Source organism: Lissotriton helveticus, chromosome 6 (genome assembly GCF_964261635.1).
Source record: "Lissotriton helveticus chromosome 6, aLisHel1.1, whole genome shotgun sequence".
NCBI classification, from domain to species: domain Eukaryota; kingdom Metazoa; phylum Chordata; class Amphibia; order Caudata; family Salamandridae; genus Lissotriton; species Lissotriton helveticus.
This window is the reverse complement of record NC_136067.1, coordinates 2120958199-2121030287: the sequence shown is the minus strand read 5'-3', so window position 1 is coordinate 2121030287 and position 72089 is coordinate 2120958199. Positions and strand designations below refer to the sequence as shown.

Below are 72089 nucleotides of genomic sequence, written 5' to 3'. Positions count from 1 at the left end.
GGGCCACCAAGGCCTACCAGGGGCTGCAGCATATCTTTTGCCACCCCTGGCTGGTTCTTAAATTGACACAACTGGCTGATCACTCAGCTGGGGTAAGGTGGTGTAATCACCCCTTGCTTAGATATAGTATACCTATATCTAAACCTATATCTGGACACATATTAACCTGTGAGCCACTCCTATGGAAGGCCTCATCAATCCTGGAGGCAGAGTGCGTGGTTTCATGTGAGATGGAGCTCTAGCATGAGCTGAGCCTGTCTGCAGCTGTCGGGAACAACTCCCTAAGCTGTTTCAGGATAATGCCATACCATATACTCTTAAGTGCCTTATAATCCTCGCGGTTATATAGCAACTTTGGTTTGGCTTTATCAAAACATGTTGTGTAAGGTGTCATACGTTTTGGAATACTATCCCCTCGCCAGTTCTGGCGACGGGGATAGCATTCCACCCCTCTAGAGGGGTAAGACATGTTACTTTACTTAAATGCGGTTAATTTCTAAAAAGGCCTTAGATCCACAAAATGGATGCCTCTGCCACAGACACGGGTCTGACCCCCTGCAGCTGACCGAAACCCAGCCAAATGGGGCCTGGACAAAGGGTTTCCTGTCGCAGGGGGGTGTTATCACCCACCAGACAGGAGATAGTGGATTGTAGCAGGGAGGTTTGAAAGAAACCAGACACTGCTTGGGGCGCACAAGGCTGCCCCTTGCATAATCCGGCCAAACCGGTTCTGGGGCACTCCAGCCCTCGTGCCAGGGCGGCCTGGATCAAAGGAAGGGGGTGTATCCACCCACTTCCTGGGTCCCACCCATAGGAGGGGACCTAGCAGGTAATCACGCCCACCAGATTCGAATAAGAGTGGGAGCAGTGCCAATGCACTTGAGATTTCCTGACGAAACATAAGAAACGAAACTCTGCACCCTTGGACCTCCTACTCAACGTGGAAGCCCGAAGAATCTCCCTTGTGGTCAAGGAGTGACCACCCTGTGCAAACAGGCACCATCCAGCCATCGACGTCTGCTTTGTGGCAGTTCCCGCCGGAACTCGAGCGACAGAGATCGACGAGATCAAGCTTGCCTGCCTTCCAACAGCCCGATCCACAGTCCCTGCAGAGCTGAGACCCGTGGAGGCGACCGGATGCGTGGGGCACGCCATCTTGAATTGACCACGAGATGCTGACCGTGCAGCCCACGAGTGACCCTCGAAGCTGTACACCGGGGTTTGAGAAGCCCCCACCCTGAGCCACTCTTGCACCGAAGTTCAGCCCTCCACACTCGACGAGTGCTGCGTGGGGCCCTTCTGCTCCATTTGGCTCAACGCGTTGGCCCGGTCACTTGCCAGCTGGCTAGTGGTCCCTGTGCCGACGAAACTACGAAGACGACTTGTGATTCTGGTTACCCCAGACTTGCATCAGCTCCCCTGAAAAGGAGCCCCCACTCTGACCCTCCTGGTTCGAGTGAGAAGCAATCTCCCGGTTCCGCGTGGATTGCTCTTGCCAAGTGTTGTTTGCTCCAAACTTGAAGCCGACTGCGCCGACGGTGAGAGCCCTCGTGGGACAGATCGTGACCTGCTCCTGGACGTCGCAGATGCCCCAGAGCCCACGTGACAGCGGAGAGAAGCTCCTCGACGACCACCTGATTGCGCCCGACATTGCCTGGTTCCGTCCTGGTTCCACCCTGGTCACTGCTGAGTGACCCAGACTTTGTCCCCTCTGCTTTCAGGTACTTTTCGACTTGAGTCCACCCTTGGACTCCACCGGACACTTCTCTTTCACCCCGCCTGCAGCCCTTTCAGCTTCAAGCACCAAGAGCCTGCGTGACGAAACCCGACTCAACTTCGACCCTGTGCACCCGCTTCCTGTGGGTGAGGTAACTTTGCTCCGCCGGTGTTCCCACACTGGTACACATCCCTAGGGTCTGTGTCTTAAGTTTTGTTCCTCTAGGTCAGCGGAAGTGTCCTTAAACTTTAACTTTACAACTTTTACGCACCATTGGTTAACATTGGTGCATGCGTGCGCTTTCCGCACTGCACCCGAATCCCGCGGGCTTTTCCCGACTTCAGCACTGCTTGTCCTGACTGCTCCCAGCGATTCCCTAGGCCCTAGGCCTAACCACTGTTCGATTAGTATCTCTTATACCACTTGTTTAGTATATGGTTTGAGTGGCCCCTGCCCTCATCCATAATTGTGCAACTTTGTATGCTTAAACTGTGCTTTTGATTTAACGCTTGTGCCCCTTTATTCATAAAGAATACTGGGGATTGTTTTTAGTAATAAACACATATATTTTTATAATATATAGTTGTGTGGTGTCCTTTTATTTGATATTACAGGATTGTATGTGGTAAAACAGCTCGCTTAACACAACCTCTTAAGTTAAGCCTTTAGGCTGCTTAGTCCATGCTACCCCTAGGATAGCTTGTCTAATAAGGTTGACTTACAACCAGACACCATAAGGGATTGTTTGGTCTGATAACAGGTGGTTCCAGAATTGGAAACATCACCTATCAGGCCAACTTCTCACAGTGCATATGTATGGTTTCTCCCCAGTGTGCACTCTCTGATGTCGTATTAGGGATGCACTTGTACTGAAAGCCTTGTCACATTCCGTGCATTCATATGGTTTAAGAAACAGCTTTGAGTGTTTTAGTACATTTAGAAAGTTCTCTATTCCCTAGTGTCTCTCACGTTTGTCTTTTCAAGCAGAGTATTTGTTTTCATGCTACTTCAGTGAATAAATTAAGATATATTTTTGTTTTTGAACGGATCTTCATGGGATGAATTTTCAATGCCCAGCTTTGCAGACTTTTGCTTTAAAAAAAATATCCTAATGTCCTTTCCATCTTCCATTCCTAAAGCATTCCTTTCACCTGTAACAAAAAAAAGCAAGTCAATATAAAGAAACTATAATTATGACCTAATGCTATCTAGAAAGACTTATACTGCACATTTAAAACAAAGTGAAAGAAACTCTGCAATACATTTAGTCTTTCCTGTTTTCAGTTTTTGATGTGAACTGCAGAGGGGGGTTGTCAGTATAAAATCAGTGGTTATTAACGTTTAGGTGTTTTTAAGAAGTGCAAATTTAGTTCCACAGTTTCTATCTAGTCCTTTAAGAGTAGAGATCACCAACCTTTTGTGTACTTAGAGCTACTCATGTTCAATTAAAATCATTGTGAGCTCCTATTAATTGTGTTGAAATAGTAACCACATCAGGCAAGATCACATTAGTGCCCCCCACCCCCCATGCAAGATTACTCACAGTGATCACTTCAGTACATCCGGCAGGACTGCCAGCAGTAAAGTAAAAAAGCCTTTTTAGATTGGAATGCCTCTATATGGTTAATATGACATCCATAGCTGCAATGCCCCTAGCACTAAGGTAGTAATATCAGTAATAATGTATGATTTATCACTCAGAAAGTAGCTTTACATATATTTTGGACAGACTGACATTTTTGTCTCCAAACATTAACTTATGAGTTCTGAAAACACAAACTTTATTGTCTTGAATACACTCATTTGGTCTGTAGATATTAATTCAACAAAGCAAAACATTCCAATTTAGTAGACTGGGATGCACATTAGAGAGCTACTTCTATCTATTAAAAGAGCTACCAGTAGCTCACAAGCTACTAGTTGGAGAAGCCTGTTTTAGAGACTTTTCCTTTAAATACTGTTTGCTTTGTGCACGGACATCGTAGGATAAACATAGTGTATATGAGGTCCCCCATGCTGTGGGTATTCCACAGAACAATACCCTTCACTTGTATTACATTTGCCCAGGACCACCTCTGACCAAAGGGGAAAGAAGGAGATTCACTCACTAGTACAGTACATGCCCGGAGCAGCGCATGACCAAACCCTCACCAAGACCTGCCCTTCTGAAGACAACAAAGTATGAAACATATCAAAGGTGACCAAGCACTGGGCTGCAACTTGTCATGCAAGAAAGCACTCTACAGTGAGTAAAAGATGTGTTTGCTTACATGTAGCATCATGCATTGGAAATGGCTAGGACAGTCTTGCCAGAACTAGTGTGCAACTCAATCCCTTGTTAATCTTTTGAGCTCATGGTGCTTACGGTTTGTTTTAGGCCAGTCATCGCTGACCGACACTGGGTTCGTCCACAGAGACTTACTTAGTTCTAGGTTTTAAGCCTCAGATTCTACATGAAAGATCATTTATGCTGAAACATAACAAAATAAATACACATAACCCAGAAACGTAGGCTGCTCTAAAAGTAGCTAGAATACTGAATTTGGTAAGAAGTCATTTGTGTAGGTCAGTGCAGTAGATCAGTTTTCCACGATCCCTGAGCAATCCGGTTGTCATTTTCAGTGGTTGCCAGAACCTACCTACACCACTGTAGGATAGAGGCGGTTGGTAGTGGCACTGTAGACGTAGCTATTTAAAGGCTGACATATCCTGTGGGGGTTTCGGAAGCAGTAGGGACACCAAGCCCTCAGTTTAGGTCGTCCAAAAGACGCAGGTCCTGGGGGATTCCTAGGAACTACATGACAAGATGTCTTACGATGAGAAGTGAATGCCAAGTCTGTTACAGCACATAAGCATGACACACTTTCAAGTCATACGCAGCCCTTTATTAAACAATCTGAAGGAATATCCTGCACAATGAGTAAATATGACAGGATGACGAATGGTAGATGCGGGGAGCCTACACAGAAAGTAAATGTGCACAGGGTTAAGGGAGAAAATATTATGGTCATTTTGGTTATTATGATTTGCACAGTGTGCTATTGTCTAAGGCAACGATACTTTGACAAACCTTTCAGATATGTAATCAATAATATGAAATGACAGCGCAATTTAGAGAAATAATTAGATTGTGATGCTGAGTGCTAGTGGGTTAAATAACAAATGTAAGGCTAGCGCAATAGATATATGGCTAAGAGGACCCTCCCCGGATGCAGTATTGATTCAGGAAACACACTACATTGAGAAAAAGGAACCAGATTTCAAGATGTTCACGCAATGGGCCGGATATCAAGTGTTTATCATGTGCAAGTGCAACATGACAGAAGGGGGTGTCAATGTATGTGAGAAAGCATTTCCCCCTACAAGTTACATTTACCAAGCAGATACGGAAAGCAGATGGGCTTATATTTTAGTGGATTTCCTAATAACAACAGGATTATGATGGCTACAATATACACCCCAATAACTGGTAATCCAACCCCAATTATAGATTTAGATGAGGTCCTACCTAATATCCCATTTTTTTATTGTAGGGGGGGATTTTCCTTTTCTTCGATAGCCGGAGGTGGATTCATCCACAGGGAAGCATAGACACATTAAACCCTCAATGGCAGTAGCCAGTTCAGAAGGTAAGCAAGGGCTAGGTTTATGGAGGGAAAAGTTCCCGTATAAACGGGAATACTCATGTTACTCAGGCAGGCATATGTCAGGGGCCAGACTCTCTACACAAAATCGCAGCTAAAAACATACTCTCACGTGTGAAATGCTTTGTCAGATCATGCCTTAGTAAAAATGGAGGAAGCAGGAATTAAGGTAAAAAGACTAATTTAAGTTGGACATTTAACAAAGTGAATCTCGAAGATCAGGAATGGTGCAAAGGGGGAGGAGCCAAGATGGCGACCGGAGCAGACGTGTAGGCTCCCGGCTCCACCAGCCATTGAGCCCCGCTCCGACATCCTGCTTTCTATCCTGGTGGATTTTGGCGGCGGAACGTTTGTTATGCTGTGCTGACTCTTTCCGTGTTTCCCCGAGATCTCAGCCTGCCCGGTGGCCGGAGATAATTGCGGGGTTGTCCGCAGCCCTGGACCCTCGCCTACACTGCCGCTCGTCAACGGACCTCGGAGGTTTGGTGGCGTTGCGCCGAGGACTTGGAAGGGGTGCCGTTCTCACGGGACGCGGTCCTGACTACACTGTCTGCCGCGATCTATCGCAAGCTGAGCCTGAAACGTGCTTGCTGGGATGAGACGCTCCGAAGGTGCGGGGTCTCTGTTTGGAGCTGGATGTGCGCGGCATGAGTAACTCGACCCTCCCTGTTCGGCGTGCACTGCCTGTTTCTTTGTCCCAGCGTTCAGCCTTTAGCGCGGCGGCTCTAAGTGACGGGCGCTCGATTGAAGTCGATCCTGGTGGCTTTGGAGACCTGGACTTGCGCTTGTTTGTGCCGCCTCCTGCCCCGGCTACCCCACATGATTGTCGGCGCCATGGCTTTGTCTGAAGACTCGTGGCATGGGGGAGATCGCCCATCCCTGCCCGTGGACTGTGGCACCCTGCCTGCGCTGTGGACCCGCTCACATGCACCTTCTTGGGGTGCTGAGACGGGGGGGCTGCAGCCATTGCCGTCATGTGGCTCTATTCTGGCCGCCCTGAGTGAATTTCGATTGGCGATGCGCAATGGTTTCCACATATTGGGTGAGCAACTCGACAAAATGGTGTCCGATCTGGGACGGAAGCGCAATGTCGGTTCCCAGCACGGCTTGGACTCTCCTTTGCCGCTCTCTGGGGATACAGTGTTTCTTCCTGCCTACATTGAGGATGTGCCTGTTCCTGACTCTACCGGCGCCCGCGACCGGCCGTCTGCCAGACCCGCCTGTGATACTTTGTTTCCCCCTCCTCCGGAGTCTGCCTCATTGTTGCCTTCAAAATTGCTATTGACTCGGGAGCCGGCACCGCAGCCTCTGGCCCCCTCGATGGCTCTTTCCTTGTGGCCTTCGACCTCTCCCCTGCGGAGCCTGTGCTCTCCAGGTGCCCCGGTGGAACTTGGCATGGTGGACAAAGGACTTTGTGGTAATTGTCGACGGCCATTTTGCGCTCCTGAGCAATCTCCTTTTTCTCGCCGGCCATATTGTCTCTTTGTGTCCGAGGGGATGGGTTTCCCTGGGGGACTGTATTCAGGGTTGCATCCACGATTGGGACAGGGCTAGGCTGCTTTTCTTTGCCATCGACTACCTGGCTGGCGGGAACGGGATTGGGACTGTTTTGTACATGCTTCGAGCGCACACTGCGTGATGACTTTCTCCGCCTGTATTAGCGTTGCTATTTGCTACTGTACTGGGTGTTCAGGGTGGCAGGTTTTGTGGACTGCGATCTTACTACCCCAGCTCTGCTACGATGTCTTTCGCCCTAAGGCAGCCAACAGCCTCGCCCTCAGCATTCATGGAGCCGCTGCTACAATAACTGGTTATCCTGGCTGACTGCGCCTATTCCGTGATGACATCGATAAATTGTACTTTGCAACGCACTGACGCTTTGCATACGCAGCTCCTTTTGCTTGATGGCGCTGTTTGGGAATGGCGGCGTCCATTTTGTCTAGGAACATCTCCTTTTTGTCGAGTGCGGCCATTTTGTCTCTTTGTTTTCAGTTGGGGCGGGCCCTCTGAGGGAACCATGTTCTGGGATACGTTTGTGGACGGGCCAGGGCTTGGGGGCGTTTTTCTCTATGGACATGTGCTTGATTGGCGGGTTGGGATTCGAGCTGGGGCGCTTCTTCATTGTGTGTTGCTGTTCTGTGAGATGACTTTCCCCAATCTCTCCTGTGCTTAATGCTGTCCTGTTGTGTTCGGGGTGGACGATTTACTTGTGGCCGGGGTGACCGAGAGCATATAGACTTGGCCCTCTTTTCAGTGATGCCATGCCTGGGGGGGTTTTGTCGTTCGGGCCAGGGCTGTGGGTGTTTTCCCCGTTTGTTTTGCTAGCTCGGCTGTGGGGGACCCGGACTGCACCGCATTTTGCTATGTTGATTGCGTTGAATGTGCTGATTTTCCCCACTTTAGATTGTAATTGCTATGTCATGTTCTTTACTCTTGCTGATGGGGGGGCGGATTTTGTGCTGGCCTGGGATCTGGGTGTGACTGATTCTGCCACTCTTTTGGATCTATGTCTTCCGCATCTACTGTTCTGCACGGCGTAGCGGTTATATATGGCTGGGGAGTCCGGGAGATCTGATATTGGGTGGGCTCCTCCCCACCTTCCTTTTTCTGGGAGTAGTGGATTGGTTTATTCCTTTCTTACTCCCTATATTTCAAGTGTGAGGGGTTTTTCTTCCTTTTTCTTTCCGTTTTTCTTTTTCTTCCTTTTTTCTTGGTCTGTATTTCGGGTTCTTTAATGGGCGACAGACACTCTGCCGGGGGGGGGGTAGGCCGTAGCCTCCGCATTGGTGTAGGGTGGGGGGAGGGATTTATTTTTCATTTAGTTTCTATGGGCCTTATTTTTCTATGTTTCTGCGCTTTCTTAGTCTATTTCTGTTCTGGGTCCGCGATAGGGGTTAGTGGGGAGGGGGTGGCGCTGTAGGTAGTGCGTAAATGCTGGCTAATTATCTTGTTGTTTTACTTTGTACCGCCATATTGTTCGAGGTCTTAACTTCCGTTGTTGTTGTCAGTGATGATGCCACCTGCCTATGTTGTGATACTAATGAGTGGACTCAGTTCTCCTTATCTCTTATTCTTTACTGATTTATATTTAGATCGGGAACAAAACTTAAATTAACCTTCAACGCTCCTTTTCCTCGGTGACATGATTCTATTCAGTGTAACGTTTATTAATTGTTGATATGTCATCCGCTGCCGCTGAGGAACTGCATTGCTTGCACTTGTGCTTCAAAGTGTCGTGGCCGGCCTGACGGTTGTGGGCCCGTATTTGTTCTTTTCTTCGTGCACAATAAAGGTTTAAAAAAAAAAAAAAAAAAAGGAATGGTGCAAAGATATGGAGATATAGACAGTTAATTATTTTAAAATAAATAATAACTCAACTAATATTGAAATTGTATGGGAGGCTTATAAGGCCATGATACGTGGCTATATTACATCGAAAGAGATTGTAAAGAAGAGGAAAAAGTTGATATTAAGGGCCGAGCTTGAAACAGAATTAAATCAGGCATGTTTAAAAGTACAATGCTCAGCAACAAAAGCTAACAAAGACTTCCTTAGGAAAGCCAGAATATGCATGCAGGAGTATTATGATGAACAAGGATACACAGCTAAAAACATATCTTTACAAACTGTATTTGAAAAGAGCGAGTATGGGGGTAAGCAACTGGCTTGGCAGACAAGAGATCGCCCAGAGAAAAATAAGACAATATCAATAATAGATCCAGAGACAAAGACAAGTATCAAGGACCCTGAAGAGATTCAGAAGTAATCTTTTAAGCATTATAAAGCAATATATGGTACCCAACATCAAGCGGATGTAAGAGCACTAACTGATTTTTTAGTTAAGCTAGAAATCCCAAGGCTGAAAGAAATCCAAATACAACCCTTGGTAGCAAAATGTACCCTTAGTGAGATTGAGACAGTAGTAAAGCCCTGAGCAATGGTAAAGCCTGCGGGGAAGATGGCATTCCGGCAGAGTCGTATAAAAGTTTTGCGGCAGTTTTAAACCCAGAACTACTCAAATTAGCCAATCATGTTCTGGAGGGTGGGGAGATTCCGGATTCATTTTGTTTAGCAACGGTAGTCAGCTTTATAAAAAAAGGATAAGATAATGAATACATCAATTCATATAAGGCATTCGCCTTTTAAATGTGGATTATAAATTATGAAGCTTTTAGCTAACCAAATCAATTCGGTCATGGGAACTTTTATCCACTCCGACCAGTGCGCTTTAGTGTCTTTAAGACAGTTATCTTTTAATACAATCTTTCTAACTGAAGCTTTAGATTATTTTGCGCGGAAAAACATGCCTGCACAGGTGATTATTTGGTAAGCTGGGAGAGCCTTTTTAATAATTCTTTTAAAAGATTTCCTATTAGATTGATTCAGTTAATATCTGGTATGTACAAGAGAGCAAAAGCCCAAATAGTTATAAATGCTAGAAATAGCGGAACATGCATGATAAATAGGGGAAAAAGACCTCTTCATTGAACCTTTAGCTATCGCTGTTCGTGATTCACCAAATATAAATCCACCTGCAGATGGTATGACTCCCATTAAATTATACGCAGATGATATACTGTTGTTTTTAAAACCAGATATTGAAAATCAGAAAAGAGTTTTGTCAATCTTTCAAATGTATTAAGACCTGGGAGGTTATAAGATTAATAAATCAAAAACTGAGATTTTATTATGTAATTGTACACAAGACACTTTAATGCACACATTTTATCCATTAATTAATTCCAGAACCAAGCGATATCTGGGGGTGTATTCCACACAAAATATTAATAACTAATTTGAACTAAATTAAACCCCCCTTTCCAGTAAGATTAAGGCACTATTTACTAAATGGAATAAGTTGCCTCTCTCCATTATGGGGTCGAATTGGGTTAATTCGGATGTCAGTTTTACCACTATATAATTTTATGTTCGCTGCTGATCCTGTGGCTCTACAGATGAAGTTTTTTAAGGAAATAGAGAGCATGTTTATAGCTTTTATTTGGGCAAATAAATCCCCTTGCTCAGCACTAGCCACTTTATGTAGGCCACTGAAAGAAGGTGGACTAGCCCTTCATAATTTAAGAATTTAATATTTTACGAATTTTGCACACCGCACTTTTAAATTCACTAGATCCTCAGGATGCTATGGAATTAAAGATTAAAAAAAAGTTTTTTATGGGATTATGATACTGCAGATTGTTTACATCTTGCTAAAACACCTTAAAAAAGTCAGATATAAGACTCTGCAATGGTATATAAAACGAAAGGCACAGATATTCAAGCACTGCAAAATCCCAGTGATTAATGGTGTAACTAAATTGACGGCTGAGTATGTGGGGGTTCGCCACCTAGTAGAAAATAAATGCAAATCAGTCTTGACCCTGTGCCTCATGGGAACAGTCCAGACCTAACTGCCAAGCCAGGTCCTCCCTGGTTGGGTCTAAACTGGGTGGCATGGTGATCAAAAGAAGGATGGATTTAACCCAGATCTCTTGACTGGGGTGAATGTATGATTTATTCAGCATTCCGCCCATCATTTGTTTGCGTATCACTTTTCACCCTAAGTGTGATGGGTATGCCCAGACGTGGGTCCCTTGCTCACTGTGCCACTGGATTCAAGCTAGCCTGGCTGATAAAGGGTAATACCCAGAAACAGGTCCCAGGATGCTTGTTTCCGGTCCAGGGAGGACCTGGCATGGCAGGTCGGTCTGGACTGTTCCCATGAGGAACAGGGTCAAGACTGATTTACATATGAATGGGTCTAAACTGGGGTAGCATGGCGAGCAAAAGAACAATGGATTTAACCCAGATCTCTTGACTGGGGGTGAATGTATGATTTATTCAGCATTCCGTCCATCATTTATTTGCATAGCACTATGCAAGAAACCTTGGCATAATGCTAGACTCATCGCTCACAATCAAAGGCCAGATTAACATCGTATCTTCGGCCTGCTTCAACACCCTTCGTATACTCTGACAAGCTTTCAGATAGATCCCGTCCGAATCCAGAAAAACGGTCATGCGCGCCCTCATCAGTAGCAGACTGGACTACGGCAATGCTCTCTATGCCAGAATCTACAAGAAACGACTACGTTAAATCCAGAACGCCCAGAACGCCACAGTCAGACTGATCCTAGACATCACCCATCGCAACCACATCACCCAACACCTCCGAGATCGCCACTCGCTCCCCATTCAATGAAGAATAACCTTCAAGCTCCTCACCCACCCATACAAGGCCCTCCAGAACTTCGGACAATCATACTTAAACAACCGCCTCGTTTTCCACGCACCCAAGAAACACTTCCGATCACCTGACCTCTCTCTGGCCACCGTCCCACGCATCTACAAGACCAGGACTGGAGGAAAGGCCTTCTCCTACCTCGCAGTCAAGCAAGACCTGGAACACCTTCCCACTCCACCTCCGGCCCATCTCTACACTGCTTCTGTTCAGCAAGGACCTCAAGATCCGGGTCTTTGGATGACCCCAGCACTCAGCGGAGCCATCCCCCCTCCCCCAGCACATTGAGACCCTTGTGGTGGAGTAGCTGCGCTTTGATGGAGCAAGGTTGCGCATGAAAAACAACTTGCTCGGACTCAGCCCTCTCTAAATAACTTGTAAACCTACTAAACTACATGTTTTGTCTTATTAATATTGCCCCACGTGACATTTTTAGTATCTAGGGGAAGCTTGCCTATGTGCTTTTACTAACCGTAATCCTTTTGCAATATTATGGCCGCCACAACGCAGGATCTGTTCTGCGCATGCGTCAGTCATACTCATGTGACATGATGTACCTTTCGCTTGAGGGGAAAACTTTGCTTCTGCGCACTAGAACTTAAAATGGGTTCTCTATGTCATAATGTGATAATGCTTGCTTTGCTGCTTTCACTTAATTGTTCATTCTGCTTAACCCCTAACGCTATAGTTAAAATAAAGTAATGGGAATAGAGTAGAGATAAGTGGTCTACAGAACATTCATTTATTCTTTGTTCTAAAACTGTTTGTTTTCTATTTTTGCATGTATCACATTTCGGGCCTGATGAAATCCCACTGTACCCATTTTGGACATGCGCAGAAGAAACCAAGAAAGCCCAAGTCATGGCATTGAAGGAGTGCCAGGGACAGTCTTGACTGAGATGCGCCTGGGAAGATGACCTGCCGAACTCTCAAAAGGAAGTTATATTATAACATTGTATTGACTATTAGAACATCCATTGTTGGGTGGAATAAACGTGCATGGGAAAATAAAGTTATGGGCGGGAACGCTAATTTCAATATTCTAAAGAAAAGTTTCATTTTGATATGGTGTGATGACCTCTCCTCGTCTTTTGTCCAATCAAAATTAGGGATCCTTACACTTGCAACATTGGGGGGTGGTACACTGCCCTGAAAAATAGTATAACTAGAGTAGGCTTAGCTAGTTAGTTTTGTCCGACTTGTCTGAATAGCTGACCTGTCACTGACCCAACCCCAGGCGCGGTGCGTCCATTGGGGCGTGGGGGCATAGCCCCGCCGCCCTGCCGTTTCTGAACTTAAGTAAACTGAATAGTTTACAAGTTCAAACACCGACGCCGAGGGAGAACTGACAATGCATGCCAGTCAGCATGATGTCAGATCGCCCACCCCCTTCAGAGACTGAAGGGGGTGGGCAGTCTGGCGTCATGTTGACTGACATGCATTGTCAGACATGGGGGCAGCAGGCAGCAGCACAACACAAGTGTGCATGAGTGGGGACGGAGGGCGAATTTTCGCACCGTGCCCACTCATGCGCACTTGTGTTATTACTTGTTAGCGCATGCCCATTAGGAGCCCCTCGGTCTCCTAATGGGCATGCTGCGGGCGAGGAGTAACTGTGCCCTGGCGCTGCAGATTGGCATAGGGGTTGCCACTCAGTGCTGCTGCTCCTGTTCTGGTCCCTGTTTGAAGATGAGGCGCCAACGCGGAGCAGAGGCGGTCAGGTAAGTTTTCTCAATGTTATTCTCCCTTGGCGCACCCCCCACCGTGACCCCCTCCCCCCGCAACCCCTCCGCATCCCACCCTCGCGAGTACTGCGAGCTGTGACTGTTTGAATGGTTTTAATTAACTGTGAATAAATTAGCACTGGGCACACTACAATCATTGATAATTCCTCTGTACCCCTTGCACTGGGTCTTGGGGGCACACTTTAGTTACTGGGCAGCGCGTGTACTCTACTCATAAAGCAGTAGGCGTCGACTGCTGTCACCGGACTGCACGTATTCGTTTATTACTGCACTACCGCTGGCAGTGATTGCACATTCAGATTACTGGCCAGCCCTTTAACCGCGGGACAATGCGCTTCACTCGCTGTGCATGATGTGTGCACTGGTAGCTGCAGCGCGTGGACTCTATAATCGCTTGCTCGTACTGGTGTTCTGGCGCCAGTCCCCGGTGAGGCAGACTGTATTTATGGCAGAATTCAATGCTCAAGCCTTAATGTGGCAGAGATGTCTGGGTTGGGAGCGTGTTCAGGCAGCGCTAGGAAGGATCCTAACAGAAATAGTGACACAAACCCCAAATACCTCCCGGGGGTGAGCTTCTACCCCTGGGCACGAACAGCTCACGTCACTTCTTTGTTCCACTTGGGTACAAACCTGCCAGACAGCAAATCCCTTATTACTAGAAAGCGGATAATAAATCCCTGGGGCAGCGATTTCAGCCAAGACCCATAAAAAGCATCACTGACAATAGAGCATGTGGCGGGTCTGATATGAGAATAAAGCTTGCAAACGAACGAAATTTAATTTGGGCAGAGCGCGAGCAGGCGCATTGACCCATGGTTCTATTCTGGCTGCTGCATCTAAACCCACTTTCCTTTGCAGTGCAGGCTGTTGCAGTGACAAACCTCCTACAATAACAACACCAGTGTCTGTGGGGGGGCTGCTTGCATTCTTGGGTCTGTGCTGAGCACCCCCAGCTGCTCAGAGGCCCCAGCTGACGTGGTGTTATGTACAAGAGTCTGCACCAGGCAATGTCGGGCCTACACAGGCTGAAAGACATGAAACCTATTGAGTGTAGTGCATTGAAGGGTGAGTGATGTCTGTGTGAGTGCAGGGTGAGCAGTGCGCCTGTGTGAGTCCAAGGTGAGTGATATCTGTGTGAGTCCAGGGTGAGTGATGTCTGTGTGAGTCCTGGGTGAGTGATGTCTGTGTGAGCACAGGGTCAGCAGTGTGCCTGTGTGAGTGATGTCTGTGACAGTGCAGGGTCGGTGATGTCTGTGTAAGCGCAGGGTGAGCAGTGTGCCTGTGTGAGTCCAGGGTGAGTGATGTCTGTGTGAGTGCAGGTTGAGCAGTGTGCCCGTGTGAGTCCAGAGTGAGTGATGTGGATGGGTGAATGCTGGCTTAGTGATGTGTCAGGGAAGGGTGAGTAATGGGTCTATGAGTGTAGGGTGACTGTGCCTATGCGAATGCAGGGAGAGAGATGTATCTGTGCAAGTGCAAAGAGACTTCTCTGGCTACTCCCAGAGATGTATTGGCCAAGATATCTCTTTCTCAAATGTGCTTGAGAATGCACCATTTGCCCACTCTTTTTTCAAAATGTTCTCGTGGGAGAACCCCTGAATCCCCCATAGGTGTTTGGGCCTCGCACGCTGCGCGCGCTCGCCACAGTGCAGTATTTACGCCAACCACTTTCAAATGTCACCAGCCGCCCCTGCCCAACGCACTCAATAGGCGATCGAGAGCAGAGGTGCTGGCCGAGCACTCTGTCAGAAAAATCGATAGCAATTTCGGTGTTTCTAAGGGAGAAGATTTGATGAACCAATTGGGGTTCGACTGTTAGCTGTAGAGAGGGTTGTAACGCTGGCGGAGCAACTTTAGCTGTGGGTGTCGGTCTTAACCTATGGTGGTCTTGTCCTGATCCAATTTGGCTTTACCTGACCTGATTCTGGTCTGCACCTGTTTTATCCTGGTGGCACCTGTATATTCGGGGTTCTGTCCTTTATTCCAGCCCGTTGCCAGGGTTGGTCTTCACACTATTTTAGGTAAATATAAATAAATGTGGGTATGTTATCATCTGTCATCCCTTTTCTCTTCCCTACCTTTGTTTAAATGGCAAAATTAAGTTTCACAACTTCTTTGCATATTATTGCTTTCATCATTATCTTCCTAATTGAAAGAGCTTTGATCTTGCATATTTGGACTGTGACATTTAATAATTTTCATAGATAAAGATTTGAAATCTTCCCTGAGTTTGTGGTTATTTAAGGTAAATTAAGTATTATTGTTCTACCTATTTTCTTGCTAACTCCCTTGATCCCTTAGGACTTTAGGTACCGATGATAAGGATTGGTAAGACAATGGTATAGGTCCTAAAACGAAATTCATAAATCACTGATTAGAGTTGGCGCCAAGGTCACCTGGTGGTTATTAGGCTTAGTCATGCGTATGGGCCCAGGTGAGGATGGTAAGACTAGTCGGGTGACCTGCGCACTCAATCAGCTTCACCAACCTCTGATTGATTGATTGCCTGCTCCCTGATCACCTCCTGCCCCTCCCCCCCCAGGGGTCCCATAGAATCCTTTACCTCTGCCCCTCCCCCCAAGGGGGCCCAATAGAATCCTTCACCTCTGCCCCCCCCCCCAGGGGGCCCAATAGAATCCTTCACCTCTGCCCCCCCAAGGGGGCCCCATAGAATCCTTCATCGCTGCCCCCACCCCAGGGGGCCCATAGAATCCTTCACCTCTGCCCCCCCCCAAGGGGGCCCATAGAATCCTTCACCTCTGCCCCCCCCAAGGGGGCCCATAGAGTCCTTCCCCTCTGCACCCACCTGCTCCCCTCCCCCCAGGTGTCCAGTGACCCCCCCTCAGCCTGGCTCTGGTTCAGCTCTCTCTGGTGCTCGTGAAATCCCATAAACACAAACAGTGATGACGCTGCACTCACCCCTGACCCGGGGATCCTGCTCTGACTGCGGCAAACATGGGGTCAGGGGTCAGCTGTCAGGACAACACACAGGTCCCTCAGCGCATGCGCAGACCCCTACAGGAAGCAGGCAGGGTATCATACTGGTCGCACTGCGCATGCGGAGACCCCGGCGGACCTCTTTCAAGGTATCATACATGCCGTACTGCGCATGCGCAGGCCTTTAAACAGTTGTTTCCCTCTCAACTTGTAACTGAAGGTCCGCGCATGCGCAGTTATTAACAGTCGATCTTTTCACAAACGCGTAGCCGCCGTTGCGCATGCGCAGATCTACACTCACTACCTGCACTGAGCTCACTTCCCCATAAATACGTAGACAGTGGGTGGCGCATGCGCAGATCCGCATTCACGACCTCCGGAAGTGACGTCCTCCGTGGCTGCAGCCAAGAAGTGCCCTCGCAGACAGTGGAGCTGCAGCCCCGGGGGCGCCTCGAAGCGGCGGCTTCATCTCCAGGCGCTGTGAGGCTGGTGAGTCAGAGGGGGGGCTGAGGAGGGGGAGGCTGAGGAGAGGGGAGGTGAGGGGAGGGTCATCTCTGTCATCGACCCTCATCCCTCAGCATTGACCCCTCAGACCCTGTGTCTCCTCCTCCTGGAGGCTCCTCGAGGCTTTTGCAAGAAAGAGTTCATCAACCATTCGTGAATTCTGTATCTCTGTCCTCAGAGCACAGGCCCTGAACAAGCATTGACAAAACCAATAGCTGTCACCCATGCACAATCTCCTGGCTTTGCCAATGTTTGTTTGTTTGTTTAATGCTTCTAAAAGAGAGGAGATCTGCTGAATTTCTCAAATGGAACGGCAGGTCATTCCAGGCCTTAGATGCGCAGGCGATGGAACTCCTAGCTCCCCAACGGGCTCTTTTAAATGTAGGAACTAGGACTTGTCCTGCTCCTGTGGACCGAAGAGTCCTTCCAGGAACATACCATTTGAATCTTTGCCTCAGATGGTCGGGCCTATTCCATTGAGGGCTTTAAATGCCGTACAGAGGGCCTTAAAGCGTACCCTTTGTTCCACAGGGAGCCAGTGTAGTTATATTAGTTCTTTTTTGACAAAATGTAGGTGTCCCTGTCAACAACCGGGCTGCCGCGTTTTGCACGATCTGAAGCCTGTTAATGTGCTGTTTTTGGGCGTTCAGACAGACGCTGTTGCAATAATCCAGACGTGCCATAACAAGTGCCGTGGCCACCGTCCTGAGACTTTCTTCTGGAAGATAAAGCTTTATTTTTCTTATGATTCTGAGTATCAGAAAACAAGCTGACACCACCGTGCTTATTTGGTCACTAAACGTAAGTTTGTTATGCACGAACACCCACAGATTTGTTGCTTGCTGGAATCAGGGCAAATACCAAAATCTTCTGGTCACCAGTCTGGTGTCCATAGGTGTGGATTATTCCTGAATATGATGACCTCTCTTTTGCTTGAATTTAGTTTCAAGCAGTTGGTCGACATCCAATCCTGAGATGGCTTTCATACAATCATGAAAACGTGCCCCAGTTTCCTTTTCCTCCACATTAACACAATTTGAGTGTCGTCTGCATATGAGGTGAGTTGGAAGCCAAAGGATCTTATCAAACATGCCAGAGTTATCATGTACATATTAAAAAGTGTTGGGCTTAACGGTGAGCCGTGAGGCACCCCACAAGAATCAGGAAACGGCTTTGACTTGTTGTCTAGATCGACTGTTTGTGTTCTTTCAGCTAGAAAGGACTACAGGAGGTTCCAAGCATCAACCTGTACCCCTGCTTCAGACAGCCGGTCCATCGGAACTTCATGATGGACCGTGTCAAAGGCCGCTGACAAATCTAGCATAATCAGTATTGCCTTGCCTCCACAGTCCAAGGCCTCCCTCACTTCCTCTGTAGATTTAATTAAAGCCAGCTCCGTGCTGTGTTCACCTCTAAACCTGTATTGAGATTAGTCGAGTAGATTATTGATTTGGATAAATACACTGAGCTGGGAATTCATAGCTTTTTCAGCATTTTTTGCAAGAAGCGGAAGCCATGAAATTGGCCTATAACTACTTGGGTCCTTAGGAACCAGAGTCATTTTTTTAATGGGGGGAGGATAGAGGCCTTCTTTCAGTCCCTGGGAAATATGCCGGTGGTGAATATGGTGTTGAGCAAAGGGGTAAGAGCTGACCCTATGACTTCCGGGATTAATTTCAATACAAACGCCGGACATGGGTCCAGGGAAGACCCTGATCGAATAGAGTTCAAAAGATTGATTGACTCTTATATTTCTAGCAATGAGAATTTATCTAAAACTGATGTAGGTTTGGGTCTATTAGGTTCTATTTTAGGTGGCTGCACTTTTTCACCTTTTTGGGCTAAAGTGAATGTAGAAAAAATACATTCCACCTTTTGTTGGAAAAAAGGAGCACATTTTTCGCACAATTCAGGACTACTTAAGCTCTTAGGGGCTGGTGCGGCAAGTTTAGTAATCGTTTTAAAGAGTTCTTTGAAATTGGAATTAGCTTGAGAAATTTGTTCTGTAAAAACTTCTTTTTTGTTTCCAGCAATAGTTCCTTATAGATTCTGAGACTTTGCTTATAAATTTCTATATCCTTACTTTTATACCCTTTCCTCCATGCCCATTCTAATATTTTACAGGCTGTTTCAGGTTTAAAAAAATCATCTGAGTACCAGGAATCTGAGGGTTGGGCCCGTTTAAGGGTTCAATGTTTAACCGGAACTAATTTATTGCATGCTGTGTCTATCCAATCTGTATAGGCCGACGTAGCCTCGTCCACCCGAGAGGGGAGAGGGCACATGGTTCTCTTCAGTGCTCCTTCTAATGCTAAACAATCTGCATTTTCCAGGCTCTTTTTGCAATCTTCCTTATGGGTTCAGGTCTGGGTTGAAGGTCTTTTGAATCCTTCAGGTCAAATAAAATGGCACTGTGATCGGACCACGACAATGGAAGTACCACAGTGTCAGCATATTACAGGACTGTATTGTATATGGATAGCTCAGTAGGTTAATTCGCCTCCGGCAAAGAGTCTGCCATCATATTACAGGACTGTATTTTATATGGAGAGCTCAGTGGGTTAATGTACCTCCTGCAGAGAGTCTGGCAGCATATTACACGACTGTATTTTATATGGTTAGCTCAGTCAGTGGGTTAATGTACCTCCTGCAGAGAGTCTACCAGTATATTACAGGACTGTATTTTATATGGGTAGCTCAGTTGGTTAATGTGCCTCCTGCTGAGAGTCTGCCAGCATATTACAAGACTGTATTTTATATGGATAGTTCAGTGGGTTAATGTGCCTCCTGCAAAGAGTCTGTCAGCATATTACAGGACTGTATTTTATATGGATAGTTCAGTGGGTTAACGCGCCTCCTGCCTAGAGTCTGCCAGCATATTACAGGACTGTATTTTATATTGATAGCTCAGTAGGTTATTGCACCTCCTGCAGAAAGTCTGCTACATATTACAGGACTGTATTTTACACGGATATCTCAGTGGGTTAATGTGCCTGCTGCAGAGAGTCTGTCAGCATATTACAGGACTGTATTTTATATGGATAGCTCAGTAGGTTATTGCACCTCCTGTAAGGAGTCTGTCAGCATATTACAGGACTGTATTTTATATGGATAGTTCAGTGTGTTAATGCGCCTCCTGACTAGGATCTGCCAGCATATTACAGGACTGTATTTTATATGGAGAGCTCAGTGGGTTAATGCACCTCCTGCAGAGAGTCTGCCAGCATATTAAAAGACTGTATTTTACATGGATAGTTCAGTGGGTTAACGCGCCTCCTGCCTAGAGTCTGCCAGCATATTACAGGACTGTATTTTATATGGATGGCTCAGTGGGTTAATGTGCCTCCTGCAGAGAGTCTGTCAGCATACTACAGGACTGTATTTTATATAGATAGCGCAGTGGGTTAATGCGCCTCCTGCAGAGAGTCTATCAGCATACTACAGGACTGTATTTTATATGGATAGCTCAGTGGGTTAATGCGCCTCCTGCAGAGAGTCTGCCAGCATACTACCAGACTGTATTTTATATGGGTAGCTCAGTAGGTTAATGCACCTCCTGCACAGAGTCGGCTGCATATTACATGACTGTATTTTATATGGATAGTTCAGTGGGTTAACGCGCCTCCTGCCTAGAGTCTGCCAGCATATTACAGGACTGTATTTTATATTGATAGCTCAGTAGGTTATTGCACGTCCTGCAGACAGTCTGCTACATATTACAGGACTGTATTTTATACGGATATCTCAGTGGGTTAATGTGCCTGCTGCAGAGAGTCTGTCAGCATATTACAGGACTGTATTTTATATGGATAGCTCAGTAGGTTATTGCACCTCCTGTAAGGAGTCTGTCAGCATATTACAGGACTGTATTTTATATGGATAGTTCAGTGGGTTAATGCGCCTCCTGACTAGGATCTGCCAGCATATTACAGGACTGTATTTTATATGGAGAGCTCAGTGGGTTAATGCGCCTCCTGCAGAGAGTCTGCCAGCATATTACAGGACTGTATTTTATATGGATAGCTCAGTGGGTAATGCGCCTCCTGCAGAGAGTCTGCTGCATATTACAGGACTGTATTTTATACGGAAAGCTCAGTGGGTTAATGAGCCTCCTGCAGAGAGTCTGTCAGCATCTTACAGGACTGTATTTTATATGGGTAGCTCAGTAGGTTAAAGCGCCTCCTGTAAAGAGTCTGTCAGCATATTACAGGACTGTATTGTGTATGGATAGTTCAGTGGGTTAATGTGCCTCTTGCACAGAGTGTCTGTCAGCATAGTACAGGACTATATTTTATTTGGATAGTTCAGTGGGTTAAAGCGCCTCCAGCAGAGAGTCTGCCAGCATATTACAGGACTGTATTTTATATGGATAGCTCAGTGGGTTAATGCGCCTCCTGCACAGAGTCGGCTGCATATTACAGGACTGTATTTTATAGGGATATCTCAGTAGGTTAATGTGCCTGCTGTAAGGAGTCTGTCAGCATATTACAGGACTGTATTTTATATGGATAGTTCAGTGGGTTAATGCGCCTCCTGCACAGAGAGTGTCAGCATATTACAGGACTGTTTTTTATATGGATTGTTCAGTGGGTTAATGCCCCTCCTGCAGAGAGTCTGTCAGCATATTACAAGACTGTATTTTATATGGATAGCTCAGTTGGTTAATGTGCCTCCTGCTGAGAGTCTGCCAGCATATTACAAGACTGTATTTTATATGGATAGCAGGGCTCTACAAATCTAAAAAATCTCACTTGACCTGCAAGTCGAGTGAGTACTTTTCTACTCGACCTAACAGCAATGCACTCGACCCACAATTGATCGTATAATGGACTTTTTTCAAAACATTTGCAGCGCCAACAACCTAGGAACTAATTAACTAACTAATTAAAAAATATAACTTGAAGTTTGTACAAACTACAATACTGGGTTAATATACATTTGCTTTCAATAAAACAATGATGGTTCCAATATACATTTTTAACTGCATCAGATCTGTAACTCTCACTGTGTGGCACTCTCAGATTCGCACAAAAGCACTCCAATTTGAAATGCGCTCAGCCTCTAATCAATGGAACTGAACGATGTGCAACACCAGTGCAGCTTATGAAATAACTGACTCACTATTGAGACTCACTAGTCTGCTCTTGAGTATTGCGGGTTCTAATGGGGGACGGAGGGTTATAATACCTGTTCAGTAAAACTAAACTTTAGGTCTGCCTGACGCTTCCCCCTCCCAAAGCCTAACTCTGGGCCTAAACTTACCTTTTGGGGGGAAACTGGGTGGTAATTAGTGGTCACACAATCTGCACAATCCGCACCTTAGCCTAGGTGATGGTGACACTGTCTTGCGTGCAAAATCAAGCAATGAAGGTGAGGAAACATAAACTATACCCGCATAGTAAACCTGTTCTAGGAATGCAACTTGCATAGCAGTATAAACTCGGGGAAGAGACATTTAATTTCCACCTTCGGACGTTTATAAAAGAGTGCAAGTAACCCTACGGTGCAACACAGCCAAATCAAACTCTCCACGTCATTGCGCTTCGTCCGGCCAAGGCAAGCAAACCTTTTTTAAACAGTGAGAGCGGGCACAGCACAGACAGTCCGACCTGTAAACAAATATTTGCACAATGGTCTCTCAGGCTTGACAACGTAGGGCGGTCACCAGGCAATTAGAGTGAGCATTAGAGTTTGTCTCTGCCCACATGTTGGGAGCCAATAATTACATGATGTTTTCAGACAATGTGCATGCACCAAAAAGTGTTTTTTTGCTCTACACAGAGTGTCAGTGCAACTACTGTTCTACTACCGCATTGTCATTCTATATATGCAGCATAATCTGCCAATTTGCACATAACTTTACAGATTCATTAAAACATTCATTTTCAACTCACAGTTGCGCAAATAATATATTGAATCTTATTTAAGACCAAAGGAAAAAATTCAATCAGTGCAGCGTACCTAGGCAGCTAATTACCAAATCAAGCAATGAAGATGAGGGAAACATATCGTAAATTTACCCCAATATGACCTAAGATCATGAAACTGCACAGCACTAGAAATGGAAGGGCACAGTACCATCAAGCATCCAGTAACTCACAGTGATCCCCACGAAGATGATGATAAGTCTCCGGTGTCTTGGCTCATCTTACTTTCTGGAGAAGGAGGGGGGGAGAGAGATGACACCCTTTCAACTGCCCTCCAAGAGCATGAGAGACGCGGGAGTGATGCCTTGATGTCCGACAAGCATACTTGGGACTGCTAGCTAGGGACATGATCGCGCACACGCTTGGGGACGGTAAATTATCACGCATTGTACCTTTGAGGGTGCATTACTGTTTCTCTCACACGGGGGTCAAAGCCAATAATTCCCTCCACTCCACCTTTATTTAAACGCACTGTCTTGGGTTTGGCAGCCTCTAGGAAAATAGCAGCTGTGCGCTAGTGCCTCAAATCTGAAAATAATTACCCCCCGGAACACGAGAAGAGTGAAAGCCTCTGAGCCCTGCCCTGTGGTAAATGCGGCTCCTGCACTGGCAGTCACGGACATCAGCTGAGCTCGGCTGAGGTGAGGACCACTCCCATTAATCAGGACGGTACTCCAGGGAGAGCAGATAAACCTTCCGGAGACAGAACCTTGGCTCAGGAGGGGCCCTCGCTGCCTTGTCAACACAGGCCGCCTAACTGTAGCAGCGAAGAACCGCTTCTCACTTCTGTCAGTGTTTCGTACACCCCTACCCTCAGCAGTCCTTCCTCATGGTGCTGCATTTGCCCAGATTTTGCAAAAGAAACGCGCCATGTGTTTTGGCCATTTCACCTTCGATTGTGTTGCGGTGTCTCCTGGGCCCCGTAGGGCATATTTGTTAACTTTCTAGAAAATATTTTTGGACTGCAGTTTGAGGGTGTAACAACGTACATATAATTTGCTGCATCGTAATTTTGCTCCCTGCTGGCTTACGCAACATTGCATGCCCACCCAGTGGTTAGTAGAGTTCGCAATCATACTCCCTGTTTTCAAGCCTACTAGCGACTGGTTAAATCATAGTACTAATAACTTTGATGCTTCCTGTTTTCAAGGCTGTCATTAGTCCCCCCTTGTAAAATGAGGCAACTCCGTCGGGCAAGTGGAAAAGTACTTTATTTCCAGGCCGTCAGTCCCCAGGTCTAGGCAGCAACTGCCGTCCTAGGATTCGTTTCCCACTCAACAGCCCCCCACATTCCTGGACTCCACCAGAGCCAACACCTTGTGACTTGAAAGTTGTAGAATAAAGATCACATGCACACACAGACGGAAAGATGCCCCCACCAGCAGTGTTATGACTTACTCCAGCATGTGACTCGCACACAACACAGGCAGCGGCGCGCAAAGAGCAATAACTGGCACAAGCTCAGCGAAATCAGAAATACAATACTCACAATTAAGTTTTGCGGTCGGCCTAAATCGTCCCGACTCCACCGAGGAGAGCGCGTGGTGGCGTGCTACGTCACTGCTGCACTGGCACCCAAACAAACAATAGGCAGTGCGTGCATGATACATGCGCTATGCTGCCCCCTAAGCCTTTCATCGCGCACCGCACCCCGCCACCTAGAGCCTTCCACAAGCTACTGCACCTACCAGAGAGGCACTCGCCAGGCCGGTCAAGTAGGCCTTGAAACTGACTTGACCTGCACAAAATTCACTCCCATTTGCGAGCGGGCGAGTACATTTCTAGAGCCCTGGATAGTTCAGTGGGTTAACGCGCCTCCTGCCTAGAGTCTGCCAGCATATTACAGGACTGCATTTTATATTGATAGCTCAGTAGGTTATTGCACCTCCTGCAGACAGTCGGCTACATATTACAGGACTGTATTTTATACGGATATCTCAGTGGGTTAATGTGCCTGCTGCAGTGAGTCTGTCAGCATATTACAGGACTGTATTTTATATGGATAGCTCAGTAGGTTATTGCACCTCCTGTAAGGAGTCTGTCAGCGTATTACAGGACTGTATTTTATATGGATAGTTCAGTGTGTTAATGCGTCTCCTGACTAGGATCTGCCAGCATATTACAGGACTGTATTTTATATGGAGAGCTCAGTGGGTTAATGTGCCTGCTGCAGAGAGTCTGTCAGCATATTACAGGACTGTATTTTATATCGATAGTTCAGTGGGTTAATGTGCCTCCTGCAGAGAGTTTGTCAGCATATTACAGAATCAAACTGTATTTTATACGGATAGCTCAGTGGGTTAATGCGCCTCCTGCAGAGAGTCTGCCAGCATATTACAAGACTGTATTTTATATGGATAGTTCAGTGGGTTAATGTGCCTCCTGCAAAGAGCCTGTCAGCATATTACAGGACTGTATTTTATATGGATAGTTCAGTGTATTAATGCGTCTCCTGACTAGGATCTGCCAGCATATTACAGGACTGTGTTTTATATGGAGAGCTCAGTGGGTTAATGCGCCTCCTGCAGAGAGTCTGCCAGCATATTACAAGACTGTATTTTACATGGATAGTTCAGTGGGGTAACGCGCCTCCTGCCTAGAGTCTGCCAGCATATTACAGGACTGTATTTTATATGGATACCTCAGTGGGTTAATGCACCCCCTGCAGAGAATCTCCAGCATACTATAAGACTGTATTATATATGGATAGCTCAGTGGGTTAATGCGCCTCCTGCAGAGAGTGTGCTACATATTACAGGACTGTATTTTATACGGATGTCTCAGTGGGTTAATGTGCCTGCTGCAGAGAGTGTGCTACATATTACAGGACTGTATTTTATACAGATGTCTCAGTGGGTTAATGTGCCTGCTGCAGAGAGTCTCTCAGCATATTACAGGACTGTTTTTCATATGGATAGCTCAGTGGGTTAATGTGCCTCCTGCAGAGAGTTTGTCAGCATATTACAGGACTGTATTTTAAATGGAGAGCTCAGTGGGTTAATGCGCCTCCTGCAGAGAGTCTGTCAGCATATTACAGGACTGTATTTTATATAGATAGTTCAGTAGGTTAATGTGCCTCCTGCAGAGAGTTTGTCAGCATATTACAGGACTGTATTTTTATAGATAGTTCAGTAGGTTATTGTGCCTCCTGCAGAGAGTTTGTCAGCATATTACATGACTGTATTTTATATGGAGAGCTCAGTGGGTTAATGCGCCTCCTGCAGAGAGTCTGTCAGCATATTACAGAACTGTATTTTATATGGAGAGCTCAGTGGGTTAATGCGCCTCCTGCAGAGAGTCTGTCAGCATATTACAGGACTGTATTTTATATAGATAGTTCAGTAGGTTAATGTGCCTCCTGCAGAGAGTTTGTCAGCATATTACAGGACTGTATTTTTATAGATAGTTCAGTAGGTTATTGTGCCTCCTGCAGAGAGTTTGTCAGCATATTACATGACTGTATTTTATATGGAGAGCTCAGTGGGTTAATGCGCCTCCTGCAGAGAGTCTGTCAGCATATTACAGAACTGTATTTTATATGGAGAGCTCAGTGGGTTAATGCGCCTCCTGCAGAGAGTCTGTCAGCATATTACAGGACTGTATTTTATATAGATAGTTCAGTAGGTTAATGTGCCTCCTGCAGAGAGTTTGTCAGCATATTACAGGACTGTATTTTATATGGAGAGCTCAGTGGGTTAATGCGCCTCCTGCAGAGAGTCTGTCAACATATTACAGAACTGTATTTTTTATGGAGAGCTCAGTGGGTTAATGCACCTCCTGCACAGAGAGTCTGTCAGCATATTACAGGACTGTATTTTATATAGATAGTTCAGTGGGTTAATGTGCCTCCTGCAGAGAGTTTGTCAGCATATTACAGAATCAAACTATTTTATATGGATAGCTCAGTGGGTTAATGCGCCTCCTGCAGAGAGTCTGTCAGCATATTACAGGACTGTATTTTATATGGCTAGCTCAGTGGGTTAATGCGCCTCCTGCAGAGAGTCTGTCAGCATATTACAGAACTGTATTTTAAACGGATAGCTCAGTGGGTTAATGCTTCCTGTAAAGAGTCTATCAGCATCGTACAGGACTGTATTTTATATTGATAGCTCAGTAGGTTATTGCACCTCCTGCAGACAGTCGGCTACATATTACAGGACTGTATTTTATACGGATATCTCAGTGGGTTAATGTGCCTCCTGCAGAGAGTCTGTCAGCATATTACAGGACTGTATTTTATATGGCTAGCTCAGTGGGTTAATGCGCCTCCTGCAGAGTCTGTCAGCATATAACAGAACTGTATTTTACATGGATAGCTCAGTGGGTTATTGTGCCTCCTGCTGAGAGTCTGTCAGCATATTACAGGACTGTATTTTATATGGACAGCTCAGTTGGTTAATGTGCCTCCTGCTAAGAGTCTGCCAGCATATCACAAGACTGTATTTTATATGGATAGTTCAGTGGGTTAATGTGCCTCCTGCAAAGAGCCTGTCAGCATATTACAGCTCAGTGGGTTAATGCTTCCTGTAAAGAGTCTATCAGCATAGTACAGGACTGTATTTTATATGGATAGTTCAGTGTATTAATGCGTCTCCTGACTAGGATCTGCCAGCATATTACAGGACTGTATTTTATATGGAGAGCTCAGTGGGTTAATGCGCCTCCTGCAGAGAGTCTGCCAGCATATTACAAGACTGTATTTTACATGGATAGTTCAGTGGGTTAACGCGCCTCCTGCCTAGAGTCTGCCAGCATATTACAGGACTGTATTTTATATGGATAGCTCAGTGGGTTAATGCACCCCCTGCAGAGAATCTCCAGCATACTATAAGACTGTATTATATATGGATAGCTCAGTGGGTTAATGCGCCTCCTGCAGAGAGTGTGCTACATATTACAGGACTGTATTTTATACGGATGACTCAGTGGGTTAATGTGCCTGCTGCAGAGAGTGTGCTACATATTACAGGACTGTATTTTATACAGATGTCTCAGTGGGTTAATGTGCCTGCTGCAGAGAGTCTCTCAGCATATTACAGGACTGGTTTTCATATGGATAGCTCAGTGGGTTAATGTGCCTCCTGCAGAGAGTTTGTCAGCATATTACAGGACTGTATTTTTATAGATAGTTCAGTAGGTTATTGTGCCTCCTGCAGAGAGTTTGTCAGCATATTACATGACTGTATTTTATATGGAGAGCTCAGTGGGTTAATGCGCCTCCTGCAGAGAGTCTGTCAGCATATTACAGGACTGTATTTTATATAGATAGTTCAGTAGGTTAATGTGCCTCCTGCAGAGAGTTTGTCAGCATATTACAGGACTGTATTTTTATAGATAGTTCAGTAGGTTATTGTGCCTCCTGCAGAGAGTTTGTCAGCATATTACATGACTGTATTTTATATGGAGAGCTCAGTGGGTTAATGCGCCTCCTGCAGAGAGTCTGTCAGCATATTACAGAACTGTATTTTATATGGGGAGCTCAGTGGGTTAATGCGCCTCCTGCACAGAGAGTCTGTCAGCATATTACAGGACTGTAATTTATATAGATAGTTCAGTGGGTTAATGTGCCTCCTGCAGAGAGTTTGTCAGCATATTACAGGACTGTATTTTATATGGAGAGCTCAGTGGGTTAATGCGCCTCCTGCAGAGAGTCTGTCAGCATATTACAGGACTGTATTTTATATAGATAGTTCAGTAGGTTAATGTGCCTCCTGCAGAGAGTTTGTCAGCATATTACAGGACTGTATTTATATGGAGAGCTCAGTGGGTTAATGCACCTCCTGCAGAGAGTCTGTCAACATATTACAGAACTGTATTTTTTATGGAGAGCTCAGTGGGTTAATGCACCTCCTGCACAGAGAGTCTGTCAGCATATTACAGGACTGTATTTTATATAGATAGTTCAGTGGGTTAATGTGCCTCCTGCAGAGAGTTTGTCAGCATATTACAGAATCAAACTGTATTTTATACGGATAGCTCAGTGGGTTAATGCGCCTCCTGCAGAGAGTCTGTCAGCATATTACAGGACTGTATTTTATATGGCTAGCTCAGTGGGTTAATGCGCCTCCTGTAGAGAGTCTGTCAGCATATTACAGAACTGTATTTTAAACGGATAGCTCAGTGGGTTAATGCTTCCTGTAAAGAGTCTATCAGCATAGTACAGGACTGTATTTTATATTGATAGCTCAGTAGGTTATTGCACCTCCTGCAGACAGTCGGCTATATATTACAGGACTGTATTTTATATAGATAGTTCAGTGGGTTAATGTGCCTCCTGCAGAGAGTTTGTCAGCATATTACAGGACTGTAATTTATATAGATAGTTCAGTGGGTTAATGTGCCTCCTGCAGAGAGTTTGTCAGCATATTACAGGACTGTATTTTATATGGAGAGCTCAGTGGGTTAATGCGCCTCCTGCAGAGAGTCTGTCAGCATATTACAGGACTGTATTTTATATAGATAGTTCAGTAGGTTAATGTGCCTCCTGCAGAGAGTTTGTCAGCATATTACAGGACTGTATTTTATATGGAGAGCTCAGTGGGTTAATGCGCCTCCTGCAGAGAGTCTGTCAACATATTACAGAACTGTATTTTTTATGGAGAGCTCAGTGGGTTAATGCACCTCCTGCACAGAGAGTCTGTCAGCATATTACAGGACTGTATTTTATATGGATAGTTCAGTGGGTTAATGTGCCTCCTGCAGAGAGTTTGTCAGCATATTACAGGACTGTATTTTATATGGGTAGCTCAGTGGGTTAATACGCCTCCTGCAGAGAGTCTGTCAGCATATTACAGAACTGTATTTTAAACGGATAGCTCAGTGGGTTAATGCTTCCTGTAAAGAGTCTATCAGCATAGTACAGGACTGTATTTTATATTGATAGCTCAGTAGGTTATTGCACCTCCTGCAGACAGTCGGCTACATATTACAGGACTGTATTTTATACGGATATCTCAGTGGGTTAATGTGCCTGCTGCAGAGAGTCTGTCAGCATATTACAGGACTGTATTTTATATAGATAGTTCAGTGGGTTAATGTGCCTCCTGCAGAGAGAGTGTCAGCATATTACAGAATCAAACTGTATTTTATACGGATAGCTCAGTGGGTTAATGCGCCTCCTGCAGAGAGTCTGTCAGCATATTACAGGACTGTATTTTATATGGCTAGCTCAGTGGGTTAATGCGCCTCCTGCAGAGAGTCTGTCAGCATATTACAGAACTGTATTTTATATGGATAGCTCAGTGGGTTATTGTGCCTCCTGCAAAGAGCCTGTCAGCATATTACAGGACTGTATTTTATATGGCTAGCTCAGTGGGTTAATGCGCCTCCTGCAGAGAGTCCGTCAGCATATTACAGAACTGTATTTTAAACGGATAGCTCAGTGGGTTAATGCTTCCTGTAAAGAGTCTATCAGCATAGTACAGGACTGTATTTTATATTGATAGCTCAGTAGGTTATTGCACCTCCTGCAGACAGTCGGCTATATATTACAGGACTGTATTTTATATAGATAGTTCAGTGGGTTAATGTGCCTCCTGCAGAGAGCCTGTCAGCATATTACAGCTCAGTGGGTTAATGCTTCCTGTAAAGAGTCTATCAGCATAGTACAGGACTGTATTTTATATTGATAGCTCAGTAGGTTATTGCACCTCCTGCAGACAGTCGGCTATATATTACAGGACTGTATTTTATATAGATAGTTCAGTGGGTTAATGTGCCTCCTGCAGAGAGTTTGTCAGCATATTACAGAATCAAACTGTATTTTATACGGATAGCTCAGTGGGTTAATGCGCCTCCTGCAGAGAGTCTGTCAGCATATTACAGGACTGTATTTTATATGGATAGTTCAGTGTATTAATGCGTCTCCTGACTAGGATCTGCCAGCATATTACAGGACTGTATTTTATATGGAGAGCTCAGTGGGTTAATGCGCCTCCTGCAGAGAGTCTGCCAGCATATTACAAGACTGTATTTTACATGGATAGTTCAGTGGGTTAACGCGCCTCCTGCCTAGAGTCTGCCAGCATATTACAGGACTGTATTTTATATGGATAGCTCAGTGGGTTAATGCACCCCCTGCAGAGAATCTCCAGCATACTATAAGACTGTATTATATATGGATAGCTCAGTGGGTTAATGCGCCTCCTGCAGAGAGTGTGCTACATATTACAGGACTGTATTTTATACGGATGACTCAGTGGGTTAATGTGCCTGCTGCAGAGAGTGTGCTACATATTACAGGACTGTATTTTATACAGATGTCTCAGTGGGTTAATGTGCCTGCTGCAGAGAGTCTCTCAGCATATTACAGGACTGTTTTTCATATGGATAGCTCAGTGGGTTAATGTGCCTCCTGCAGAGAGTTTGTCAGCATATTACAGGACTGTATTTTTATAGATAGTTCAGTAGGTTATTGTGCCTCCTGCAGAGAGTTTGTCAGCATATTACATGACTGTATTTTATATGGAGAGCTCAGTGGGTTAATGCGCCTCCTGCAGAGAGTCTGTCAGCATATTACAGAACTGTATTTTATATGGAGAGCTCAGTGGGTTAATGCGCCTCCTGCAGAGAGTCTGTCAGCATATTACAGGACTGTATTTTATATAGATAGTTCAGTAGGTTAATGTGCCTCCTGCAGAGAGTTTGTCAGCATATTACAGGACTGTATTTTATATGGAGAGCTCAGTGGGTTAATGCGCCTCCTGCAGAGAGTCTGTCAGCATATTACAGAACTGTATTTTAAACGGATAGCTCAGTGGGTTAATGCTTCCTGTAAAGAGTCTATCAGCATCGTACAGGACTGTATTTTATATTGATAGCTCAGTAGGTTATTGCACCTCCTGCAGACAGTCGGCTACATATTACAGGACTGTATTTTATACGGATATCTCAGTGGGTTAATGTGCCTCCTGCAGAGAGTCTGTCAGCATATTACAGGACTGTATTTTATATGGCTAGCTCAGTGGGTTAATGCGCCTCCTGCAGAGTCTGTCAGCATATAACAGAACTGTATTTTACATGGATAGCTCAGTGGGTTATTGTGCCTCCTGCTGAGAGTCTGTCAGCATATTACAGGACTGTATTTTATATGGACAGCTCAGTTGGTTAATGTGCCTCCTGCTAAGAGTCTGCCAGCATATCACAAGACTGTATTTTATATGGATAGTTCAGTGGGTTAATGTGCCTCCTGCAAAGAGCCTGTCAGCATATTACAGCTCAGTGGGTTAATGCTTCCTGTAAAGAGTCTATCAGCATAGTACAGGACTGTATTTTATATGGATAGTTCAGTGTATTAATGCGTCTCCTGACTAGGATCTGCCAGCATATTACAGGACTGTATTTTATATGGAGAGCTCAGTGGGTTAATGCGCCTCCTGCAGAGAGTCTGCCAGCATATTACAAGACTGTATTTTACATGGATAGTTCAGTGGGTTAACGCGCCTCCTGCCTAGAGTCTGCCAGCATATTACAGGACTGTATTTTATATGGATAGCTCAGTGGGTTAATGCACCCCCTGCAGAGAATCTCCAGCATACTATAAGACTGTATTATATATGGATAGCTCAGTGGGTTAATGCGCCTCCTGCAGAGAGTGTGCTACATATTACAGGACTGTATTTTATACGGATGACTCAGTGGGTTAATGTGCCTGCTGCAGAGAGTGTGCTACATATTACAGGACTGTATTTTATACAGATGTCTCAGTGGGTTAATGTGCCTGCTGCAGAGAGTCTCTCAGCATATTACAGGACTGGTTTTCATATGGATAGCTCAGTGGGTTAATGTGCCTCCTGCAGAGAGTTTGTCAGCATATTACAGGACTGTATTTTTATAGATAGTTCAGTAGGTTATTGTGCCTCCTGCAGAGAGTTTGTCAGCATATTACATGACTGTATTTTATATGGAGAGCTCAGTGGGTTAATGCGCCTCCTGCAGAGAGTCTGTCAGCATATTACAGGACTGTATTTTATATAGATAGTTCAGTAGGTTAATGTGCCTCCTGCAGAGAGTTTGTCAGCATATTACAGGACTGTATTTTTATAGATAGTTCAGTAGGTTATTGTGCCTCCTGCAGAGAGTTTGTCAGCATATTACATGACTGTATTTTATATGGAGAGCTCAGTGGGTTAATGCGCCTCCTGCAGAGAGTCTGTCAGCATATTACAGAACTGTATTTTATATGGGGAGCTCAGTGGGTTAATGCGCCTCCTGCACAGAGAGTCTGTCAGCATATTACAGGACTGTAATTTATATAGATAGTTCAGTGGGTTAATGTGCCTCCTGCAGAGAGTTTGTCAGCATATTACAGGACTGTATTTTATATGGAGAGCTCAGTGGGTTAATGCGCCTCCTGCAGAGAGTCTGTCAGCATATTACAGGACTGTATTTTATATAGATAGTTCAGTAGGTTAATGTGCCTCCTGCAGAGAGTTTGTCAGCATATTACAGGACTGTATTTATATGGAGAGCTCAGTGGGTTAATGCACCTCCTGCAGAGAGTCTGTCAACATATTACAGAACTGTATTTTTTATGGAGAGCTCAGTGGGTTAATGCACCTCCTGCACAGAGAGTCTGTCAGCATATTACAGGACTGTATTTTATATAGATAGTTCAGTGGGTTAATGTGCCTCCTGCAGAGAGTTTGTCAGCATATTACAGAATCAAACTGTATTTTATACGGATAGCTCAGTGGGTTAATGCGCCTCCTGCAGAGAGTCTGTCAGCATATTACAGGACTGTATTTTATATGGCTAGCTCAGTGGGTTAATGCGCCTCCTGTAGAGAGTCTGTCAGCATATTACAGAACTGTATTTTAAACGGATAGCTCAGTGGGTTAATGCTTCCTGTAAAGAGTCTATCAGCATAGTACAGGACTGTATTTTATATTGATAGCTCAGTAGGTTATTGCACCTCCTGCAGACAGTCGGCTATATATTACAGGACTGTATTTTATATAGATAGTTCAGTGGGTTAATGTGCCTCCTGCAGAGAGTTTGTCAGCATATTACAGGACTGTAATTTATATAGATAGTTCAGTGGGTTAATGTGCCTCCTGCAGAGAGTTTGTCAGCATATTACAGGACTGTATTTTATATGGAGAGCTCAGTGGGTTAATGCGCCTCCTGCAGAGAGTCTGTCAGCATATTACAGGACTGTATTTTATATAGATAGTTCAGTAGGTTAATGTGCCTCCTGCAGAGAGTTTGTCAGCATATTACAGGACTGTATTTTATATGGAGAGCTCAGTGGGTTAATGCGCCTCCTGCAGAGAGTCTGTCAACATATTACAGAACTGTATTTTTTATGGAGAGCTCAGTGGGTTAATGCACCTCCTGCACAGAGAGTCTGTCAGCATATTACAGGACTGTATTTTATATGGATAGTTCAGTGGGTTAATGTGCCTCCTGCAGAGAGTTTGTCAGCATATTACAGGACTGTATTTTATATGGGTAGCTCAGTGGGTTAATACGCCTCCTGCAGAGAGTCTGTCAGCATATTACAGAACTGTATTTTAAACGGATAGCTCAGTGGGTTAATGCTTCCTGTAAAGAGTCTATCAGCATAGTACAGGACTGTATTTTATATTGATAGCTCAGTAGGTTATTGCACCTCCTGCAGACAGTCGGCTACATATTACAGGACTGTATTTTATACGGATATCTCAGTGGGTTAATGTGCCTGCTGCAGAGAGTCTGTCAGCATATTACAGGACTGTATTTTATATAGATAGTTCAGTGGGTTAATGTGCCTCCTGCAGAGAGAGTGTCAGCATATTACAGAATCAAACTGTATTTTATACGGATAGCTCAGTGGGTTAATGCGCCTCCTGCAGAGAGTCTGTCAGCATATTACAGGACTGTATTTTATATGGCTAGCTCAGTGGGTTAATGCGCCTCCTGCAGAGAGTCTGTCAGCATATTACAGAACTGTATTTTATATGGATAGCTCAGTGGGTTATTGTGCCTCCTGCAAAGAGCCTGTCAGCATATTACAGGACTGTATTTTATATGGCTAGCTCAGTGGGTTAATGCGCCTCCTGCAGAGAGTCCGTCAGCATATTACAGAACTGTATTTTAAACGGATAGCTCAGTGGGTTAATGCTTCCTGTAAAGAGTCTATCAGCATAGTACAGGACTGTATTTTATATTGATAGCTCAGTAGGTTATTGCACCTCCTGCAGACAGTCGGCTATATATTACAGGACTGTATTTTATATAGATAGTTCAGTGGGTTAATGTGCCTCCTGCAGAGAGCCTGTCAGCATATTACAGCTCAGTGGGTTAATGCTTCCTGTAAAGAGTCTATCAGCATAGTACAGGACTGTATTTTATATTGATAGCTCAGTAGGTTATTGCACCTCCTGCAGACAGTCGGCTATATATTACAGGACTGTATTTTATATAGATAGTTCAGTGGGTTAATGTGCCTCCTGCAGAGAGTTTGTCAGCATATTACAGAATCAAACTGTATTTTATACGGATAGCTCAGTGGGTTAATGCGCCTCCTGCAGAGAGTCTGTCAGCATATTACAGGACTGTATTTTATATGGATAGTTCAGTGTATTAATGCGTCTCCTGACTAGGATCTGCCAGCATATTACAGGACTGTATTTTATATGGAGAGCTCAGTGGGTTAATGCGCCTCCTGCAGAGAGTCTGCCAGCATATTACAAGACTGTATTTTACATGGATAGTTCAGTGGGTTAACGCGCCTCCTGCCTAGAGTCTGCCAGCATATTACAGGACTGTATTTTATATGGATAGCTCAGTGGGTTAATGCACCCCCTGCAGAGAATCTCCAGCATACTATAAGACTGTATTATATATGGATAGCTCAGTGGGTTAATGCGCCTCCTGCAGAGAGTGTGCTACATATTACAGGACTGTATTTTATACGGATGACTCAGTGGGTTAATGTGCCTGCTGCAGAGAGTGTGCTACATATTACAGGACTGTATTTTATACAGATGTCTCAGTGGGTTAATGTGCCTGCTGCAGAGAGTCTCTCAGCATATTACAGGACTGTTTTTCATATGGATAGCTCAGTGGGTTAATGTGCCTCCTGCAGAGAGTTTGTCAGCATATTACAGGACTGTATTTTTATAGATAGTTCAGTAGGTTATTGTGCCTCCTGCAGAGAGTTTGTCAGCATATTACATGACTGTATTTTATATGGAGAGCTCAGTGGGTTAATGCGCCTCCTGCAGAGAGTCTGTCAGCATATTACAGGACTGTATTTTATATAGATAGTTCAGTAGGTTAATGTGCCTCCTGCAGAGAGTTTGTCAGCATATTACAGGACTGTATTTTTATAGATAGTTCAGTAGGTTATTGTGCCTCCTGCAGAGAGTTTGTCAGCATATTACATGACTGTATTTTATATGGAGAGCTCAGTGGGTTAATGCGCCTCCTGCAGAGAGTCTGTCAGCATATTACAGAACTGTATTTTATATGGGGAGGTCAGTGGGTTAATGCGCCTCCTGCACAGAGAGTCTGTCAGCATATTACAGGACTGTAATTTATATAGATAGTTCAGTGGGTTAATGTGCCTCCTGCAGAGAGTTTGTCAGCATATTACAGGACTGTATTTTATATGGAGAGCTCAGTGGGTTAATGCGCCTCCTGCAGAGAGTCTGTCAACATATTACAGAACTGTATTTTTTATGGAGAGCTCAGTGGGTTAATGCACCTCCTGCACAGAGAGTCTGTCAGCATATTACAGGACTGTATTTTATATAGATAGTTCAGTGGGTTAATGTGCCTCCTGCAGAGAGTTTGTCAGCATATTACAGAATCAAACTGTATTTTATACGGATAGCTCAGTGGGTTAATGCGCCTCCTGCAGAGAGTCTGTCAGCATATTACAAGACTGTATTTTATATGGATAGTTCAGTGGGTTAATGTGCCTCCTGCAAAGAGCCTGTCAGCATATTACAGCTCAGTGGGTTAATGCTTCCTGTAAAGAGTCTATCAGCATAGAACAGGACTGTATTTTATATTGATAGCTCAGTAGGTTATTGCACCTCCTGCAGACAGTCGGCTACATATTACAGGACTGTATTTTATACGGATATCTCAGTGGGTTAATGTGCCTGCTGCAGAGAGTCTGTCAGCATATTACAGGACTGTATTTTATATAGATAGTTCAGTGGGTAATGTGACTCCTGCAGAGAGTTTGTCAGCATATTACAGAATCAAACTGTATTTTATACGGATAGCTCAGTGGGTTAATGTGCCTCCTGCAGAGAGTCTGTCAGCATATTACAGGACTGTATTTTATATGGATAGCTCAGTTGGTTAATGTGCCTCCTGCTGAGAGTCTGCCAGCATATTACAAGACTGTATTTTATATGGATAGTTCAGTGGGTTAATGTGCCTCCTGCAAAGAGCCTGTCAGCATATTACAGGACTGTATTTTATATGGATAGTTCAGTGTATTAATGCGTCTCCTGACTAGGATCTGCCAGCATATTACAGGACTGTATTTTAGATGGAGAGCTCAGTGGGTTAATGCGCCTCCTGCAGAGAGTCTGCCAGCATATTACAAGACTGTATTTTACATGGATAGTTCAGTGGGTTAACGCGCCTCATGCCTAGAGTCTGCCAACATATTACAGGACTGTATTTTATATGGATAGCTCAGTGGGTTAATGCACCCCCTGCAGAGAATCTCCAGCATACTATAAGACTGTATTATATATGGATAGCTCAGTGGGTTAATGCGCCTCCTGCAGAGAGTGTGCTACATATTACAGGACTGTATTTTATACGGATGTCTCAGTGGGTTAATGTGCCTGCTGCAGAGAGTGTGCTACATATTACAGGACTGTATTTTATACAGATGTCTCAGTGGGTTAATGTGCCTGCTGCAGAGAGTCTCTCAGCATATTACAGGACTGTTTTTCATATGGATAGCTCAGTGGGTTAATGTGCCTCCTGCAGAGAGTTTGTCAGCATATTACAGGACTGTATTTTATATGGAGAGCTCAGTGGGTTAATGCGCCTCCTGCAGAGAGTCTGTCAGCATATTACAGGACTGTATTTTATATAGATAGTTCAGTAGGTTAATGTGCCTCCTGCAGAGAGTTTGTCAGCATATTACAGGACTGTATTTTTATAGATAGTTCAGTAGGTTCTTGTGCCTCCTGCAGAGAGTTTGTCAGCATATTACATGACTGTATTTTATATGGAGAGCTCAGTGGGTTAATGCGCCTCCTGCAGAGAGTCTGTCAGCATATTACAGAACTGTATTTTATATGGGGAGCTCAGTGGGTTAATGCGCCTCCTGCAGAGAGTTTGTCAGCATATTACAGAATCAAACTGTATTTTATACGGATAGCTCAGTGAGTTAATGCGCCTCCTGCAGAGAGTCTGTCAGCATATTACAGGACTGTATTTTATATAGATAGTTCAGTAGGTTAATGTGCCTCCTGCAGAGAGTTTGTCAGCATATTACAGGACTGTATTTTTATAGATAGTTCAGTAGGTTATTGTGCCTCCTGCAGAGAGTTTGTCAGCATATTACATGACTGTATTTTATATGGAGAGCTCAGTGGGTTAATGCGCCTCCTGCAGAGAGTCTGTCAGCATATTACAGAACTGTATTTTATATGGGGAGCTCAGTGGGTTAATGCGCCTCCTGCACAGAGAGTCTGTCAGCATATTACAGGACTGTAATTTATATAGATAGTTCAGTGGGTTAATGTGCCTCCTGCAGAGAGTTTGTCAGCATATTACAGGACTGTATTTTATATGGAGAGCTCAGTGGGTTAATGCGCCTCCTGCAGAGAGTCTGTCAGCATATTACAGGACTGTATTTTATATAGATAGTTCAGTAGGTTAATGTGCCTCCTGCAGAGAGTTTGTCAGCATATTACAGGACTGTATTTTATATGGAGAGCTCAGTGGGTTAATGCGCCTCCTGCAGAGAGTCTGTCAACATATTACAGAACTGTATTTTTTATGGAGAGCTCAGTGGGTTAATGCACCTCCTGCACAGAGAGTCTGTCAGCATATTACAGGACTGTATTTTATATAGATAGTTCAGTGGGTTAATGTGCCTCCTGCAGAGAGTTTGTCAGCATATTACAGAATCAAACTGTATTTTATACGGATAGCTCAGTGAGTTAATGCGCCTCCTGCAGAGAGTCTGTCAGCATATTACAGGACTGTATTTTATATGGCTAGCTCAGTGGGTTAATGCGCCTCCTGCAGAGAGTCTGTCAGCATATTACAGAACTGTATTTTAAACGGATAGCTCAGTGGGTTAATGCTTCCTGTAAAGAGTCTATCAGCATAGTAGAGGACTGTATTTTATATTGATAGCTCAGTAGGTTATTGCACCTCCTGCAGACAGTCGGCTATATATTACAGGACTGTATTTTATATAGATAGTTCAGTGGGTTAATGTGCCTCCTGCAGAGAGTTTGTCAGCATATTACAGAATCAAACTGTATTTTATACGGATAGCTCAGTGGGTTAATGCGCCTCCTGCAGAGAGTCTGTCAGCATATTACAGGACTGTATTATATATGGCTAGCTCAGTGGGTTAATGCGCCTCCTGCAGAGAGTCTGTCAGCATATTACAGAACTGTATTTTATATGGATAGCTCAGTGGGTTATTGCACCTCCTGCAGACAGTCGGCTACATATTACAGGACTGTATTTTATACGGATATCTCAGTGGGTTAATTTGCCTGCTGCAGAGAGTCTGTCAGCATATTACAGGACTGTATTTTATATAGATAGTTCAGTGGGTTAATGTGCCTCCTGCAGAGAGTTTGTCAGCATATTACAGAATCAAACTGTATTTTATACGGATAGCTCAGTGGGTTAATGCGCCTCCTGCAGAGAGTCTGTCAGCATATTACAGGACTGTATTTTATATGGATAGCTCAGTTGGTTAATGTGCCTCCTGCTGAGAGTCTGCCAGCATATTACAAGACTGTATTTTATATGGATAGTTCAGTGGGTTAATGTGCCTCCTGCAAAGAGCCTGTCAGCATATTACAGCTCAGTGGGTTAATGCTTCCTGTAAAGAGTCTATCAGCATAGTACAGGACTGTATTTTATATTGATAGCTCAGTAGGTTATTGCACCTCCTGCAGACAGTCGGCTACATATTACAGGACTGTATTTTATACGGATATCTCAGTGGGTTAATGTGCCTGCTGCAGAGAGTCTGTCAGCATATTACAGGGCTGTATTTTATATAGATAGTTCAGTGGGTTAATGTGCCTCCTGCAGAGAGTTTGTCAGCATATTACAGAATCAAACTGTATTTTATACGGATAGCTCAGTGGGTTAATGCGCCTCCTGCAGAGAGTCTGTCAGCATATTACAGGACTGTATTTTATATGGATAGCTCAGTTGGTTAATGTGCCTCCTGCTGAGAGTCTGCCAGCATATTACAAGACTATTTTATATGGATAGTTCAGTGGGTTAATGTGCCTCCTGCAAAGAGCCTGTCAGCATATTACAGGACTGTATTTTATATGGATAGTTCAGTTTATTAATGCGTCTCCTGACTAGGATCTGCCAGCATATTACAGGACTGTATTTTATATGGAGAGCTCAGTGGGTTAATGCGCCTCCTGCAGAGAGTCTGCCAGCATATTACAAGACTGTATTTTACATGGATAGTTCAGTGGGTTAACGCGCCTCCTGCCTAGAGTCTGCCAGCATATTACAGGACTGTATTTTATATGGATAGCTCAGTGGGTTAATGCACCCCCTGCAGAGAATCTCCAGCATACTATAAGACTGTATTATATATGGATAGCTCAGTGGGTTAATGCGCCTCCTGCAGAGAGTGTGCTACATATTACAGGACTGTATTTTATACGGATGTCTCAGTGGGTTAATGTGCCTGCTGCAGAGAGTGTGCTACATATTACAGGACTGTATTTTATACAGATGTCTTAGTGGGTTAATGTGCCTGCTGCAGAGAGTCTCTCAGCATAGTACAGGACTGTATTTTATATTGATAGCTCAGTAGGTTATTGCACCTCCTGCAGACAGTCGGCTACATATTACAGGACTGTATTTTATACGGATATCTCAGTGGGTTAATGTGCCTGCTGCAGAGAGTCTGTCAGCATATTACAGGACTGTATTTTATATAGATAGTTCAGTGGGTTAATGTGCCTCCTGCAGAGAGTTTGTCAGCATATTACAGAATCAAACTGTATTTTATACGGATAGCTCAGTGGGTTAATGCGCCTCCTGCAGAGAGTCTGTCAGCATATTACAGGACTGTATTTTATATGGCTAGCTCAGTGGGTTAATGCGCCTCCTGCAGAGAGTCTGTCAGCATATTACAGAACTGTATTTTATATGGATAGCTCAGTGGGTTATTGTGCCTCCTGCTGAGAGTCTGTCAGCATATTACAGGACTGTATTTTATATGGATAGCTCAGTTGGTTAATGTGCCTCCTGCTGAGAGTCTGCCAGCATATTACAAGACTGTATTTTATATGGATAGTTCAGTGGGTTAATGTGCCTCCTGCAAAGAGCCTGTCAGCATATTACAGGACTGTATTTTATATGGATAGTTCAGTGTGTTAATGTGTCTCCTGACTAGGATCTGCCAGCATATTACAGGACTGTATTTTATATGGAGAGCTCAGTGGGTTTATGCGCCTCCTGCAGAGAGTCTGCCAGCATATTACAAGACTGTATTTTACATGGATAGTTCAGTGGGTTAGCGCGCCTCCTGCCTAGAGTCTGCCAGCATATTACAGGACTGTATTTTATAAGGATAGCTCAGTGGGTTAATGCACCCCCTGCAGAGAATCTCCAGCATACTATAAGACTGTATTATATATGGATAGCTCAGTTGGTAATGTGCCTCCTGCAGAGAGTGTGCTATATATTACAGGACTGTATTTTATACGGATGTCTCAGTGGGTTAATGTGCCTGCTGCAGAGAGTGTGCTACATATTACAGGACTGTATTTTATACAGATGTCTCAGTGGGTTAATGTGCCTGCTGCAGAGAGTCTCTCAGCATATTACAGGACTGTTTTTCATATGGATAGCTCAGTGGGTTAATGTGCCTCCTGCAGAGAGTTTGTCAGCATATTACAGGACTGTATTTTATATGGAGAGCTCAGTGGGTTAATGCGCCTCCTGCAGAGAGTCTGTCAGCATATTACAGGACTGTATTTTATATAGATAGTTCAGTAGGTTAATGTGCCTCCTGCAGAGAGTTTGTCAGCATATTACAGGACTGTATTTTTATAGATAGTTCAGTAGGTTATTGTGCCTCCTGCAGAGAGTTTGTCAGCATATTACATGACTGTATTTTATATGGAGAGCTCAGTGGGTTAATGCGCCTCCTGCAGAGAGTCGGTCAGCATATTACAGAAATGTATTTTATATGGGGAGCTCAGTGGGTTAATGCGCCTCCTGCACAGAGAGTTTGTCAGCATATTACAGGACTGTATTTTATATGGAGAGCTCAGTGGGTTAATGCGCCTCCTGCAGAGAGTCTGTCAACATATTACAGAACTGTATTTTATATGGAGAGCTCAGTGGGTTAATGCACCTCCTGCACAGAGAGTCTGTCAGCATATTACAGGACTGTATTTTATATAGATAGTTCAGTGGGTTAATGTGCCTCCTGCAGAGAGTTTGTCAGCATATTACAGAATCAAACTATATTTTATACGGATAGCTCAGTGGGTTAATGCGCCTCCTGCAGAGAGTCTGTCAGCATATTACAGGACTGTATTTTATATGGCTAGCTCAGTGGGTTAATGCGCCTCCTGCAGAGAGTCTGTCAGCATATTACAGAACTGTATTTTAAACGGATAGCTCAGTGGGTTAATGCTTCCTGGAAAGAGTCTATCAGCATAGTACAGGACTGTATTTTATAGGGATAGTTCAGTGGGTTGATGCTTCTACTGCAGAGAGTCTGCCGGCATATTAGAGGACTGTATTTTATATGGATAGCTCATTGGGTTTACACGCCTCCTGCAGAGAGTCTGCCAGCATATTACAAGACTGTATTTTACAGGGATAGCTCAGTGGGTTACTTGGGTGTATAGACCACCAGGCACATCTGCAATTGCCCCTGCTTACATTAATAACCCCGCCCCCTTTGTATTCTGTGACCCCATTGGCCACCCGCTCCCGCCTCCCAGCTGCTCCTCCCTCCCCCTTAGCCTCAAATGGAGCCGGCGCGGCGTAGGCGAGTGTAACCTGACCCTAGGACACCCCCACGCCGCACGGGCCACCAGCTGTAGGCGCGTCTCGGCCCCAGCGCCACAGGTTCGTCCCTGACCTCGGTGCCCCCTTGCTGCTGCTCATTTTTTCCTCCCGCTGTTGCCCTCATCTTTGCCATTTCATAATTGTATTGTATTTTAGTGTTTTCTGCTGACAGTAGTTTTTGCGTTTTTTGTCAATATTGTACCGCCGGTGTGACCGCTCCCCGCCGCTGCTCCCTCGCGGCCCCGCCCCCTTTGTATTCTGTGACCCCATTGGCCGCCCGCTCCCATCTCCCAGCTGCTCCTCCCTCCCACTTCGCCTCAAATGGAGCCCGCGCGTACGAGCTGCGGTCACACGCAGCGGGCGTGCTGATTGTGCGCAGAGACCACGCCCAGCGCCAGGACCCCTGGTCCTCGACGATGCCAACGCACCCGACAAACTTATGACACCGCCACCCTCCACGCACTCAACGCCGGCCGAAACACCGCCTGCTACCAAGCCACCTCGAGGCACACACACGGACCCTTCACCTGCCAAGCCTGCCAATTCTAAATTAAGGCCTAACCCCACGTGGGCTACTAGGACTACAGTGCGCACTACTAAAATAACGTATAAACATTCAAAGAACTTTTCAAATTAAACCACAGTGTATTCGATACGTTTCATTTATTTAAATCATCAGTAGAATCCAAAAGACTGTTCATAGGATCAAATCATATAACATTTACAATATGCATTGTTTTTAGAATGTTTCATGAACCACCACCCAATGCATTTCGGGACGTTCTTGTCCCTTCGTCAGGGGTTCCAATTGTCAACTTAGTAGAAAAGACGAACGTCGTGGCTAAATGATCCGTGCAAAATCAAGAACGATGACAACTCTCTCTATAAGCGAACCTATGTAGTCTGTCTATTACGAAGAATCCTCTGTACCTAAATGAAACGTATCGAATACACTGTGGATTAATTTGAAAAGTTCTTTGAATGTTTATACGTTATTTTAGTAGTGCGCACTGTAGTCCTAGCAGCCCACGTGGGGTTAGGCCTTAATTTAGAGTTCATTCACCAATGCTTGGCAGGCATTAATACAGAGCAGCACACATATCGGTAAAACTTGAGCAATTAGTTGAAAGTGTGCGACACCCAACCACATTTATTCATATAAGCCTGCCAATTCACCTGCCTCCGGACCTGCACCGCACCCGCCAAGCCGAGCACCAGCAACAACCACCTCAAGTGCATCCTCCTCAACACCCGCTCCGTCCACAGGCACGCCGTGGAACTCTGGAACCTCCTCGACACAACATCACCAGACGTCGCCTTCCTCACGGAAACATGGATGAACGCCTCCTCAGCCCCCGACATCGCCATAGCCATCCCGGATGGCTACAAGATCACCCTGAGGGACTGCGTCAACCAAACCGGATGAGGCATCGCCATCGTCCACAGAAACACCAAACCGCATCACGACCAACTCCGACGACACCCTCACAAGAGGGTATACTCGGCCCGAATATTATAGTGGGCCCTGAGTTTCCCCTGCACCGCAGCAAGAGGGCGAAGGGTCTTTCAAGAAGGATTCTGCTTATGCGCAGTTTCCAGTGTCGCCAGTTCCGCCTCCAGCGCCTCCCTCTCCTCGCGCCGAAGCCTGTTCAGGGCGGAGTTCAGCGCAATGCACGTGCCCCGTGTCGTCGCCTTAAAGGCGTCCCATTGGGTGAAGACCGAGGTGTCTCCATCTTTGTTAAGCTCAAAAAACTCACCAATGGCTGCCCTAAGTTTTTTGCAGGATTCCTCATCCCGCGTAAGAGAGATAGGGAAGTACCATTTGCGGTGAGGGGATGACTCCGGGGCCCAGACCAAGCACGTCGCCAAAAGGCTATGATCAGACACCGAAAGCGGAAATATCTTGCTGTCCCGCAAGTCGCCCTGCAAAGACTGATGTAGAAAAATGTGGTCGAGACGTGAATATGTGTGGTGGACATGGGAATAGAACCTGTAATCCCTAGTGCGGGGGTGTAGGGAGCGCCAGCTATCAACAAGGCCCAGACTGATCAAAGTGTCGCGCAGTTCAGGGGAGAAGAGACCCGCCTCCGTCCTCTGCTGATGTGAGCAATCAAGACTTTTGTCCCAAACCAAATTAAAATCCCCCATCACTATCAACGCTCCCTCCCCAAAGTCCCCCACCACCCTCAGGCCTCAAGGAACCCATTCTGGCCCGCATTCGGTGCATAGACAACCACCCACGTGCAAAGCTTACCCAGGAGCATCCCCTTCACCATCAGCCACTGCCCCTCCTTGTCACCCCGCACCCCCATGGGTTGAAAATGAAGTTTAGAGCGGAACAAAAGCGCCACCCCCCGGTGCTTAGTAGTGGCAGAGGATTTGTAGATCAGGGGGTATTGCCTGTGCTTAAGTCTAGATTCATCTTTACGGGCCAAATGAGTCTCCTGCAGGCCCACCACATCTAAATGATGATCAAGAATATACTTCCATACTTTCTGACGCTTTTGAGGAGAATTAAGGCCTTTAACATTCCAGGAGCCTGTTGTAACAGGCAACATTTAGTCAACGCCCCCCCCCCCACCGCTCCAAACAGTGCCCCCCATAACGCCAGAATCAAACCAAACACACTGCAATCACACCAAATCCCCAGCCGCCACCACTGAGTCACCACCACGTCTTACTCCGTCGCCATCTTGGCCACGCCCCCTCCACATTGTTTTTAAGGTCGAAACGTCGTCGACAAACAGAAGCGAACCATTTTCCCAGCACATATCATTGTATATAGCTGCTGTTCACATGCTACAACTGTCCCAGCTCGCACAGAACATTTGGAGATGGGCCATTCCACAGAACATATATCTGTTGGCAGAGCACCTTCCAGGAGTTCACAATCAGATAGCAGATCTGTTGAGTCGGCAGACACAACAAATTCATGAATGGGAACTACATCCGCAGGTTCTTCAACCATTCTTTCACAAGCAGGGTCATCCAGACATAGATCTGTTTGCCACACATGAAAACGCAAAATGCCTAACCTTCGCCGCCAGGTTTCTACACCCGCTGTCGAAGGGCAATGCAATATGGATGAACTGGTCAGGAAGATTTGCATACGCTTTTCTGCCAATACCACTAATACCATTAGTAGTACGCAAGCTCAGACAACAGTCTCTCAAACTAATCCTAGTAGCTCCCACATGGGCACCCAACCATGGTTTACCACACTGCTAGAACTATCTGTAGTTCCACACCAAAAGCTACGACTAACTCCATCCCTGCTAACACAGAACCATGGAGACATCCGACATCCAGACCCAAATCAACTGAATATGGCAATCTGGCTCCTGAAGTCTTAGAGTTTGGTTATCTTAACCTACCACCAGACTGTATGAACATTATTAAAGAGGCCAGGAAACCTACTACCAGAGCTTGTTATGCTGCTAAATGGAAGAGATTCACCATTTATTCAACAATAGCCACATTGATCCCCTGAATGTCTCCATCCAGAATATTATGTGTTACCTTTTACATTTACAAAGGTGTAACTTAGTATATTCATCCATACGCCTGCACCTTGCAGCAATTGCAGCATATTTACAAAACAGACAACATCTGTTTCTTTTCAGAGTGCCTGCAATTAAAGCATTATGGAAGGATTAAAAAGAATCATCCCTTCCAGGTTGCCACCTTCTCCAGTATGGAACCTAAACGTTGTTCTTGCAAGACTCATGGGACCCCCTTTCGAGCCTTTACATAAATGTGAACTGCAATTCCTCACGTGGAAAACTGCTTTTCTTATTGCTATCACCTCTCTGAGAAGAGTAAGTGAAATACAAGCATTTACAATACAAGAACCATTTTTAAAACTACATCGTAACAAAGTGGTTTTAAGAACTAATCCAAAATTCCTTCCAAAAGTCAGAACTCCTTTTCATTTAAACCAATCTGTAGATTACCTGTGTTTTTCCAAAACCCAAACTCTGTAGCAGAAAGAGCTCTACACACATTAGATGTTAAAAGAGCTCTTCTCTACTATATAGATAGGACTAAGTCTTTTCGAAAAACAAAACAACTGTGTTTGTCTTTCTCTCCACCTCATAAAGGCAACCCCATCTCTAAAGGTGGGATTGCCAGGTGGATTGTAAAATGTATAAAAATATGCTATCAAAACACAAAACGTACATTAACAGTTCCTCCTAGAGCGCACTCAACAAGCAAACTAGGAACCTCTATGGCTTTCTTAGGAAACATCCCCCTAGAGGACATATGCAAGGCTGCAACATGGTCTACAACACACACCTTCACTAAACACTACTGTGTTGATGTGCAAGCCAACCAGAAAGCTGCAGTAGGCCAAGCTGTCCTTAAAACTCTCTTTCAAACTACTGCAACAGATACAGGTGACCGCCGCTAGGGGAGACACTGCTGCACAATCGATGCTAAGTGTACAATCTGCAGCTCATATGCCTCGAACAGAAAATGCTACTTACCAGTATGCATCTGTTCTTGGCATGTAGAGCTGCAGAGTTGTACACGCCCTCCCGCCTCCCCGGGACCTGTATCTGTTCCAGTTTTATCTTACCTAGATGCACACGCATGGACATCTTTTTTCTTTACTTCTACTAACTCCGTCATTTCCCATCATGGTGAAAAACAATCTAAGGATGGAGCCGATGCCCACAGTCCCTATCGTCCAAGGGAGGAGTCACCTGTCTCGTGACTACAAAGACTTCTTCCAAGATGACTACAACATGCGATCATCCGAGCCCACCACCTGTCAGGATCAGCACTCTGCAGGATTCATTTGCAGCAATAAGCTCCACCTCCGGACCTCCCAAACACCCTGACTGGAATGCACAGGGTGTTCGGGTGATACGGTGAGGGAAAAACCCCGTAAACGGGGAAAACCCAAGGAAGGAAAGGAGGGGGCAGCAGGGAAAGGAAGCTGTAAAACAAAATAACAGGTTAGTACATTTCCTTATGACTACTCTCATTAAAGTCTCGCTAGAAGAACTAATCACCTGCATCAAACATGAATCATTCTCCGCTCGACGGCCTTCATCCCTTTCCTCCAATCCCTATGCAACACAAGGAACACAGTTATTAACATATACAAGGATGATCACACCATGTACATCAGCTATTACTGGTAGATTGTTTTCACGCACCCCCAGAGTGGCAACACTCTTCCTCATAAATTTTGTACAGCCAAGAATGTCTTGCACCATGCTATGTTCCTGCTATCCAGCAGATCAAGTTATGCAAGCCACAATGGGTTAGACTGTAGAGGCCAGTTTTCCATAAAGTGCGATATCAATTACTGCATTGAAATCCTTGCCTGGAACATGTAACCTCCTTTTAGGCAAACCCAACCAAACACGGTGAAGTGTAGCCACAATGCCACCGCTTCCCGCTTTGGGAATTGTATTCCAACTTCGAAGAACAAACACACATCATGAATTCATGACGGCAATGAGGAGATATCTCCCCCCTTCATTCCGCCACTTAAAGCACCAAACTCAAGAAAGAAACAAAAAACGTAAATAAACGCACAATAGACACGCCTTATCCACAGACGTTTTGACAGTACCAGCTCTATGAATTGCAGAGCCTGACCGAGGTAAACGCTTGGCTCTCTTAAGGAATGAAAGAGCCCAGCGATTAGGGAACAGAGTCAAGAACGAATACCTATCCAGGAATGTCCTCCGCGCTGACACCGCAACGCAGACCTCTCTCCTAGGACGGAGCACCGGAACAGAGAGCAGCCGCTTCCGCGGGGAAATCCAGAATCACTAGCTCCGAGCAAGCCGCTCGGCAACGCTATATCGCGAGGGCTGCAAAGGGTCATGGGAAATGTAGTTCTTGGCCCGCAATCCCTGGGCAATGTAGTTCGCAATGCAGGCGCGAAGGCTAGGACCTGACAGTACGCCCCCCTCCCGAGCGCCTCCTAGGCCCGGGCTTTGAAGGAAATCTCCGATGGAACGAAGCAACAGCCCTGGGAGCATGAACATTGGACCACGGTTCCCAGGAATCATCCTCACTCGAATATCCCTTCCACGAGACCAGATACCACAACACCCCTCTGCGCAACTTGGAGTCTCGAATGGACCGGACTTCATATTCAGGGCCATCCACAAGAGCCACTGGCGGAGGCGCCCTCCGCTGAGAGGTGAGGGCCGCTTTCAACAGATGGACATGGAACACCGGATGTATTCTCAAGGAGCCAGGCAACTGCAACTTATAGGCCACAGGGTTGATCTTTTTCACAATCTGATAAGGGCCAATGTATCTAGGATGAAAGATGCTTCTCATCTTGAAGCGGATGTACTTGGTGGATAACCACACCCTGTCCCCAACCTGAAACTGAGGTCCTGGTATTCTGTGTCTGTCCTCCCATTGTTTGTATACAGTTTTGGCCTTCAACAAATGGTTCCGCACCTCTCTATGCACTCTTCGCAATGTACGCATGCGAGCCAAAACAGTGGGCTGATCTCCTACTTCTGAAGGAAGAGTTATAGGCAAAGTGTTGGCATCGTACCCATAATTAGCCTTGAAAGGAGACAGGCCGGTTGAACTATGCCAAGCGTTGTTGTATGCCAACTCAGCCATCCATAACAGGTTCACCCATGATTCCTGTGCAGAAGCAGAATAACACCGTAGATACTTCTTCAGGGTTTGATTTAATCTCTCTGTCTGCCCATCTGTCTGAGGGTGGAAGCTTGTGGAGAGAGCTGCCTCAATCCCCAAAGCCTTACACCACATCCTCCAAAAGCGAGCAACAAATTGTGGTCCTCTGTCTGAAACGATCACCCTGGGAACGCCATGCAAGCGGATGACTTGTGAAGCCAGTAACTGCGCAGTTTGCCCAGCTGTTGGAAGATTCGTGCATGGTATAAAATGGCCCATTTTAGTCAAGTTATCAACAACCACCAGAATAGCTGAACACCCTTGTTCCATAGGCAAGCCCGTAACAAAATCCAGACTAATATTCTGCCATGGTTGTGCGGGCGTGGGCATGGGCATCAACTGACCCTTTTTCTTGGTAGTCTCCCCTTTTGCTCTTGCACACTCCTCACAGCCCTTAACCCACACAGTGGCATCCTCAACCAATGTTTCCCACCAAAAATATCTCCTAAGCAATCTTAATGTTTTTGCTATACCTGGGTGCCCCGCCATAGGAGCTACGTGACACCAGTCGAAGGCTTTCTTCCGTATCTCAACTGTGGGCAGGTACAGACTATCCCCCTGAAACGGCAGGCCATTTCTCACCGACCTCCCCGATTTTTTTCCAGCCCATATATCCCAGGCCTGTCTAGATCGTGCGTTCTGCATTTCCTCCAAGAACCGCTCAGCACGAACCACACATACTACCTTGGCCGCCGGAATAATGGCTTGTTGTTCTTTCTCCTGTGGTACATCCGGCATGATTTGTCGGGACAGTGCATCTGCCTTCCGATTGTCTATGCCAGGCCTAAAGGTAACCACAAAATTGTACTCTGCAAAAAAAAGCATCCAACGCATCTGTCTTTGTGTTAAATGCCTGGCCGAAGTCATATACTGGAGGTTTCTATGATCCGTGTACACTGTAACTGCATGACAGGCCCCCCACAAGTATTGCCTCCACTCTTGGAAGGCACGTTTAATGGCCAGTAGTTCTTTTTCCGCTATCGTATAGTTGTACTCAGCAGGGCTCAATTTCTTTGATAGATACGCTACAGGATGTAGCTGGCCTGTGAGTGAATTCCTCTGAGACAAAACTGCCCCTATTGCTTCATCCGAAGCGTCCGCTTCCACTACGAAGGGATGTTCCAGAACAGGGTGTGCCAACACAGGTGCCGTAACAAACGCTTTTTTTAAAGCCTGGAAAGCCCCCTCTGCTTCATCATTCCATACAAAGCGCACTCCCTTCCTTAACAACCTAGTGATAGGGCCAGCCTTTTGCGAGAACTGATCGATAAAACGGCGATAATAGTTAGCAAAACCCAAAAAGCTTTGCACCTCCCGCACATTCTTAGGGACTGGCCACTCCTGCACCGCCTGGACCTTCCGGTCCGACATCTGTAACCCCTGCGAGCTCAGATTCACTCCCAGAAACTCCACCTCCTTGACCCCAAACTCACATTTACTCAATTTCGCATACAAGCGGTGTTCCCTCAGCTTGTCCAAGACCGCTCTCACCTGTTCAGCATGACAGGATTCATCCTTAGAGTATATCAGTATATCATCAATATACACTACCACAAAACGGTCCAAATAGTCTTTAAGCACATCAGTAATGAAAAATTGGAACGCCGCAGGGGCATTACAAAGCCCAAAGGGCATCACCATGTACTCATATAGACCGAATCGCGTCTTGAATGCCGTCTTCCATTCATCCCCCTCACGTACTCTGACCAGATGATAAGCCCCCCGCAAGTCCAGACGGGTAAAGATCTTTGCTTCCCTCACCTGGTCAAGCACGACAGAAATGAGGGGGAGAGGATAACGATTCCGGATGGTATTTTTATTCAAGACGCGATAGTCCACGCAAGCCCTGAGATCCCCATTGGCCTTCGCTATGAAGAACAGAGGAGAGGCTGCCGGGGAGCGGGAAGGTCTGATGAAACCCAAGCGGAGGTAGTGGTCGATATATTCTTTCAAGTGAGCAGTCTCAGGGACGGACAATGCATATATCCTACAAGATGGAATTGTAGCCCCCTCCACCAGATCGATGCAACAATCATACTCCCTGTGTGGAGGAAGGGTTTCTGCTTTCACTTCACTAAACACATCCCTGTAACTACTATACGCTGCCGGAAGCTGTACATTCTTTTCCGCTGCTGTGGCTGCTACATAAGGAGTGGATAAAACTGCCACATGAACAGAAGGTCCGGCCACCATGTGATCCTGACAAAACTCAGGCAAAAACTCAAAGGTTTTATGTTTCCAATTGATCACAGGATTGTGTCTACTTAGCCAGGGCATTCCCAGAATTACCTCATACTGAGGTGCCGCTATGATATTCAAAGACAACATCTCGGAGTGAATAATACCTCGCCGAACCACTGACAACCCTACCTCACTTGTTTTTTCGGTGATTTGTCCTGACAGTAAAGGCTTACCATCCACCGCTAGAACAACCTCGGGGTTCTCTCTCAGGATGCGAGGTAAGGCTAATCGAGATACTAAACCCTCATCGATAAAATTGCCCGTTGCCCCTGAATCCAACATAACCAGAACTTGGTGACACTCATTCTCGCATTTCAACGTCATTCCAATTACCAAATGGGACTCTGTTTCCCCCACCTCGACGGTCGACAAGGAAGTCAGATTCCATTCTGATTTCTCCCCTCTTCCCGGACTAGCATGTTCCCCCTGCTCATCGCTGGGTGTCTTGGCAGAAACAGCTACTCTTTTGAACCTACTGTTACTGGAGGGTTTGGGCTTAGAAGGGCAGTCGCTCACGAAATGCCCCTTTTTCCCACAATACATGCATAGCCCCTGGGTTCTCCTAGCTTCCCTCTCTGCCCTTGACAACGGGGATCTGAGGGCTCCGATTTCCATAGGCTCTGTACTAACTTCAGGCCCTCCAGTGGGTTTAGAAGAGGTGCGATCGTAATGGAATGTACCTCTATCCCATCTTTTCCTAGCACCCCCTCTTTCTGACAATCGACCATCTAGCCTCAGAGCGAGATTGATCATGTCAACACAAGTCTTGGGCTGGGGGTCCACTTGAGCCACCACATCTTTTAACTCATCTTTTAACCCTTGATAAAAAAGGGACATTCTCTTTTCCTCAGGCCATTCGGCCTCTGCCACTAGCCTGTTAAACGAGGTTAGATAAGTAATCAACTCATTCCTTCCTTGTCTCAGCTCCATGAGTTCCCTATCTACTGTGAACGAGGCAGCCCTACGATCAAATACCTTCTCAAATTCGGCTCTAAAAGCCGCCCAATCAGACAAAAGGGGATCATTATTCTTACCAACGAACCGGGCAGAGTGTAATTCTTGGGCTAGTGATTCTGTCAGGATCAGCACTCTGCAGGATTCATTTGCAGCAATAAGCTCCACCTCCGGACCTCCCAAACACCCTGACTGGAATGCACAGGGTGTTCGGGTGATACGGTGAGGGAAAAACCCCGTAAACGGGGAAAACCCAAGGAAGGAAAGGAGGGGGCAGCAGGGAAAGGAAGCTGTAAAACAAAATAACAGGTTAGTACATTTCCTTATGACTACTCTCATTAAAGTCTCGCTAGAAGAACTAATCACCTGCATCAAACATGAATCATTCTCCGCTCGACGGCCTTCATCCCTTTCCTCCAATCCCTATGCAACACAAGGAACACAGTTAACATATACAAGGATGATCACACCATGTACATCAGCTATTACTGGTAGATTGTTTTCACGCACCCCCAGAGTGGCAACACTCTTCCTCATAAATTTTCTACAGCCAAGAATGTCTTGCACCATGCTATGTTCCTGCTATCCAGCAGATCAAGTTATGCAAGCCACAATGGGTTAGACTGTAGAGGCCAGTTTCCATAAAGTGCGATATCAATTACTGCATTGAAATCCTTGCCTGGAACATGTAACCTCCTTTTAGGCAAACCCAACCAAACACGGTGAAGTGTAGCCACAATGCCACCGCTTCCCGCTTTGGGAATTGTATTCCAACTTCGAAGAACAAACACACATCATGAATTCATGACGGCAATGAGGAGATATCTCCCCCCTTCATTCCGCCACTTGAAGCACCAAACTGAAGAAAGAAACAAAAAACGTAAATAAACGCACAATAGACACGCCTTATCCACAGACGTTTTGACAGTACCAGCTCTATGAATTGCAGAGCCTGACCGAGGTAAACGCTTGGCTCTCTTAAGGAATGAAAGAGCCCAGCGATTAGGGAACAGAGTCAAGAACGAATACCTATCCAGGAATGTCCTCCGCGCTGACACCGCAACGCAGACCTCTCTCCTAGGACGGAGCACCGGAACAGAGAGCAGCCGCTTCCGCGGGGAAATCCAGAATCACTAGCTCCGAGCAAGCCGCTCGGCAACGCTATATCGCGAGGGCTGCAAAGGGTCATGGGAAATGTAGTTCTTGGCCCGCAATCCCTGGGAAATGTAGTTCGCAATGCAGGCGCGAAGGCTAGGACCTGACACCACCAGGTGACGATCTAATGCTAAGTGTACATCTCTGCAGCTCTACATGCCAAGAACAGATGCATACTGGTAAGTAGCATTTTCCTTACTGGTAAAGTCAGATTTAACATTACTATTTTAGAAAAGCTACTTTTAGAAAGTGGACTTTTCTCTGCTTGTACTGCTCTTTGTGCCTTATACCCTGTCTCTAGTACACGTCTGGGCTAGGTGACCGACCCCTTTGTGTATTCCTTCTAGAGAGCCACAGACACTGCAAGGGTTGGGTGTGATTTAGCACTTATCTGCATCCATCTGCATCCCAATGGGTCTTTCTGGGCAGATGGGAGGAAGGGGCCCACTCTTACCCTTCACAGGGTGGTAGACTGTCCCCATATAAAGGAATGATTACTCCCTTTGGTAGTCTGGAGTGAGTGCCAGGATTGAAAGCGATACTGGTGTACTTCAAAACTACTCTTTGAAGTTTCCCTCACAAATAAGGCCCATTTGGACGTAAGTGCTGAGTCTCTGGCCCCATCACATCCGACTCTTTTGGATCTACATAGAACCGCTGTCAGAAGAACTGTGGTGCTACACAAAAGACTCAACTGGAGTCTTGGTTACTCCTTGAGTCCACAATCCACGATAGGAGGGCGTCAAGAAAGGATCATATGCCCTTGCTCTGCCTATGGCATCTTTACATTGAAAGTGTAATCTAGAATTTCTTCAGCACACTTGTCTATGTGGTGAATTAAATGTCTCATTAAATGCCAATAGAATTTCGTGATGGACCCACCATTTAAGCTTATCCAGTGTTTTTTTTTCCAACAGGTGAAATAAATGCAGTAATGAACAAAAAAAGTGAAGGAATTAATCATCAGTTGTGTAGGAAGTGATGTAAAACAGTGCACCTTAAAATTTCTTCCATTGAAGGCTAATGCCTCGCCAAAGTCTTTCTACAGCAGAAAATCCAAACTGCCCAATGTGGTCTGTACTTGGCTCTTAGGGATCACCTGATAAACATTGACAAACTAACACACTGACATACTGAAGCAAGTCTGATAAGGTTCTCACTACGAAGGAAGAGATAACCTGGATCAGAAAGAACACACAGAAGAGAAACCGTTTGAATATCTAGAAAGTGGCAACGCATTTATTAGGGAGACAAAGCAAGTGCAACATCAGAAAGTTATACTGGAGAAGAACCATATTGATCGACTGACTGTGGAAAGTTTTCTCTGCCGTGAAAGCCATAATGCAGCATCAGAATGTCCACGTAGAGGAGAAATCATATAAATATAGAGAATGTGACAAAGCATTTATAACAATTGGACAGCTAAAGCGACATCAGAAAATCCACACTGGGGAGAAACCATATAAATGTACAGAATGTGACAAAGCATTTGTAACAAATGGAGATCTAAAGCAACATCAGAAAATCCACACTGGGGAGAGACCATATAAATGTACAGAATGTGACAAAGCATTTATAACAAATGGAGAGCTAAAGCGACATCACATGATCCACACTGGGGAGAAACCATATAAATGTACAGAATGTGACAAATCATTTATAACAAATAAAGATCTAAAACTACATCACATGATCCACACTGGGGAGAAACCATATAAATGTACAGAATGTGATAAGGCGTTTAAAACAAATGGATTGCTAAAGCAACATCTGAAATTCCACACTGGGGAGAAACCGTATAAATGTACAGAATGTGACAAAGCATTTGTAATAAATGGAGAGCTAAAGCGACATCAGAAAATCCACACTGGGAAGAAACCACATCAATGTACAGAGTGTGACAAAGCATTCATTAGAAAGTCACATCTAAAGGAACATCAGAAAGGCCACACTGGGGAGAAACCATATCAATGTACAGAGTGTGACAAAGCATTCATTAGAAAGTCACGTCTAATGTTACATCAGAAACTCCACACTGGGGAGAAACCATATCAATGTACAGAGTGTGACAAAGCATTCATTAGAAAGTCACGTCTAATGGAACATCAGAAAATCCACACTGGGGAGATGCCATTTCAATGTACAGAGTGTGACAAAGCATTTCCTGGAAAGTCATATCTACTGGACCATCAGAAATTCCACACTGGGTGGAAACCATATCAATGTACAGAGTGTGACAAAGCATTCATTAAAAAGGCACGTCTAATGTTACATCAGAAAATCCACACTGGGGAGAAACCATATACATGTGCAGAATGTGAGAAGACATTCATTAGAAAGGAACAACTAATGTTACATCAGAAATTCCACACTGGGGAGAGACCATATAAATGTACAGAATGTGACAAAGCATTTATAACAAATGGAAACCTACAACAACATCAGAAAATCCACACTGGGCAGAGACCATATAAATGTACAGAATGTGATAAAGCATTTATAACAAATAAAGATCTAAAACGACATCACATAGTCCACACTGGGGAGAAACCATATAAATGTGAGAAGGCATTCATTAGAAAGGCACATCTAATGTTACATCAGAAATTCCACACTGGGTAGAAACCATATCAATGCACAGAATGTGGCAAAGCATGTATAACAAATCGACAGCTAAAGTAAAATCAAAAGGTCCAAACTGGGGAGAAACCATACCAATGTACAGAATGTGAAAAATCATTTTTAATCAATTGAGAGCTGAAGCAACATTAGAAAATCTCCACCGGAGAGAGAACATTCAACTGCACTGAATGTGAGAAGGCATTTATTAGAAAGTAGCATCTTATGCAACATCAGATAGTCCACGTAGGAGAGAAACCCATGAATGTGCATAATGCAACAAGATATTTATTACTAGGCAAAGATAAATACTACATCAGAAATTCCACACGATATCAACTCAGGTGCTACTCTTATACAAAATTCAAGTGATATGTCTAATATTGCACCCATACCTCCTTCTCAATGTATGCTGGGAACTGTAGTTTAGCCATGTATTCAATCTGATGCCCATTCGGTCTCTCTCCTGGAGCAAGGCTCTAATCTGTTGTTTGCAAATGGTACAGTCATTATTTCAAAGTCTGGTCTCGATTCAAGGGGGTCAGAGAGCACTGAGGCCACAGATACATTTTATTCAGTTTCGGATCATTCATCAGCGGAGGAGGATCCGGAGTTTGATGCTGAACTTGAATGGTCCGACTACGACAGTGAATCAGGGGATTAGCGCCTTAGTGAGGCTTCTAAGGATGTGAATGCCGCGAGTGCTGTTAATACAGTTCAAAAAGCCCCCTGCCACAAGGGATTGATAAATACCGCCTGCCTACAGAATATAGTATTAGACCAAGCTGTAACGAACAGTGGAGCTACACCTGACAATCCCTATGGCTCGTCAACAGAAACCTCTGAGGAAGTTACCCTCTCAACAATTTACCAAACTATCATCACCCACAGAGAGGCTACAAGACAGGAGAACATTCGTACACAGGGGGTGTGCCGTAGAATGCAGAACTCCTTGCGCCGAGTGGTGAAAACATGTACTGACATTGCCTCCAGGGTTTGGGAAGCTGAGGAGCGGATTTTGGCGTTAGAGGATGCAGTGGTGGCCCAGAAAGAACTCACAACAGAGATTAAGGAACAACATACGGATATCCTATGGAAGCTCACGGACTTAGAAAATCAAGCAAGAAGAAACAACTTAAGAGTCTTAGGAATCGAAGAAAATATAGAAGGCGAAGATGTTAGGCAGTTCATAGTCGAGCTCTTTTTGGAGGCGTATCCAGAAGTTACACAATGGGACTGGAATTTAGAAATATAGCGGGCACACCGGTTTCCATTTTAGCAGCGGCAAACCTCAGCTTCTGGTACCAATAAAACCTTCCCACGCGCCATCCTGATATGCTTCAACAATTTTCTTGCACCTGAGAAAATATTTGATCTCGCCAGACCTGATAAAAAGCGGACTGCGAAGGGATGTCAATTTTTTGTGCAGCCTTATTTCTGTCCAGCTACAGTTGAGAGGTGATGGCACCTTCGTCAGCTGATGCCCTTGTTCCAGGCTAAGGGTGCTCAAGCCTTTCTACTCTTTCCTTCTATGTTGAAAGTGATCTGTAAAGGTCAGACTAAATACTTTACATCAGAGATATTGGCCAAGGAGTTTCTTGGGACTATCTAGGTTGAACTGCCTTATTTAATTTAACTTGTTGCACTAAATTCGGATTGACTCGGGATGGGATGTTTGCTCACTTTAAAGATTAGTGACTTTAGATGACCTGACAGATAGTTTGCTAGATTTTCTCTCTTTGGCTTTTTTGTTTATCTGGCGGTCAGGTCTTCCGTAGTGCTTCAATGGAGGGGGGTTCTCCGGTTCCGGGAGAAAGTGGGTCTCACCAACCTGACCATCAAAAGGACCATGGTCCTGTTGCTCTACATGGGGGGTGGGGACGAGGGGTGTTGGGAAGGTGAGGGGTGGTTTTGGGGGGGTTTAGGGGGGTTCGGGGGGGGGGTGTTTTGGTGGCGGGGGCTCAGGAGGCTGTTTCTGTTTCTAGTATCTTTTTTGTGTTTAGGAAACATGATTGATGCGCTAATGACTCAAATATTGTCTACACTATGTATATTCTTGTTCAGAGGTCCAGTAATTTTTCTGTACAGTACTATTAGTAAATTGAGTCTTGCTGGTTGTTGATTTTTCTACTTTTTGAATGGTGGGGGGGGGGTAGGCTACGCAGTGTCACATGGAATATCTGTGGTTTGAATGATCCCAAGAAGCGTATGATGTTTTACAAGATTCTCCAATTTCTACAGGTCGATCTAATTTCCTTACAGGACACTCATATCCCGTGGACTAAACGTAGCTGGTTAAGATTTCCTGGATATGAGTTGGTTGCCTGTTCTAGACAAACATCTACAATCAGGGGTGTAACTATTCTCCTGAAGAATGGGGTTGGATCTATTAAAAGGGTGAAGGTGGATCATTTTGGAAGATGGGCAATTATTGAACTCTTGCTGAACAGATCTCCATTATCAGTCTGCTCAATATACACTTCCAATTTAGATGATCCGCAAGTTCTCAGGAGCCTAAATTTGGAATTAGTGGGATGGCCCCAACCAATATTATTTACTGGTGACTTTAATATTAATCTTTCTAGTCAAATCAATCTCCTAACTTGTCGTAACTATGTGGGCCGAAAGCCTCACGTATTCATGGCTCTCCAAATTCTTTTGTTGGACCATGGTCTTATAGATCTATGGCACTATCACCATCAGGATATGGATGGATATACATTCTATTCTGCCCCACGTAATAAAATGGTACGCCTTGACTATGCTTTTCTTTCGGATCAAAGTGCCTCTTCGGCACACATTGAAGTTGCCCCCAGGACCATATCCGATCATAATCCCATAATTATTGATCTCTCATGGGACCGTCCTACTAACCAAATTAGGCCATTGACTTTCGAGAGCAAGCTCCTTATAGATCAGCAATATCAGGAGCGTATGGCTATTTGGATCCAAGAATTCTTTAATATTAATAGGGCTACCTCTTCTGATTCTATGGTCTGGGATACATTTAAAGTGGCTTTACGTGGGTAAACTAAAAACTTTGCCTCCCACCGTTGGAAACCAGCCCAGCAACACACTAAAGATAGACTCGAAGAGTTGCAACAAGCTGAACTTGAATTGTGTAATAATATCCGCCTGGGCCACGATTTATCCAATAGTCAGAAAGCGGTCACTATAGCTAAGTCTAATCTTTTAGAACCTTTGTATCAAGATTTAGCAGCCAAATATGTTCAATTTCGTACGCTAATGTATGAGTTTGGGGAAAACTCAGGCAAGGTTCTTGCAAAGAGACTGCAGCAGAGGGCTATGGCGAACCGAATTGTCCGAATTACAGGCCAACAGGGCCGTCTGCAAGAGACCCCGGCGTAGGTCCTTGATGTTTTTGTGAGCTTCTATACTAAATTATATACAGAAGATCCTAACATGGCCCAAAACCAAGTTGGTCTGGATGACTTCTTTCACCCCTTAAACACCTGGCGGGTAACAATGGAACAGAATGAAGTCCTTTCAGCACCCATTAGCTGGGATGAGGTAGAAACCGCTATTAAATCTCTTTCCAACAGTAAGGCTGCTGGCCCGACCTTATCCATCTCAAGTTTTATAAGACCTTCTCACCACTGTTCAGACAAAAAATGTTAGCGGTAGGGCTGCCCAACTTGGGGTTGTTCCTGATTCTTGGCGCCGGGCCACAATTGTGCTGTTTAAAAAGAAGGGCAAAGATGAGCTAAACCCTGCCTCATATCGGCCGATTGCGCTCATTAACACAGACAGTAAGATCTATTCTAGAATTCTAGCTTTTAGACTAGCTCAAGTTATAGTCCCCTTGGTCTCAATCCGGCAGCATGGTTTTATTCCCAGAAGGGACACAACAGATCACATTTGGCGCGTCATTGCCCTTCCTTGATTGGGCTCAGGCTACGAGCTCTCCCCTCGGGGTGATCCTGTTGGATGCCGAGAAGGTGTTCGACAGGGTCTCCTGGGGGTATCTTTGGGCGGTAATGCGTTGGAAGGGATTCCCTCCCGAGTTCATCCAGGCCCTCCAGGCGCTTTATCTGGCTCCAACCGCCGCAATTCGTATCTCAGGGAAATAATCTGCCTATTTTTCTATCAGTAGGGGGACTAGACAGGGCTGTCCCTGTCCCCCCCCTACTATTTGCCCTGTTCATCGATCCCTTCCTGAGTATGATCGAAAATTGCCATGGGATTGCTCCAGTCAGGGTTCGCGTGGTGGACTACAAGGCATTGGCGTATGCCGATGATATTGTTGTACTAACTGACAGTGTTGGCTCTTTTTTTTCAGCGTTAGAGAGTCTCGCGGCTCAATTTGATGCTATGTCTGGGTATAAGCTCAACATCTCAAAGACCCAAATAATTCAATCCTCAGCTATGCCCCTCTCGCATGTTTCTATAATCAAAGAGGCCACATACCTTGGCGTTCAAATTTCCGCCGATGTTGATCAGATTCCAGACCTAAATTACCTCCCTGTAATTGATTCGCTTCATAGGAAACTTGAGAGAATGGACCATCTGCATCTTTCTTTATATGGACGTTGCAATATCCTGAAAATGCTTGCTCTCCCAAAGTTCTTATATCTTTTTAGGTCCACCCCACTCTTAATCCCTAATTCAACATTAGTGAGAGCTGATAGAATATGTCAACGGTTTCTCTGGGGGTATCGCAGGCCGAGAAGGCCCGCTAAATGGACATGTCTCCCCCGGGAGCGAGGTGGCTGGGCCGTTCCTAATCTGTTATATTATTATTGGGCCGCCTTGATTCGGCACTTTGGTCTCCCCCTTCTTGGGGATAATGTTGAGATTTCAATCTGTATGTCCCCATCCATTTATGAAATAGCACTTGGGGATGCTGCCAAGGGGGTATTAACACGTGTACAGGAAATCAGTTATTTAAAAAAAAACACATTTAAGATCTGCTGGGCCTTATTCTCTGTATGGCAGAAAATTCGCTCTCGTCTGGCTATTCCAAAACTTAATTATTATACCCCATTAGACGCCTCTGCCTTGCTTCCTCCAATATTTTATGATGGTTTGATGATGAAATGGAGGTCTTTAGGGTTGAAGGAAATTGGTGATTTAGTCCAGTCCGATCAATTGGCCCCTTTTTCTTTTTTGAAGGGGAAATTTCACTTACAATCTAGCTATTTTTTTTTAAATATTTACAGATTAAAAGCTTTTTCGACACAAACCTCTCCAGGAACCCCTATCTGTATGTTAAGATCAATTTTTTTTTTTTTTATATATTTTTTTATTGTTTTTTCCCAACAAAAGCACATTGTACAGTATACATACATCCAATTACAATTCATGATACATAATCTTTAATACATTTCAGATTCATGATGCTATGCACCCACAGTCTCCTTCCATCTTGCTATTGGGTCCCAAATCTTTAGTCCTTGCAGCCTTCCTCTCCTACCCTTACGTGCGTATATGGATTTCTCAAGATTGTACGTCGCTAATAGATTCGCCACCCACGTTTGCATGGGAGGAGGATTCTTATCCAGCCATGCTCTTGCTATAGTCAGCCTATACACCGCCATTGCCATAAACATAAATTCCTTATGTACGTTTTCCTCCTCTAAACCTATCCCCAGCAATATCCACATGGGCGTTAAGGAGGTTTGTAAGCCTAATGTCCTATTCAAAAATCCCTCTATCTCTCTAATCAGGGTATACAACTGGGGACAGAGCACGAAAATGTGAACAATATCTGCCTCCATTGAATTACATCGAGGGCACGTCGTATCGGTAGAACCTCCCCACTTTGCTATTCTAGCTGGGGTATAATACAAGGAATACAAAGTCTTATAATACTGCGACTGCAGGGGAGCTGAACACAAAATTGTACGGCCCAAATCCAGCGACTCCTGGAATTTTTCCGGTTCTCCCCCTAGTTTTCCTGCCCATTTGTTACTAAATTTATTAATGTCGTCAGACTTCCCTTTTACAAGGCTTGCATAAAAGGATCTGATCGTGCAATCACCTCCCAGCTTTATTTTTTCCAGCATTTGATTCCGTTCAAAGCCAGCTGTTCCCCCCTGCTTATTACTAAGAAAACTCCTTACCTGGAGAAATTTAAAAAAATCCCTCCTATCTAAGCCATACTTAGAGCTGAGAGCTGAAAACTGGGCTATTCCCTCTAAATCCCTTAGATCTCCTATCTGTGTAATCCCTTTATCTGCCCAACCAGCCATTGTTAGATCGGCAAATACTGCCGCCGGGAAGGATTTATTCTTGTACAACCTGGTGTATCTATTGTACCTCTCTAACCCGGCCTTTTTTAAGAAAGCAGTCCACATTTTGAGTACCGCCAAAACCATCTTAAATCTCGTCCTCTTGTAATATCCAAAGTCCACGCTGTTTAGAAAACAGTTCTCTGCCTCTGTTCCCAACACTGCTGCATACACCTCCATGGGCATAATTTGACCCCTCGATCCATCCCTCCTCCCCCAATTAAACCCTACATATACTGTAGAACTGCAGCCATAAGATAAAGCCTAAAATCAGGGGGCCCCCATCCACCTCTCTCTCGGGAGGGACATAAATCTATAGGCACGCCGGGTCTTACCGTGAGCCCAAATAAACCTATTCAATATTCCCTCTAACATATTGAACCATTTTACTTCAAAGAGTAAGGGGATGGATCTGAAAAAGTAAAGAAACGTAGGCAGAATAAGCATTTTGATGACATTGGTGCAGCCCAGTAGAGAAAGGTGTAGATTATTCATCCTCTCCAGATCTGTCCTAACCCTTGAGATTAACGGAGCCATATTATTCTCAATCACTGAATCCAGATCCGCAGTGAATGAAATGAAATGAATGAATGAAATGAAATGAATGAATGAATGAATGAAAATTGCACTTGTATAGCGCTAGACTACCCGGAGGCCTCGCAGCGCGTTATTGACACTCCAAGGTATACCGCAGCACTGACCACTCTTGTGTCATTACAACATGAATATACATTTTCTATTATCTGAGTCTTGGATCTATTCAGACTATATCCTGATATCTGCCCAAACACCTGAGCCTCAGCCTCCACCTCTTGGATACCTAAGGATGGATTTGAGGTCAAAATGGCCACATCGTCTGCGTAAGCCAGGGTCTTCACAATACAACCATTTGCCCTCACCGGTGGGATCGCAGGATTACTTTCTAATTTCCGCAGCAGTGGGTCCAGATACAGAGCGAACAGTAAAGGTGAAGAGGGGCAGCCTTGCCTAGTCCCCCCAGCAATCTTTACTGCAGCAGAAAAGCCTCCATTAACTTTGATCCTGGCAGTGGGTACCTTATACAACACCTATATAGCTTTTATAAACCCTTCGGGAATCCCGCACCACCTCATAACTCGCCATAGGTAGTCCCAGGAGACCCTGTCGAACGCTTTCTCTGCGTCTAAAAAGAGCGCTGCCATTGGGTCCCCTAGGACATCTACTGCGTCAAACATGGTGATTACCCTCCTAACGTGCTGTGTTGTGCCTTTCCCAGGTATAAACCCGTGTTGTGTGGGACTCACTAATTGTTCAATTAACCTTGCCAGTCTCTTTGCCAGTATTTTAGAATAAACTTTAACGTCCGCGTTCATTAAAGTGATTGGCCTGTATGAACTGGGAGCTTCTGGTGACTTTCCCTTTTTTTTAAATTACAACAATATCTGCCACCCCCCCCCCCCCCGGATTCCGGGCTGGATTCCCCCAGTTGTGCCTGTTGCATTATATTAAACATATCCACCAACAATGCGTCCTTAAATACTTTATAAAATTCATCCGGTATTTGGTCCGGGCCCGCTGCCTTTCTGTTAGGCAAACTACCAAAAATTCTTCTAATTGCAAGGGTGCCTCCAACCTTTCCCTATCTTCCTCAAGCATACCTGGGGCAGGGATATCCCTAAGATAGGATTCTATATCTTCCAATCCCCCTGGATCATCAGCTGCATATAACTCTGTATAAAAGTTTCTAAAAACTTCCCTTATTGATTCAGAGTCCAAAATCAGATTACCCTGCGCCTCCCTTATTTCTTTGATGTTAGCCATAGCTGTTCTCTGTCTAGTTCTTATGGCCAGAACATGCCCCACCCTTTCACTGAACTCATACGTTCTCTCCTTCTTTGTTAAATAATTATCAGCTGCCTTCCTAGCGAAGCCTTCTATAGCTTCGGCCTTTAATGCTATTATTTTAAGTAAATGTACTTCAAAAGGGGAGTTCTGTAGCATGGCTAAAGCTAGGTGTTCTTCTTCTTTCAGCAGTTTTTGTTGTACTATTTCCCTCTTAACCCTCTCCTTTTTTTGCCTTGCCAATACAAAACTCACTGTCTCTCCCCTCACCACAGCCTTAAAGGCATCCCAAACCACCCCCGGGGGTGCTGTCCCTCTATTAAAGTCCCAGAAGTATTTAATCCATCATACTATATGTTCCCTGTATGCAGGATCCTTTAACAAGGCTCTCTCGAAAGACCACTGCGTAACTGTTCTTAGAGCCTGTCCCTTTCTTAGCGTGAGAACTAATGGACTATGATCCGACAGGATACGAGGGTGTTTCTCAAATAGTGATTCAGCGAGCAAGGAGTTGGAGATTAAGAAATAATCTAGCCTAACCATAATTTTATGTGGGGCCGGGTAAAAGGTGTTCCCGTCCATGTGAGGATGTAGCTTAACCCACGGATCCTCCAGGGAGTTATGAGCCACCATGGCGGCTAATGCCCCAAACACTTTCTTTTTCCTTCCCCGATATTTCGCCCCTGCCTGCACAAACGAGCTCTCTGGATCCTGAATGTTAAAATCCCCACAGCAAACAATCGGCTCAGACCATAGGGCTAGTTCTACATCAAGGAACTGGAAGATCTCTGTATCATCCTCCGTGGACCCATAAATTGTAACCAATGTAAATTTCTGCGCCTTAACCTCTACTTCCAGAATAACCCACCTCCCCCATTGATCCTCCTTCTTCCTTTTTACTACCACCTCATTTCTTCTCCCTAAAACTGCTACTCCCCTAGTTTTGGTCCCTTGCCTAGTATTGGCCAATACATCAACCCCTAGCTGCTCCAAGAGATACTTCTTATTTCCTTCAATATGTGTCTCTTGCAGACAAATCAAATCTAATCGCAGGGTCCTAAGGTATGCCGCCACCCTCAATCTTTTATTTGCTTCATTGAGACCACATATATTAATTGAAGCTATCCTACATGCCATTGTAATAAATAGAAAGATCCTGAAGGAGAAAACGGAGAGAACCCCCTGCTTATTAGCACCCTATACACATTACCAAATCTGGGTGCCCATTTCATATACCTCACCCCATGTGCTCTATACTGTGTACCAATGTGCTGAATCGTACAAAATCAACCAAAACTTTGTGGCCGTTTCACCCCCCCCCCTCCCTCCCCTCCGCCCCCTGAACCCTTCTACGTTCCCCCCATCTCCTACCCCCCCCTCTACTGGCAAATAGGTCAAGCATGACCTATGCGTTACCGCTGTCAGTGTTGCGCCCATCGCGCCCTCACCCCCAACTTAACCCTCTACCATACTGCTGCGTCCTCTATGGACCCTACATTCCCCTTACTGCTTTGCCCAGCAGGATTGTAATCTTCTGGCTACTTTGTTAACCTCCTTTCTGATTTTTTAACTCTTCCAAGAATTGTTGGGCTTTAATCTCTGGGAGGTACACTCTTACTTTCCCCTTAGTGATCACTTTCAGTCTTGCAGGGAAAAGTAAATACGCTTCCGAGCCCAAGGCCAGGAATGGAGCAATTAACTGTCTAAGCCTCCACCTTCTCTCCACTGTAACGTGGCAGAAGTCCGGCCTAGCAAAAATGTTACACCCTCATATGACCACCTGCTATCTGGCCTCGCCTTTTGAATAATTTCTTCTCTTAGGAGAAAGTTTCCCATATTTACTAAGATTGCTCTGGGCAGGACCCCTTGAGTATTTCCTCCTGCGCCTGCTCCTTGACTCTTCTTCTGCTTGAAGGGAAACCTATGAGCCCGTTGTATCTCTTTCGCCCTGTGCCACTCTGACTCCGGGAAGTCCCCCTTCAACAGTTCCACCACGAACCGCCTGGCGTCTTGCCCCTCTTGTCCTTCTGCTACGCCCCAAAAGTCTAATGTTATTGCTCCTCTGGCGGTTTTCGAAATCTTCAAGTTTCCTTTTTTTTTTTTTTTTTCAAGAATTTTATTTGACAAGCAAGTCAAAGAGATTAACATATCCAAGTACAGAATCAGAAAAGTAAGATAAATCGAATTCAAATCGGTGCATGTTCATATTATACAAAACACAAACAAAAGTTATGGAAGAAAAAAAAAGGATAGATCCTAATCAGGACAAGTCAATAATAATTAAAAGACCATAAACAAGAAGAACAGTCATGATCCAAATCATTGCTGGCATTGCAAAAAATTCCCCCATATCTTGGCAAACTTTATTTTTGCTTTAATTCCTCTATTCCTAGCAATAGCATCTTCCATAGTGTAAATTTTGAGAACCAATGTCCACCATTCAGTTATATGAGGAGGATTCTGAGAGACCCAAGCCCTAGCAATCACGAGTCTGGCACAAGCCAGTGTAATATTTAGCAGTTCTTTAAAGATAGGGCTAACCGGGTATATGGACAATAGTACCGCGGCTGCGTTGAGTGAGAAGTTAATTAGTTGGTTTTGCGTTAAAATATTTTCTATGTCCGCCCAATATTTAGCTAAAGTTGGGCATGAGTATAACATATGTATGAGGTCTGCTGCCACCAGACCACATTTAGGACATTTAGTACGATCATTGTTAAAGTTATTTTGTGTCCATTTAGAGATGTTTAGTGGAGTGTAGTAAAGTTGGCTGACCGTTCTATAGGATTGGAGTTTCAGGCTGGAAGACTGGACAGCTTTAGTGATGTTGACTAAGGCAGCAGAAATATTCTGAATTGTCACATTATATCCTAGGCTAGCAGTCCATTTTATTGCCAGTCTAGGAGCTTCGTCAAAGCTATTCTGACTGAGACACTTCTATCCCAAACTAATTAAGGATTTTCTATGCACGGAATAAAAACAAGCCCATATATCTGAACTTGTAATTTCTATCAAATTCATTTTCCGTACTAAGTAGTCGCTGATCTGAATGTATTTATATCTCATTTTTTCAGGCAGTTTATACAAAAGTTGCAATGTTTCAAATTGTAAAAGACCATCAATACCATACAGATCTCCTAAAGTCTGAATACCAAAGTTGGCCCATTCTCGACCAGTTTTATCTCTAAAAATATCTGGAAGCCCGGGATTGTCCCATATTGGCAGCTCATTATGAAAAAAAGAAGTGTTACACTTGGTCAACATCTGTTTCCATATGAATACGGCGTCTCTCGCAGTCTTAAATTTTACACGTTTGAAGTAATTTGGGTCTTGTACTTTTGCCAGGAATTGTTTTGAATAACCACCAAGCATAACTTGGTGAAAAAAATATTGATTATTAGGGGCAAATAGGCTACGCAGCCGGCCTAAAAAAGAAGTGAGAAAATAGGCTCTGAAATCTGGGAAGTTCAAACCTCCCTTTTCAGATGAGAGTTTTAATATTGTCATAGACCTTCTGGCCTTCTTATAGCCCCAGACGAAACTACTTAAAATGCCATCTAATTTCTTAAAGAATAAGTTATTAACGCGGCAAGGTATGGAGCGAAATAAATATAAGAACTTCGGCAAAATGTCCATCTTAATCAAATTCATACGGCCGATAAGGTTTAAAGGGATCTTATGCCATTTTTTCAAAAGATTTGTAACTTCTTTTAATAAAGGATCATAGTTTAGTGAATTTATATGATCAGTTTTAGATGATATCTTTACCCCAAGATATATTGCAGATTGACATAGTCCCTGCACAGGTAAATTGGCCTGATAATTCATGATAACCTGTGTTTTATTTATATTTAATTTATAGCCTGAAATGATCCCGAATTTATTAGCTTCTATCGTTATCCCTATTAGTGCATCCGTTACATTGGTAGTATAAATAGCTATATCATCCGCATATGCGGTAATTTTTAGGGTTTTACCTTCATGCAGAATTGGCGCAATCTTAATTTGAGCTTCCAAAGCGTTAATGAATGGCTCCATGGAGAGAGCAAAAAGTAGGGGTGATAGCGGACATCCCTGCCGCGTCCCCCGTCGAATTGGAAAAGTAGAGGACAGTGCCCCAGCATAGCTGATTCTAGCGTTAGGATCCTTATATAATGCCTGAATACTTCTTAAAAAACGCCCTCTGAAGCCAAACTGTCTTAGAACTCCCCACAAATAGTCCCACCCCACTCGGTCGAACGCCTTCTCTACATCTAAAAGTATCATACCGAGTGGGGTGAGATTAGTTGTAGCCACGTCAAAAGCGGTAATAGCCATGTTAACATGCATGGTGGTGTCCCTCCCAATAACAAAACCATGCTGCTGGTCATTTACCAACTGTGGCATAAGAGGGGCTAGTCGTATAGCTAAAAGTTTAGAATAAACTTTCGCATCAGAGTTTATCAGAGATATAGGTCTATAAGACCCACACTCCACAGGAGGTTTATTTTTTTTTTAAGAAAAACATAATTTTAGCTGTCTTCCAAGAGTCTGGTGCCTTCCCAGTAGCACCAATTGCATTAATGACCAGACAGAACAGTGGTAGAATTTCATCAGCACAAATGTTGTATACCTCAATGGGAAGTGTATCCTCCCCAGCCGCCTTACTAGATGGAAGAGAGGTAACAGCAAAACGGAGCTCTGTTAATGTGACCTCTTGTTCTAATTGATCAATACATGTCTGTTCCAGGTATGTTGCTTCAGGTAAGTTCTTCTCAATATAAGATTGTAACTGAGCATCAGTGCCTCTACTCTCGAGGGTATATAGATTTTCATAGTATGAAACAAATTGTCCCAAAATTTGTGCTGGTTGAGTATATAAAACATTGTGGGGACCCTTAATAGTTTAACCAAAGTTGTTGCACGATCATCTGCAACTTTATAGGCCAAAAGCTTCCCGACTCTATCTCCACATTCATATTGAGATAATTTATATTTGATAATTTTCTGAGTGTTTTTCTCCCTGAAAGAGCTTTTAAGAGTTGAGCGCTGAATTACAAGTTTAGTTTCTAATTGAGTTATACTTTGCGCATCCGTCTCATCAGCTCTAAGTCTGTCTTCTAGTTGTTTCTCAAGTGATAACATATTAGCTAAGATAGCCTTAGTCTCTTTTTTGCGAATAGCATTTTGTTTAAATACATATTGCTGCGCAACTCCCCTAATAAAAGCTTTACAAGCGTCCCAAACTGATAGGAGATTAGCAGTATTGATATTAATTTCAATGAATTCCTTAATATGTTCCTTTAACTTAGCTACAAATACTGAGTCTGTTAGCAAATATCTAGGGAATGTGAAGAGTCTAAGTTCGGGCGTCCTTTGACATATATTAAATATAAGAAGTATGGGACTATGATCGGATGAAATCCTTGGGAATATCTTCATGTGTCCTGTCTCAATGATTTCATCCGAGGCCCAAGCCAGATCTATTCGTGAGCACCGTTTATGAGGTGAGGAGTAATAAGTGTATCCGGGTATTTCAGGAAACAAGTTTCTCCATACGTCTTTAACATTATGTATCCTTGCTAGTTCTAAGATTGCCGCCCTAGTTTTGCGCATACGTCGAAAAATACCTCTTTTTGTAACATCCTGATCATAATCTAGCACACAATTAAAATCCCCCATCAAAATAAGTTCTCCCTCCCATGCGAGCAGTTCCATATTTAACCAATCAAAAATATATGGATCATCGGTATTGGGCCCATAAATGGCACAGAAAACATATTTACGATTTTCCAACTTCAATTGAGTAATTGCCCAGCGACCCCCACTATCTGCCATCGATTTAATCACTTCTACACATAATTGTCGTTTTTTCAAAATAGCTACACCTCGTATAGGAGCATTTAATGTAGTACATATTAGCATCTCATATCCTAAATGTCCCAATAGCTTCTTGTCCTTAAAACAAATATGCGTTTCGGTTAACAGAACCATATGTGGATCATATATTTTCAGTTCTTCATATATCAAATTTCTTTTGTTTTTATTATTCAAGCCTGAAACGTTCCAGGCTAAACATCTAAAACGCAGCATACAGACAAATTGCTAAATCATAATAAACTGCACCTTTCCTTGAATTTAAACTCATTATTAGTCTATAAGATACTACGTCAATCACCCTTGAACTTGTCTTGTCCTTTTCTGTTTTTTCCTCCCACCCTTTCCCCCGGTGTCCTATCCCTTCCCCACAGTCACCCTCCACCCCTGACCCCCAACCCTGAAAGCACCCCCTCCCCGTGTCTACCCGGAAGCTGCGAAATCTTCAAGTTTCCACTGGAGATCTTCGGTCGCTTTTTCCTGTGTCGTCTTAAACATTTGCCAGTTGCCAACTTCATCCTCCAGCTTGCCAGTTCGCTCCTCCACTTCCGTTACTCTGTCCGCCATTTCGTCATATAGCTTATTGACTTTCCTCATAGTGTTCTGAATATTTTTTTAGGCCTGTCTTGCTCTGCAACTCTCCGATCTAGCTTCTGCCTGTATTTGCCTGAGTGTGTTAAAGATCAAGTCAAAGGGAGCATGTTGCGCTGCAGCCCCTGTCAATGGCTCCGGAGTGTTGCCCTCCTCCTGGTATGTCTGTGAGGTGGCTAAATAGTCCCAGAACAGACGCCTATCTGTGCCCCCGGGGGATTCAGCAGACTTTTTCCTTGTTTTGGGCGATTTCCTCCTTTGGGCTGTGCCCTTTCCTGAGAAGCTAGCCCCTGAATCTGAGTCATCTGCAGAATTCACTTCGCTGGTTCCTTCTGAGCCTGTGTCCCCAGTGACCTCCGTTAGCGAATAGAAACAGTCCCCCTCACCAGATGCACCCTCCGTCCATCCCAGCGTTTGCTGCTTTGTACTGTCTCCTGCTCCTGTTGCGCTGGCCAAGCTTACATTACTGCCCCATGTGCTTTTGGAGCACGGAGTGTTTTTTAATTCTGCCTCCACCAGCATAATGGCCCCCATCATGTCCGCTTCACCTATCTCGCCTATTTCAATATTTTCTGCCCCGGCATCTCTTACCGTGCCTTCCGTGACATCTATCCGTTGTTTGATGCCTTCTGCCGCGAGGGTTCCTGCTGGCGGGGCTGGATTACTGACAGAGATCCGGGCGGGTGGTTGCTTAGCAACCAAAGGCTCTGCGTCTACGGCGTTAACAGCGTCCTCGAGGACGCTCTTCTCAGCTTCTGTTCCTACGTTGATGCCGGCGCTTCTGGCGGACAATCCTGGGGGTTTGGGTGTAATGAAAGCCTCAGTTAAGGTGGGTTGACGGAGTGAGCTTGTATTTTCTCAGTTTTTTGTCTTCTCACTAATTTTTTCCCATTCTTGGTGCACGATTGTTTACTGGGGCTTCATGCCCTGCCCCGTTGAGAGCGCCTGCCTTTCCTCGCGGCTCTGACTTTTTCTTTCCAAGTGGGGGTCC

The 72089-nt window shown here is 44.8% G+C and overlaps 1 protein-coding gene across 1 annotated transcript; it reads left to right on the top strand.

Moving 5' to 3' along the window:
• Nucleotides 1–16665: 16665 nt before the first annotated feature.
• Nucleotides 16666–58405, top strand: LOC144764097 (uncharacterized). The gene is made up of 2 exons (XM_078650263.1): nucleotides 16666–16770; nucleotides 54878–58405. The coding sequence occupies exon 2, from the start codon at nucleotides 55302–55304 to the stop codon at nucleotides 56580–56582; it is 1281 nt and encodes a 426-aa protein (XP_078506389.1). The 5' UTR covers nucleotides 16666–16770; nucleotides 54878–55301; the 3' UTR covers nucleotides 56583–58405.
• Nucleotides 58406–72089: the final 13684 nt, after the last annotated feature.

Bases quoted from the DNA above. Each gene is read 5' to 3' on its own strand.
- LOC144764097 (XM_078650263.1), top strand. From the start codon at position 55,302: ATGCAGCATCAGAATGTCCACGTAGAGGAGAAATCATATAAATATAGA.